Source organism: Ovis aries, chromosome 19 (genome assembly GCF_016772045.2).
Source record: "Ovis aries strain OAR_USU_Benz2616 breed Rambouillet chromosome 19, ARS-UI_Ramb_v3.0, whole genome shotgun sequence".
NCBI classification, from domain to species: domain Eukaryota; kingdom Metazoa; phylum Chordata; class Mammalia; order Artiodactyla; family Bovidae; genus Ovis; species Ovis aries.
This window is the reverse complement of record NC_056072.1, coordinates 5,955,846-6,027,934: the sequence shown is the minus strand read 5'-3', so window position 1 is coordinate 6,027,934 and position 72,089 is coordinate 5,955,846. Positions and strand designations below refer to the sequence as shown.

The following is a 72,089-nucleotide window of genomic DNA, read 5'->3' as shown; positions in this document are numbered from 1 at the left end:
AGTGTTAATATTTAACTAGGCTGTCTTTGTAAAGAGCAATGGTGAATGGTTTTTGCTACCTCACATGCTTAGGGAAAGAAAGACATACAAATTCAACCATCTTAATTTTCCATAGTGAAACTCTGGTCAGCTTTTTGCATGAGCTGTCTTGCCTTATGATCATACTGCCAATAGCCTACACAGAGAAGATGCTTAGAAACTGGGGTAGGGTCAGGAAAAAGCCATTTAAAAAATTATATTTAGCAAAAATCTGATTCATCGTGGACAACTATGGCCACATGGATGGACAATCCGTCCTCATTCATGTTCTTTAAAAAAAGAAAAGAAAATGTGTACTGCTTGAAGAAATGAGAATGTTTTAAAAAAAAATCAGCATTCCATACCAAAAAGATAGACTTGGGATATAAAGATGTAAACAAGAACAACAACAACAAAACCAGTATCTTGAGTGGTGCTGTGAGCTGGTATCCTGACATAGGAAGCGACTTACAGAAATGAAAACAAACAAACGAAACAAAATGCTGAGTTTTAACTGAAGGGCTTCATGGAACCTAGAAAGAGCTGCTCACACATCAGGCCCTCATGGAGGCCTGTCCCAACCATCTTCCCTAAAATGGCTCTATTCCCCTCTGTCCTTGAACTTGGCATTAAATTTCTTCTCATCATTTCCTACAACCTGACGTTGCATTATACACCTACTTTGCTAATCTTTTTCTTTTCTTTCTTTCTTTTTTATTGGAGTATAGTTGCTTTATAATGTTATGTTAGTTTCTGCTGTACAGCAACGTGAATGAGCTGTGTGTGTACACATATCACCCTTTCTTGGGTTTCCTTCCCGCTTAGGTCACCACGGAGCATTGAGTAGAGTGCCCTGTGCTGAACAGTAGGTTCTCATTAGTCAGCTATTTTGCACATGGTATCAATGGTATCAATAGTGTATATATGTCCATCCCAGTCTCCCAATTCATCCCGCCCCCTCTTTCCTCGCTTGGTGTCCATACGTTTGTTCTCTGTATGTATCTGTACTTTTGCTTTGCAAATAGGTTCATCAAAGCATTGCTAGTCTGTTTCTTGTCTGTCCTCACTAGACTGTTAGCTCCCTGAGGCCAGGGTCTTCTTGTTTCTCACCACTATGCCTTTAGAGTCCAGAGCAGTGCCTGTGCTGGGACACAACAGGCTTTTTGGTATATTCTGCTCAGTGAATGAATGCCTGTAGTGAGGAAAGGACATCATTTTGGACTATGCATCACAGTTCTACAGATGAAAATCTCCCTAACGTGGAGAAGGGCAATCCTTCAGCTACCATGGCTTTGTAAAAAAATTCCCTGGACATATACACTCATTCCTCAAATAGCAGGTTGGACCTACCAGGTGTAGAGCACCTCAACAAGGTATAGGCAAACTGACGCAAAATAGGCAGGTCCATGTGCCCATCCTCTACATCTGAGGCTCTATTTATGCCTTGCAAATAAGAGCATCTGCACCGCTTTCCACAGTTAGAACTGGACATGGAACAACAGACTGGTTCAAAATTGTCACTTTGTTTATTTAACTTACATGTAGAAAGTACATCAGGTGAAATGCCAGACTGGATGAAGCAGAAGCTGGAATCAAGATTGCAGGGAGAAATATCAATAACCTCAGATATGCAGATGACACCACCCTCATGGCAGAAAGGGAAGAGGGATTAAAGGGCCTCTTGGTGAAAGTGAAAGAGGAGAGTGAAAAAGCTGGCTTAAAACTCAACATTCAGAAAACTAAGATCATGGCATCCGGCCCCATCACTTCATGGCAAATAGATGAGGAAAAAATGGAAACAGTGAGAGCACTTTATTTGCGGGGCTCCCAAATCACTGCAGATGGTGACTGCAGCCATGAAATTAAAAGACACTTACTCCTTGGAAGGAAAGTTATCACCAACCTAGACAGCATATTCAAAAGCAGAGACATTACTTTACCAACAAAGGTCCGTCTAATCAAGGCTTTGGTTTTTCCAGTGGTCATGTATGGATGTGAGAGTTGGACTGTGAAGAAAGCTGAGTGCTGAAGAACTGATGCTTTTGAACTGTGTTGTTGGACAAGACTCTTGAGAGTCCCTTGGACTGCAAGGAGATCCAATCAGTCCATCCTAAAGGAGATCAGTCCTGGATATTCATTGGAAGGAAGTTGAAGCTCCAATCCTTTGGCCACATGATGCAAAAGAACTGACTCATTGGAAAAGACCCTGATGCTGGAAAAGATTGAAGGCAAGAGGAGATGGGGACAACAGAGGATGAGATGGTTGGATGGCATCACTGCCTCGATGAGCATGAGTTTGAGAAAGCTCTGGGAGTTGGTGATGGAAGGGGAGGCCTGGCGTGCTGCAGTCCATGGGGTCACAGAGTTGGACACGACTGAGTGACTGAACTGTTCAATACCATTTTTCTAGATTTCATAGATGTGTGTTAATAGGCAACTGATGAGAACGTACTATATAGCACAGGGAACTGTACTCAAAGCTCTGTGGTGACCCAAATGGGAAGGAAACCCAAAAAAGAGGGGATTATACATATAAATATATATATATATATATATATATATAATGGCTTCCCTTGTGGCTCAGCTGGTAAAGAATCTGCCTGCAATGCAGAAGACTCGGGTTCGATTCCTGGGCCAGGGAATCCCTGGGAAGATCCCCTGGAGAAGGAAGTGGCAACCCACTCCAGTATTCTTGCCTGGAGAATCACATGGACAGAGGAGCCTCGCGGGCTACAGTCCATGGGATCGCAAAGAGTCGGACATGACTTAGCAACTAAACCACCACCACCATCTATCTATATGTATCTGATTCACTTCGCTAGGCAGCAGGACTAGCTTAACATTGTAAAGCAATTATACTCCAATAACAGTTATTAAAAAAAGGCCCCAATGTTCCTGCCTTCAGGGAATGATCATCAAGAGGTGCTGTTGGGTCTTCCTGGGTCTTGGCTGGGGGTGCCATTCACACAGACGTGACACAGACCACACCTTCCTCAAGCGATGAGGCACCCAACCCGCCCAGCTGAATACAGCAGGCCTGGGACCCAGCATTTCTTTTCCCTTCAACCAGCGTGATGCTTTCTACTGATCCAGACACCAGAGGATTTTCATTCATTCATTCCGCTAGTATTTACCATATACATACTTCATATATGGCTTCCCTCGAGGCTCAGACAGTAGAGCATCTGTCTGTGATGCAGGAGACCTGCGTTCAATCCTTGGGGCAGGAAGATCCCGCCGATGCAGGAAATTTAAGAGATTTGGGTTTGATCCCTGGGTTGGGAAGATCCCCTAGAGGAGGGCATGGCAACCCACTCCACTATTCTCGCCTGAAGAATTTCATGGACTCAGGAGCCTGGAGGGTTATAATCCATAGAGTTGAAAAGAGTTGGACACAACTGAAGCGACTTAGCACGCACACACGCATGAGGAATTTATACAATGCTTTGTGCTTTAGGGTGACTAGTAACAAAACAAATCAAATGAAATTTCTCTGTTTTGATGCACGCTACATAAATATACCCTCTGAATCATTTCCATAGTTGATGCAAAAAAGAGTGACGTGAATAGAATACAAAACACGGGGAAAAGTTCACTTGAATTTTTTTTTATACACCACCTAAATAAATGAGTATTTTTCATTCTCGTGCCTTTCCAGGTCTTGTAGGAAAACCTACGAAGGTTTCTATCTCTGTCATCAGTGTTGATACGATTTTCTGGTCAGGCCATCTTGGATTCAAGGCTTTTGCTTGTCACTTCTGAGCTTGGAGGGTGTGATGCAGGGAACACCTGTGCGCCTTCAGTCTGCGATGCCATCAGCACCAGACGCCGGATTTCATGACAGGATCTCAGTGAAGTGGCTTAAGGGGGGTGTGGAGGGGAGGGCAGCCAGCTGGGTTAGCGTAGCGTCGTTGTGTGAAAGCATCCTGTCAGCTCCAAAGCACTGAGCCGAAGTGTGCTTGTGGCGGGAGGAAAGGCAAAGAGAGAAGGTTAACATTAAAGCGGTTGCGATCTTGCTCCTTCACAAAGGAGGAAGGATTCTTGCTTATCTGGTCATTCTAGAGTCTTCCCTTCTTATTTTCTGGAATTGGGAAAACTGAACACATATAGGAAAATGAAAAGCAAGCAAAACTAATTTAAAAAATACTCTTAACCAGAGAACTATAGAATGAAGCCCTGATGTGAAGGAAGTACAAGAGACACCATCAAACGGGCTAGTGATCTTGCACACATCACAGCTGCGTTAAAGTGACACGATGCTGGTGAATGTTTCATACAGGCTTTCTGAAAAAAACAAACCTCTGTGTGTTTGCACATACATATGTAAGTGTATTATAGATTTTATTGTGTCATGCACAATTTACAGATAATAAAATATGTGATTCTCTTTATTATAAATTCTTTACAAGCAATTGATCCCCACAGAATGCTTTCATTGATTTTTGCTGAACTCTTAGAGCCATTGCAGCTGGTAAATTAATATAGTCCTAACCTAAAATTGGTTAATATTTTCATTTATGTTAAGTTAGACACAAGAAAGTGAAACAACAAAGAGTATTTAATTTTACACATTCATCAATGATGTCACTGACTCCTTTGCTGAAATGGATAATAGTTTTTGAACTATTTCTTGATTTTTTATCTTGTTCACAGTGTAAAAGAAAGTGAAAGTGTTAGTCGGTCAGTGGTGTCCGATTCTTTGTGACCCCGTGGACTGGAGCCCTCCAGGCTCCTCTGTCCATGAAATTCTCCAGGCAAGGATAATGGAGTGGGTTGCCATTTCCTTCTCCAGGGATCTTCCCCACCCAGGGATCGAACCCAGCTCTCCTGCATTGCAGGCAGATTCTTTACTGTCTCAGCCCCCAGGGAAGGATGTTCACAATGTGAGGCCTAACACAATGTTAACTTGTATTGCTATTAATAACATTTTTTCCATGACTGTCTTAAGCCCTGACAGCCAAGAAAACAAAAATATCAGCCATGGTTTGGAGTATTTGCTGATTTCCATGGTGGAAACACTTCCACAAGGGCCGGTTTCAGGCTCCCAACCTGAGGTCACTGAAAATGGAATTGGGAGAAGAGGCCAGAAGCACCATTGAACAGTATCGCCGCATTACAGACACAGAGTGTGAAGAAACCTTAGGGGTATGTAGATGGGAACTTCCCTGTGGTCCAGTGGCTAAGACTCTGTGCTCCCAACGCGGGGGGCCTAGACTTGATCCCTGGTGGGGGAACTAGGTCTCTCATGCCGCAAGTAACACCTGATGCAGCCAAATGAAAAAAAAAAGGAGAGAAAAAGAGTATATGTAGTCGAATAGGTAGAGTGATGGATTCGAGTGTTTGTTACAGCGTTCTTGAGGTTTAATTGACATACAATAAACTGCACACACATGAATTTGGTAGTTTGACATATATATACACCTGTGAAAATACCACCACAATACATTGAATACCCCTGAAGAGCCTCATGTCTCTTGATAACCTGTCCCTTCCACTGCCTCCCAGCCCCAGCCTCAGATGACCACTCGTTTGGCTTTCTGTCACTACAAGGGTGATTTTTTCTGTACATGGAATCATTCTGTGTGCACTCCTCCTCTGCCCGGCTTCGGCGTAACTATTTTGAGATTCACTCACGCTGTTCCATGTTCATTCCTTCCTCCGAGCATTGCATATTTATCACTTTGGTGTATAATTTATCTTGCTGTAAGTGTCTATAATTTAATTTTTAATAATGGCCGCATGGAACAACTGACTGGCAGAATTCCTGAAAACTGAACCACTGGCTCTTTCAAGCTGCGGCTAGCCAGCTCTGGTGTACCTCTGGCAGGCTGTATGCAAGTGTGTGTGTGTGTGTGTGTGTGTGTGTGTGTGTCTTGCTTTAGAGAGAAGGCTGAGAGTCTCTGGGACAGCAGCAGGGTTTGGGGAATAACTGGAAATGAAAGAAAAGGAAAAGAGAATTTCTAACAAGTTCTTCTGTGTTTTCCCTTTGGTGTTCTTTGAGAGAAACTGCCATAAAATGCTAATTAAAAATTACTTTTTGTTTGCTGGCTTGTTTTAATGGATGCATGACTGCACCACAATATAGCTGGGCTTTGGCGCTTTTGGGCTTCTCTTGTGGCTCAGCTAGTAAAGAAGCCGCCTGCAATGCGAGAGACCTGGGTTCGATCCCTGGGTTGGGAAGGTCCCCTGGAGAAGGGGAAGGCTACCCACTCCAGTATTTATTGTGGCCTGGAGAATTCCGTGGACAGTCCATGGGGTCGCACAGAGTAGGACATGACTGAGAGGCTTTCACTTTGGGGCTTTCACAAGAGTGACTTTTAAGCCTGAGGGTTCCAGAGAGAGAACTCCAAATGCCAGAGTCAGTTTGCTTGTGGATCCTGGGGGCAAACTGCTGAAGGGTCTGGAGCTGATTCTTGGGCACCAGGATGCTGGGAGCTGGCTGCTCATAGACCACTCTGCCTCTCCCCAAATGCACTGGACAAGCAGGTGTGTGGGAGAGGGCTTGGGCTCCATCCGGTGTCACTGGCAGATTGTCATCAGGGAGACGCAATTTGGGATGGGACACTCACTGTGTGTGGCCCTGAACATATCCTCAGGTAGAGGCCGAGGAGTCTTCCCTGGTGTTTCAGTGGTAAAGAATCCGACTGCCAAGTCAGGAAATGCAGGTTTGACCCCTGGATCATAAAGCTCTCCTGGAGAAGGGAATGGCTACCCACTGCAGTTTTCTTGCCTGGTAAATCCCATGAACAGAGGAGCCTGGCAGGCTACAGTCCATGGGGTCACAAAGACTCAGACTCGATTTGGCAACTAAACAACAAAACCAAAGAGGTTGAGGGGTTGGAGGTTGTTCCATGCTTCTTCTATGAGGTAACAAAATTTTAAAAAAAGCCAGTAAAGAGAGCTGCAATAATGGCAGTACCTGTGTATTGAGTGTGTACTATGTGCAAGGCTCTCGGACAAGGGCAATCTATCTGATATAATGATCAGAATAACCTGAGATGAGCCATTGGAAGGTACCCATTTTACAGGGGAGTTAAGTCCTTTGCCAGAATTCACAGGAAGCAGTGGTAGGGACAGGATTGGGACTTAGATCTTTGTGATTCTTCTGGTCTTAATCCCTACCCTGGATAGCCTTCTGGTTGGCCGAGCTGTAGGAAACTCAAGAGTACAAGGCCTCGAAACAAGAGTGACAGGCCTGGTTGGTCAAGGGCCCTTTCCCAACTCAACGAGGGCACCTGTGGCTACCTGGAGAGCATGCCTGGAGGCGGCACTGGAGGCCAGTCATCAGGGGCCTCTTAGACGTCTTTTTGAAACTTGGATTCATTCCTAAGAGCAGTCAGGGTTATGAGTATGGAGTGTGGGCTCAAAAATGCATTAGAGGGACTTTTCTGTTGGTCCAGTGGTTAAGATTGTATAGTCCCAATGCAGAGGGCACAAGTTCGATCCCTGGTTAGGGAACTAGATCCCACATGCCCAACTAAGAAAAGATCTGTATGCCAAACTAAGACCTGGTGCAGCCAAATATATATATATATTCACACATACGGTGGCTCAGACGGTTAAGCACCTGTCTACAAGGCGGGAGACCCAGGTTCGACCCCTGGTCGGGAAGATCCGCTGGAGAAGGAAATGGCAATCCACTCCAGTACTATTGCCTGGAAAATCCAATGGACAGAGGAGCCTGATAGGTTACAGTCCATGGGGTCGCAAAGAGTCAGACACGACTGAGCGACTTCACTTCACTTCACTTCATACACACACACACACATATATATATAAAAGAGGAATTAAAAAGGAAATTTAACTTTCTTTTCTCATTAGAGAAAAGTAGGTTGGAAAGTGGCTATATAAGATACAGGCTAAAGACATCCCCAAATGCAATGTAGATGTACCTGTACTCTCTCCTTTTGACAAATCCTTGCAACTATTATATTGCAGACTAGATTCTGAGAAGGTAAGAAGCTTGGCCAAGGCCATGCTGTTCCTCAGAGGCTGTGTTAGGATTTAAGGCTGTACTTGAGGCAGTGAAGGAAGGACACATCCTCTGAAACCCAAAGAAGAATGAAGGATATCTGAAAATAAGGAGAGGGTGTGGATAAGGAGAAGAAAGATCCTGGAACAAAGACATCTAAACTATAATGGCTTAAGTAAATAGGCTTATGTATCTCCCAAGAGAGCCTAGAATGAGCTCACTTTGGCGGGTAGGGTGGTTTTGCTCTACAAAGACATTCGGAGACCTTGATGCCTTCCATCTTATTGCCCTGTAATCTCCTTGAGTGTCCTTATGGCTGATGCTGGCTCTCTTCCACCTTCATGATCTAGCCTGGGGCAGGGAAGAGTGTCTGGGTCTGTCTTTCAGAAGACCTGGAAGTTGTCTACATCCCATTGGTCTAAGTAAGCCACAAGGCAGTCTGGGAAATGTAGTTTCTTCTCAGGTGACTAGATTTCTAGCTAAAACACAGGGGTTCTGCTACTAAAAGGAAGGAGAACATGGATACTATACGCTCTAAGTTTTTCACTAGTCTTTTACTAGAATTGCTCCTAGGCAAGTCATGTGGCAAAACCACAAAGTCTGTCTGAATAATAGACACTTACACAAGACAATTAATGAAAACAATATCCTGTGACAATTTCAAAAATGTGTCCTGTGGCAAATGGTATTTCTAATAGAGAATACATTTAGTGTCTGGTATCTCCGTCATTACTCTGTGGCTCTCCTAGCAGGTGGGCATCTTTTGGAGACGATAGCCTTGTCAGAGTGTGTCTTTCGGAGATAAGTCAACAACTGGTCATAATTTTCTGCCTGTTTTTACGAGATAGGAGTCAGTGGATATCTAAGCCAAAAGGAAATAAGTGACGTTGGCTGATGGGGACAGTGGTGGTCTGGAGAGAGGGGGCCCTGGGCAACTACTCCTCAGTTTTAGCTACTGATGCCAGGAGGGAATGTGGCCAGGGTTTTTGCAGGTTTGAGAGTCTTAATAGAACCCAGCAATCTGGGTTTTAGCATGTCATCCAGTCTTTCAGTGTTGGCTCAAATGTTATAATACCACTCTGTGGGCCAAAAAGAACATCTCTGTGAGCTGAGAGCAGGCTCTGGGCTTTGACCAGAATGTCTCAGAACCTCATTTTCCCATCTGTCAACTGGAAGTGATACACACCTCAAAACCTTATGGAAGGATGGAAGGCAATAGTGTGTGCCTGGGCAGGTAGTCATTACCGTATCTGATTTTTTTCATGATGAATCTGCCTCAGAATTGGGAGATTCTCATATACCATCCTAGTGGATGGGAAGTTAATGATGGATATTTTGAAGAAGCTAAGAGAGTAACGTCTGTAAGATTGGCTGGAATTGGCTGTTTTAATTTACAGCTATCCAAATGAACATCTCCTAACATTGCCTTTTGGAAGCGTCAAGGGCAAGAGCTGGGTTGCACCAAGCAGCTTGAAGTAGCGAGGAAGATGCATCCATCCTATACTCATCCTTTGCTACTTGTGTGACTTGGGCTCAGTTACTTCATATCCCTAAGCCTTAGTTTTCTTATTTTAAAAATGAGAATAATAATAACTTCATAGAATAATTGTCAGGACTCAGTGAGATGACAAACCCTTAGTGTCTATTGCTGAGCATACAGGAAGTATTCCATATACATTAATTGTAATTACATATTATGTCTTACCCAGGTGGAAGATATATAAAACAGGTTGCTTGTTATTTTGATTTCTGATAAAATTTGTATTTTCAGGGACTTCCCTGGTGGTCCAGTGGTTAAGACTTCACTTTTCAGTGCAGAGGGTGTGTGTTTGATTCCACATGCCTCATGGTCAAAAAAATCAAAACATAAAAACCAGAAGCAATTTTGTAACAAATTCAATAAAGAGTTTAAAAATGGTCCACATTTAAAAAAAAAACTTAAAAAAAATTTGATTTTCAGGAAAATCATTTTGGTCAACATCTTGTTTTATTTTCCCCTTGGAGAATCGTAGATAAAATCTTAGGAAATATTGCTTAAATCATCCTTCGTGCAATTCCCTATAGCAAGAAGATAGTGTCAGGTGTAAAGTGTTCGAAAATAACAAAGTGACCTTTAAAGAAAAGCAATTTATTCTTAAAGTAAATCACTAAAGAAAGAGGGGAAAGTTCTTGAATATTGCTAGTATCAGATCTCTGAGCTGCCACCTGGTTTTGCATTGTTTGGGCTGGTTACCTGCTGAAGGATTCTGTGAAAAAGGAATATTGAAGTTGACTGCAGTAAGGAGTACATGATCTGTCTTACAAAAATCCGCACAGGTGAAAACAGTGGAGGAAGGGAAGTGAAGTGCAAGTCGCTCAGTCGTGTCCGACTCTTTGCGACCCCATGGACTGTACAGTGCACGGAATTCTCCAGGCCAGAATACTGGAGCGGGTAGGTAAGCCTTTCCCTTCTCTACGGGATCTTCCCAACCCAGGGATCAAACCCAGGTCTCCCACATTACAGGTGGATTCTTTACCAGCTGAGAGACAAGGGAAGCAGTGGAGGCTGGGTGCAAATGGTGAATGGTTCCTTCCAGAAAGTTATCAACCAACAATTAAGCTCTTTTTTTTTTTTCAAGAATAAACTTCCACAGGATTGTTAGACCTATTGATCATCTTTACCATAATAATAATTATTATTACCAGTAGCAGCATTAATAATTACTGATGTTTATTGGCTTTTCCTATGGACCACCCATTGGGTAAACTGCATGCCTTATCTCTATGAATTCTGTCAAGAATTCTATGAGTGAGGGGCTATTATTATTTGCATTTTTCAGATGAGGACATTGATGCTTAGAGATGATAACCTGCTTAGCTTCGTTTCTTTGTCAGTGGCCTGCTTAGCTTCTTTTCATTTTCTTTTGGCTGCGCTGGGTCTTTGTTGCTTTGTGAGGGCTCTTCTCTAGTTGCAGTGAGCAGGGTCTACTCTTGGTTGGGTCGTGCGGGTTTCTTGTTGTGGTGGCTTCTCTTGTTGCAGAGCACAAGGGCTTCGGTAGTTGTGGCACACAGGCTCAGTAGTTGCCCCAGGGCACGTGGAACCTTTGTTTGATTCCGTATCCCCTGCATTGGCAGGCGGATTCTTATCCACTGGGCCACCAGGGAAGCCCCATGGCTTGGCTTCTAACTTAGCACTGTCTGGCTCTGGTGCCCATGATTCTGTGAGGGAATGGAAGTTTTGGTGAGTAAGATGGAAAGAAAAAACATTTAATTTGAATATTAAGCCCTTTCGAAGAGGGAGCATCCAAAGCCAGTGACTCATTGTGGAGCTTTGGGGAAACAGAGAAAGTTCAGGAGGGGAGGCAAAGGAGCAGTGGGTACTTTGAAGACCAATCCTGTGTGCTTTGTAATTTCAGCAGCTGTGCTGATATCTCATGCTCATTCTTTGATAACTTGATCTTTTTGTTCTGACTGGGAATGGCTTTTATTACCTACATTGCTGATCACCATTCTGGAATTCCCGTGATGTCTTGCTTTCAAATACCCTGTTCTACTGTCCCCATAAATACATCAGACTAACTTGGGGAATCATAGTCTTACAATGATGGGCATGGTTTCCAGAGCCTCTCAGCTCCAGTTCACTAATTCCAGTTGGCAAGGTGGCCCCTCTCTCTGGGTGTAGTCAGCCTCTGTCAGAAGACAAGAACATTCTCTTGACAACTCTGACAAGCTGCCACTCTCCCATGTGGAGAGGAACTGTTTACCACTCTGTATTGTTGCTTATTTTCTTTACAATGTCATCATACTTTCTTCTTCTTGTTAAATAATAATTAACATATATCCTCACATCACTTTTAAGCACAATTGGCAGCTTGGATGAATTCATCTATAATCACAGAACGTTGTCCTTGACTATGTTAGGGGAAATTTTTGATAAAGAAAGTCCTTCAATTGTGAAGTAGTTGACCTTGAATTGGATAAGATACAAACTAGACATACACCTGTAGAAATAAGAGAGAAGAAAATTTTGGGGTGTAATAGGCTGGGGAAACACTCCAAAGAGTCTTGTCCAGCTAAAAGCTAAACATTGTTTCCATTTTTTTTGTTGTTGGCTTTGGAGCCAGCATCCAAATAACAGCAGCCCATCCTGCTGGCTAGGGCTACGGACAGAACCCTGCACAGTAGGACAAATGGGCTCGACTGTTGGCTTTGTCACTGTGTGGCCCAGAACTCACTGCCTTGTACTTTGCAGAAAGAATAACACAAAATCACTTGAGCAGGTTTTCCCTGGAGGTCCAGTGGTTAAGAATCTGCCTGCCAGTGCAGGGGACACTGGTCCAATCCTTGGTCCAGGAAGATTTCACAGGCCAAGGGGCAACTAAGCCCATGAGCTGCAGTGACGGAGCCTGTACCTTAGAGCTCGTGCTCTGCAACAGAGAGGCCACTGCAGTGAGAAGCCTGCAACTGTGATAGGGAAACCCTGCGCACCAGTGGAGACCCAGTGCAGCCGAAAGTGACTCGATCAATCATAAACAACATTGTAAAAGTCACCTAAGCAAAAAGAGAGCTTATTGCTGAAGTAACTTACATGTTTGGGGGTATATCTGGCTTCAAGTAGCTCAGAGCTATTAATTATATCATGAAGGCTTCTTTTCCTTCCATTCCTCAACTCCACCCCTGCTTCTTTCTCAGACTCCACATGGCAGGTCATCTCAGCTCTGGTCTCATCTTCTCCCAGGCTCTAGACCAGCATGAAAGTGCAGGAAACTTTCCCAGTGGTCCTAAGGGGACTACTCTGTCCTCTGAATGGACAGCCCCGAGATCCATGTTATCCCCAGACCAATCACTGTGCTGTTTTGATTGACCATGTCTGGATAGAGCTTCAGCCAGACCTCATAAGAGTGGGGGAAGGTGATACCCAGAACACAAATGGGGAGAACTAGGAGAATGGGGGTTACTAGGAGAAAAGGAGTATCAATGCTGCTCACCAATCATGTGACCTTAAAAGGGTAACTAAACCTTTGTGGAAAGTAGAGTTAATAATGTGTATTAAAAATGGATTGAAAATTGTTTGTAGACCAAGTACCAAATTCTGGAGAGGGTGTGGAGAAAGGGAATCCTCCTACATTGCTGGTGAGAATGTAAGTTGGTATAACCATTATGGAAAACAGTATGGAGTTTCCTCATAAAACTGAAAATAGAATTACCAAAATCGAGATAAAACTATAATCCAAAAAGACACACGCACCCCAATGTTCAGAGCAGCACTATTCGCAATAGCCACGATACAGAAGTAACCTAAACGTCCATCAGCAGATAAATGGATAAAGAAGATGTAGCGCATGTACACGATGGAATACTACTCAGCCATAAAAAGAACAAAATAACGCCATTTGCAGCAACATGGATGCAATTCGCGATTATAATACTAAGTGAAGTAAGCAGAAAGAGAAAGACAGATGCCATGTGCAATCACTTGTATGTGGAATCTAAAATACGGCACAAATGACCCCATCTGCGAAAGAGAGACAGACTCACAGACATGGAGAAAAAGGCCTGTGCTTGCCAAGGGGGAGGGCTGTGAGCAAGAGATGGACTGAGAACTCGGGTTTAGCAGATGAAAAGTATTGCATATAGAATGGATAAGCAACAAGGTCCTACAGTATGGCAGAGGGAACTGTATTCAGTATCCTAGGATAAACTGTAAGAGAAAAGGACATAAAAAGAATGTATATATGTATATGATGGGGTCATGTTGCTGTACAACAGATATTAACAATGTCATACAGGCTTCCCTGGTAGCTCAGATGGTAAATAATCTGTTGTTTGGTAAACCGGACCATTAAGATTATGTCACTCATCGAATGACAGCCTAAAAAAGTGAAAGGGCAAGGCACAAGTTGAGAATAAGAATCTCCAACAGGTAACCAGCAAAGTACTAGTATTCTGAATATAAAAAGGGCTCTCTGTGAATGGCTGAGAAAGCAAAAAAAAAAAAAAAAAAAAAAAAGACACACACAATTGTTCAATAAGTAAAAAATGTGGACAAGTACAACTCTAAATATAGCCAACAAATATAATGGGGTCAGTAAATATTAAAAACATGGTCTTTGTAAATTATCAGGAAAATGTATATTATAATGAGATACACATTGGATTGGAAATAAAGTCTAGTACCTAAAATAACTAAACAGTCTTGAAACAATGTAGATCAATAGGAACTCTGTTCTATACTCAGTAGAAGACAATTTGGCCTTCCTTGGTGAGGTTGAAGATGTACACAGTCTGTGTACAACTCATCAGGTTCCCTCCTATGTATCAGTCCCAGCTAAACTTCTAAAGATCATAACAGGAAATTGTATGAAAGTAAAAGTGTTAGTTGCTTAGTTGTGTCCCATTCATTGAGATTCCATGGACTGTAGCCCGCTCCTCTGTCCTTGGAATTCTCCAGGCAAGAATCCTGGAGTGAGTTGCCATTCCCTTCTCCAGGGGGATCTTCCTGACCCAGGGATTGAACCCGGGTCTCTTGCATTGCCAGCAGATTCTCTACCATCTGAGCCACCAGGGAAGCCTGTATGAAATTGTATAGCACTTCATACAGACTTTTGCCTGGAAAATCCCATGGACAGAGGAGCCTGGTAGGCTGCAGTCCGTGGGGTCGCTTAGAGTCGGACACGACTGAGTGACTTCATGTTCACGTTCATAGTTTACAAAGCACTGCTATTGGTATATGTAGTCTATGAACAACTTTTTTAATGAAGTATAGTTGATTTACCATAGTTGTGTTAGTATCTGTTGTATACCAACATGAATATAGTTGGGTCATAAAGATATTCTTTTCTAAAAGTTGGAGGGTTTTGCCTTTTATATTTGAATCTTTAATCTATTGGGAGTGTATTGTATATGTTGTAAAGCAGCTGCTCAGTTTCAGATTTTCCACAGGGACACTCAACTGTCCCAGCACCATTTAGTTGAAGATTGCCTTTCTCGGTTGCTGTAGAACGCCCCGTCCATTACACACCAAGCGTCTTTCTAGGCATACACCTGTTTTAGGTTCTCTGTCCTATTCCTTTGGCCTATTTGTCCATCTCTCTGTTTTTTATTCTTTATTTATTTTATTAAAAAAATTCTTGGCTACACCCTGCAGCATGTGGGACCTTAGTTCTCCGATCGAGGATCAAACCCACACCTCTGGCACTGGAAGGCAGCGTCTTAACCACTGGACTTCTGGGGAAGTCCTGTCTGCTTCTTTGAATGTAGGGCTTACACATGCTTGCGATGGCTGTGAGCAGAGTATGGTCTGGAGAATGGGGCGTGCACCCTGTGGGCTCTTCCTGTGCCTCCTCATATATCCCAACAGTATTTTGCTGATCTGGTTTGAAGTTGTATTGAATTCTACCTACTAGTTTTCGTGTGCTGAGTCACTTCAGTCAGGTCCGACTCTTTGAGACCCCATGGACTATAGCCCACCAGGCTCCTTTGTCCATGGGATTCTTCAGGCAAGAATACTGGAGTGGGTTGCCATGCCTTTTGCCAGGGGATCTTCCCGACCCAGGGATCAAACCTGCATCTCCTGTGTCTCCTGCATTGCAGTGGGTTCTTTATCCACCTGGGAAGCCCTCTGTCTACTAGACATCACTGCTAATCTCTGTCCTCATTCACCTATTTGTAACAATGGCACTGTTGATTTTTTTTTTCAATCACTTGTGGTATTAGAATTAAATGAAATTGAGTTTACAAATCTGAGATTGGGAAAAGTTATGAATTTCTTTTTACCTATAGAAAACCTGGAGGGTGAGAAATATGTTTTGGAGAGAGGACCTGAAAAGCCAATTATTTCCAAGTAGAAGGTAAATGATGAGTAAGGCTGGGGAAGAGGAGAACAGGGGAAGAGGCTGCTCAGAGTTGGGGTTTCAGGTTAGAAGACAGCAAAGGATAAGAACCCTTATGGCTCTTTTGGCCTATGGCACATTATTGCTACCTTAAGAACTACAATGGAAATAAAATAAAGGCAGATAAAAGCCAGATAGGATGTAGATAAAAAGAATATAACTTTTGCGAATATGGCTTTTTAGCTTACAAAAATATTTTTTCTCTATCTTATCATAAGTACTATCTCAATGTGATTTTATATTAACGATACAAAAATAACACGATTCTTGTCTCCATGCTTTAATTTTCTGGCCCTTCTCTAGTGGTTGTGAGTTGTTCTTGAAAGAAATTTCTTTGCCTGCAGCTCTCTCAAAGCACAGGCTGGAGCAAAATTCATGGAGAGGGGAATTCAAAAAGTCTACTTGCTTTAAGTCAGCTAATGCTATTAGAAAACAAGTAGGAGAGTAAGACCCTAGAACTGCAGGATTGAAAGAGAACTAAGCTGTTGAGCTCAGAGATCATGTCTTTCCACGCTGTCATGTCTGATACACTGTGTGCGTATGTGCTGGTTATTGATAGTAATTATAAGGATGAGTCGAAGAATGTGTAGAAAAGCAGCTGTCCTTGAGATGAACTGGACCCAAGCCACAGTGCACAGCGTCTGATGAATTAAAAACCCTGGTCCTTGTTCCAAGTTACCATCTATTCAATAGAAGCCAGCCAAGGAAATACAGAGCAAGGTTGAAGCTTGCAGGTGCAACTCAGACATCAGCTGTGCTCTTGGCCTCTGACTTCTGCGCTACACACGCTGACCGTCAGCCGACTTGGATGCAAAAGTCAGTCCTCGTCCATTTCTCCAGCGAGAATCCCCTCCTGCAGAAGAAGCATTATCAAGCAGAGAAGAATTGGTGGAAACACTTTGCAGGGAAGGTGGAGGACTAAGGTTTTCATTGCACATCCCATAACAAACTAGTTTAAAAGTCCCCTTAAGCAAAGAGTCGGACACGACTGAGCGACTGAACTGAACTGAACTGAACTGAACTGAAGTATTTCCCAGTCTTTTTTTTTTCTTCCCCTTTGGCTATGTCTTACGGCATCTTGGTTCCCCAAAGAGGGACTGAGCCCATGCCCCCTGCAGTGGAAGCGTGGAGTCTTCACTACTGGCCCACCAGGGAAGTCTCTGATTTCCCCAGGCTTTTGAACCCACCTCCAAGGGAAGAACTTTCTCTCTGGCTCCCCTCCTGAGGTTCCTCCTAGCTATGCTGGGCCCTTCTCTGTATACCTTGCCTTTGTTTTTCTTTTCCTCACTCTTTAGAGCATCTTAAGTTCTCCCCACTATCTTAAGCCTTCCAGGTTAGCTACCATGTTTCAGCATTTGTTCACCTCCCAAATGGAGGCTCTTATATCTGCACTAAGGCTCTTACTCATTCATTCAAGTGTTTATTAGGTGTTTACTATGTGATAAGACCTGTTTTAGGCCCTGCGGCTTCAGCAGTGAGCAAAACAGAAACTCTTACCATTAAGGGGCTTATATTGGAATAGCAGAAGCCCTACAAAAATAAATACAACAAAATATAATTAAAATGCATAACATGTCAGGTAGCGATAAGACCTCTGTGCAAAAATAAAGCAAAGAAGAGATAAGGGATTCTAGAGATGGGGGTTGCAATTTTGAATAGTGTGGTCCCAGAAGATTTTGCTGGCAAGGTAACACAAAGCACATTCCTGAAGGAGGTCTGGGAGTCAATCTTGGATATACTGGAGAAAAGAGTATTCCAGATAAAAGGAACAGCAAGAGCCCCCAAGGCAGAAGTGTGCCTGGCTTGTTTCTGGAACAGCAGGGAGGCTGTTGATGCTGAAGCTGAGTGAATGAGGGCAAGAGTAACTGGAGACAAGGTTTTAAAGATAATTGGGCAAGATCCTGAAGGGCTTATCCTATGAAGGCTTTGGTTTTTCTGCCGAGTAAGATAGGGAGACACTGGGGAATTGAGGGCCGACAAATGACGTGATCTGACATCTATGTTTAAACCTCCCTCTGGCTACAGGTCTGAGAGCAGACCATAGGAGGTATAGGGAAACTGGTTGGAAAATTTGTACCATAACCCAGACTAGAAATAATTGTGGCTTGGAGGGCAATGACTGAACTGGTGATGGTGAGACATGTTGGATTCTGTTTACAATTTAAAGGGAGTGTTTCTAGACTTTTGCCAATATGTTAGATGAGAAGTAGGGGAAACAAGAGGGAGAGTAAATGATGTCTCTAAGGTTTTTAACTTGAGTCCCTGAAAGATGGATTTTCATTTTTAGAGAGGAGGGAGACTGGGGAACAGGGGTGGTGGTGGGGGGAAACCAGGAATCTGATTTGGGACAGAGTAAGTTTGAGACAGCTATTAGTTATTCCAGGGGAGAAGTTGACTAAGCCCTTGGGTATAAGATGCTGAAGTTCAGGGGCAACATCTAGACTGGAAAGACAACTCTGGGGGTTGTAAACATAAGTAATATCTAAAAGAGTGAGGGAGACTTCCCTGGTGGTCCAGTGGCTAAGACCTAGCACTCCCAATATACCAAGGGCCCGGGTTCAATCCCTGGTCAAGGAACTAGATCCCACACACCACAACCAAGAGTTCACTTGCCAACTAAAGATCCCGCAAGCTGCAACTAAGACTCGGTACAGCACGTACACGTTTTTAAAATAATAAATAAAAAAAAAATAAAGGAACACTTTTTGAGAAAATTAAGATATCTGGCATAATCTGATGATATGAGATTCAAAACTTACCAGGATATTCCATCTGAACAACTAAGATGCTCCCCTAAGGGGATGTCTCTGTACGTTATGCTACAGTGTAGAGACACACAGACCCTGTGTGATCTGACCGCGCGTTTTTCCACTCTGCCCCGCCTCCGACTCCTCCTGCCCTCGTTCATTCTGCTCTCGCCACACCAGCCTCAGAGCTGTTCCTTGAACTTGCTGCACACGCTCTTACCTCATGGCTTGGATAGTTGCTCTCCCTTCCTCCTGAAAGGCTTCCTCTTGCTTCTTTCCTTCAGGACACTCATTTTATGTATTACTTATCTTTTACTGTATGACAAATTACTTCAAAACTTTATCATCTCACCTTTTCTTTAGATTAGAAAGTCAGGGCTGGAACGGCTGTGTGGCTCTGGCTAAGGGTTTCCCATGAGACTGGAGTGCAGCTTTGAGCTAGGGCCACAGTCATCTGAAGGCTTGACTGGGGCTGGAGGTTCCTCTCCCGAGGAACCTGGAGGGGGCTCTGAATTCCTCTTCCCATGGTCCTCTCCCAAGGTTGCTTCATCGTCCTCCTGACTAGAAGCGTGGCTTGCCCCACAGTGAGTCACCCAAAAAAACAAAATGTGTGGGTTTCCTGTTGCTCTAGGTTTTCTAAAATCTCAGCTGTCAGCATGGTCATGGTTCCAGGCAAACTCAGGCCCAAAGGGTTAAGCAGGCCCAGATGGAAGTGAGATTGATGGGGCATCTGTGTCACTGCGGAGGGAGGGAAAACAGTGGCATTAACAATAACGGTGATGAGGGTAACAGCTTTTATTGTAGGCCAAGCGGCCATCCCTGATTTATTGTGGGAGCAGACACACAAGGGCGTAGACACCAGGGAGGTGAGGCTCACGTAGGGCCGTCTTGAAAGCTGGCTGCCCCGTCTTATCAGAGATGCCTTCTCAGACTATTCTATATATTATGGACTGAATGCATGTGTATCCCCACCCTGCTGCACCCTCCTCCCCAAATCATACACTGAAGCCCTAACCCTCCAGTGTGGCTGTTTGGAGAAAGGAATTAATAAAGGTTAAATGAAGTCACACAGGTGGGGCCCTGGTCATATAGAATTAGTGTCCTTTTAAGAGCAAACAGGGGGGCTTCCCAGGTAGCTCAAGTGGTAAAGACTCAGCCTGCCAATTCAGGAGATGCAGGAGAAAGGGGTTCCATCCCTGAGTCAGGAAGATGCCCTGGAGTAGGAATTGGCAACCCACTCTAGTATTCTTGCCTAGAGAATCCCATGGGCAGAGGAGCCTGGTGGGCTATAGCCCATGGGGTTGCAAAGAGTCAGACATGCCTGAACACGCACATACACGCATGAGACAGCAAAGAGCCGAAGCTCTTTCCCCGACTTGCCCCCTCCATGTGCACATGCTAAGGACGGAGACGAGGGGGCAGTCTGCAAGCTGGGAAGAGCTCCCACTGTAACCGAATGGGGCGCAGTCTTGATCTCGAATATCCAGCCTCTGGAACTGCAAGAGAATAATTGTTGTTGTTTAAGCCACTTAGTGTGTGGTATGCTGTTATGCAGCATGAGCAGAATAATATGCTGCATTAAGGAGCAACCTCCTACCTCAGCACTTTCCATTCCCTATATTCTGCTTTATTGGTCTACACAGTTCTGTCTCACAGTCTGACATTCTCTCAGTTCATTTGTTTATTGTCCGTCTCCCTTCCTGGAGTGGAAGCCCTCTGAGGGCAGGGACTGTTTGGGGTACTGCTGTATCTCAAATTTGAAACCAGTGCCTGGCCCATGAAAGGTGCTCTGAATTATTTTATTTTTAAATATTTATTTGGTTGCACTGGGTCTTAGTTGTGGCCGGTGGGTCTGGTTCCATGACTGGAGATTGAACCTGGGTCCCTGCATTGGGAGCACAGAGTCTTAGCCACTGGACCACCTGGAAGTCCCTGATTTACTTACTGAATGATAAATGATTGGATGAGTATCTGACTTTATTGTATGTCACCTCCTCACCCTGTCAGTGGCCAGGATTACCCTGACTTTAAGTGAACTTGGTGTTCATCATGTCCCAGCACCATTTCTGAAAGCAGGCATGAAGCAGAATATTTTAAACAATCTCAATTTATCTAGTACTTGGGTTATTAATTATAATGGGTTATTTGAAAATTAACCCAGTGAAATACAAGCCCATCTGAAGTAATTTCAAGGTTGTCCTCGCCTAAGCTGTAAACTATGGGAAGCCTTCCAGTTCTCGGGGCTGTCTCTCCTGCCTGAGGGTGAGAATTGTGCACTGTGTCAAGCGCACGCAGTGACTGATCCTGATGGAATGTGACCTGTGTTTTTTGCGCGCGTGTAACTATAAAAGAGCGAGCCTGAAAAGAAAGGCAAAATCCATTTCTGTATATTCCAATTTTCCCGTCACGCTCATGTACTTCCTTCTGTAGTTAGAAATGAAAAAGTTATAAATGATGAAATAGAAAGAACAATAATCTTGAAGTAGGCGAAATCCATTTGTATCTGTGCTCTGTGTCTTACTGATGGGGTGAGTAACTTAATCTCCCTGAGTTTTGGCTTCTGGCTCTGCAGATAGGAGACAATACTAGTACAGAACGCTAGCTTTGACTTACGTAGAAAAAAATCTGAATGTTGGAGCGCGTGTAGCTTTTGGTTGAGTCCTGAGAGAATGGGGACAAAGTTTGGTCCAAGATGGCTCTTACAAGAGGAAACAGGATATAACCTTGCTACGAAAAGTCTTTTCTGTTTGCAAAACCATGCACAGCCAGATTGGCTGACCAAGGACATCGCTTCACTGCCAAGGACTGGAGTGCCTGCCAGTCTTCCCTGGCTGGATAGAGCGTGCTCAGGACTGGATGTCCTGGGTGACTTTGTCTGGTTTTATCCAAAAAGGAGTCATCTGTGGTTACCTTATTTGTTTTTTCAACCATTGTTTGTTGAAATATTTAAATTGATCATTCCTGGGCTCTGAGAAATCATATGTGGACCTGACTCAGAGGAAGGCACATTTCCCTAGAGATTCTGGGCTTGGAGATAGATGGAATAATAGGGTGAGACTTCTAGTCGCCTCTCCTATAAAGCCCCTTGGCCCATAATAAAAGCTGCTACCCTCGTCATCATTATTATTAACGTCTCTCTTTTCTCTCCTTCTGCAGTAACACAGACGCCCCCATTAATCTCACTTCCATCTGGGCTTGCTTAACCCTGTGGGTCTGAGCTTGTATGGAAGCATGGCCAGGCTGACCGTTGAGATTTTAAAAAGCTAGAACAACAGGAAGCCTGCACACTTTCAGCTAAGAGGGTGACGGGAGGATCTCAGTCAGTAAGGATGAATGAGTTATAATGTGGATATTGATGGACGCGGGCAGTTCTAATGAAACTAGAGTGGAAACACAGGGGATTCAGGAAGGCAGATCGATAAACGAGAAAACCCACTGGAAAAGACTACCTTACAATGACTGACCCTCCTGTCTCTGGCCTCCTCCACGTCCTTCTGGGGCGGGGCAGGGGACAGCCGTGCTGTGGGCCTCTCTTTTCACTGTTCCTGTCTGGGCTCCGCTCTGGCTGCCTTCCTGGGTCTGCCCAGCTGTGGCCTTTAGAGCTTTCTCCCACTTCAGTTTTCCTCTGCACACTCTCATCCCTCACTTTTGAATGGGTCTGACAATTTCTTATAGCTTTTAAAATCTGTTAATTGGTATATACTGCCAAGGGAAATTGGTTTCAGACTTAACTGACTGCTATGGTCTGAATCGGAGAAGGCAATGGCACCCCACTCCAGTACTCTTGCCTGGAAAATCCCGTGGACGGAGGAGCCTGGTAGGCTGCAGTCCATGGGGTCGCTAAGAGTCGGGCATGACTGAGTGACTTCACTTTCACTTTTCACTTTCATGCATTGGAGAAGGAAATGGCAACCCACTCCAGTGTTATTGCCTGGAGAATCCCAGGGACGGGGGAGCCTGGTGGGCTGCCGTCTATGGGGTCGCACAGAGTCGGACACGACTGAAGTGACTTAGCAGCAGCATGGTCTGAATACTCATGTTCCTTCCAAAGTCACAGGTTGAGATACTAACCACTAAAGAACGAAATAATGCCATTTGCAGCAACATGGACGGACCTTGAGATTGTCATGCTGAGTGAAGTCAGAGAGAGAAGGAGAAGTACTGTATGAAATCCCTTATGGGTGGAATCTAACAAGGATTGATACAAATGAATTTATTTACAAAACTGAAACAGACTCAAAGCATAGAGAACAAATTCATGGTTGCTGGGGTTGGGGGGGAAGATAAGGGGAAGGGATAGTTACGGAGTTTGGAATGGACAGGTACACACTGTTATGTTCAAAATGGATAACCAGAAAGGACCTACTGTGTAGCATAGGAACTCTGCTCAATTTTATGGGGCAGCCTGGATGGGAGGGGAGTTTGGGAGAGAATGGATACAGGTATATGTATGACTGAATCCCTTCACTACTCACCTGAAACTATCACAACATTATTAATTGGCTCTATACCCCAGTGCAAAATAAAAACTTAAAAAAAAAAGTCCTAGCAACTCCCTCCACACCACCTCCACCCAGAGGGAGGTCACTGGCTGTGAGCCAGGAAAAAGTCCTCAGAGAACATAACCGTGCCGGCAGCTTGATCTGAGACTTCCCGCATGCAGAGCTGTGAGAAATTTGTTTTGTTTTGTTTTGAATTCAGTTTTTGGCCACACCATGTGCATATGGGTTCTTAGTTTCCTGACCAGGGACTGAACCCCCAACCCATGCATTGGAAGCACAGATTCTTAAACCACTGGACCACCAGGGTCCTACATTTCTGTTGTTTCTGAGTTACCCAGTCTGCAGTCGTTTCATTTTTTTTTTTAAATTATTATTTTTTTATAGTAGCCCAAATGGTCTAGGGCTTCCCTGGCGGCTCAGTGGTAAAGAATCCGCCTGCAATACAGGAACCACAGGAGACTCGGGTTCAACCCCTGGGTCCCCTGGAGGAGAGCATGGCAACCCACTTTGGTATTCTTGCCTGGAGAATCCCATGGACAGAATGAACCTGGTGGGCTACAGTCCATGGGGTCACACAGAGTCGGACACGACTGAAGTGACTCAGCACACACTCAAGCAAATGGACGAAGACACTAATGTTACCAATACCATACCATTACTAACTATAATGATGGCTTGAGGAGAAAAAACGACAAAAGTCTTAGACTGTCACATCCTGCTTAGCTTGACCTTTGATGAGTAGCAAGTTCCTGGTGGAAACAAACATCCTCTTTAAAATTCAGTTTCAGTTTAGTCTCTCAGTCATGTCCCACTCTTTGCAACCCTATGTACTGCAGCACACCAGGCTTCCCTGTCCATCACCAACTCCTGGAGCTTGCTCAAACTCCTGTCCATCAAGTAGTTGATGCCATCCAACCATCTCCTCCTCTGTCGTCCCCTTCTCCTCCTGCCTTCAATCTTTCCCAGTATCAGGGTCATTTCAAATGAGTCAGTTCTTCACATCAGGTGGCCAAAGGATTGGAGTTTCAGCTTCAACATCAGTCCTTCCAATGAATATTTAGGACTGATTTTCTTTAGGATGGACTGGTTGGATCTCCTTGCAGTCCAAGGGACTCTCAAGAGTCTTCTCCAACGCCACAGTTCAAAAGCATCAATTCTTCAGTGCTCGGCTTTCTTTACAGTCCAGGCTCAGCTGGTAAAGAATCCTCCTGCAATGTGGGAGACCTGGCTTCGATCCCTGGGTTGGGAAGTTTCCCTGGAGAAGGGAAAGGCTACCCATTGTAGTATTCTGGCCTGGAGAATTCCATGGACTGTATAGTCCATGGGGTTGCAATGAGTCAGACACGACTGAGCAACTCACACTTTTAAAACTTTTCAAACTCACATCCATACACGACTACTGGAAAAATCATAGCTTTGGCTAGATGGGCTTTTGTCGACAAAGTAATGTCTCTGCTACCAACTTATAATTGATTTTATCTGGCTCATATTATGTTGTTAGAAGATTTGCATTAGTTGCTTGCTTTAAACAAGAGTTTTTTTTTTATTTTTTTAATTTCTGAATTCTCTTGAAGAACTCAGAAGATCTGGCAACCCTGGGCCCGCATTTCTGCCAGCCAACAGCAACTGTAGCTGAATCAAGGCTTCCCTCGAGGTTGGCAGGAGCCCTTTGGTTCTATGGACAGGTTCTTGAATTCATGGTGTCTACCTGGCTCCCACAGGGATTTCCATGTTTGACCTAAGTGTCAGTGCCTCATGGTTTCTTTTTGAACCCTGTCCCTTTTAGAACAGAGCTGTGCCCAGCAATTTGTGACAAGTGTATTAACTACGATGAAAGAGCTAAGGTCATTTTGTTCAAAGTTTCATTCATTCATTTATTTACTCATTCATTTCAATCCCCCTACTATCATGGCCTATTGCTTTCATCTTTAATGTTTTTAAATAGCACCATTAAAATGTAAACAGCACAAAAATGTGTATGTAAAAAGAAGTGTCTCTCACTCAGATCTCCCAGTCCTCCTTCCCAGAGTCTCCCTCTTTCACTAGAGTTTTGCGTACTCCTTCCCAAGAAGGCCTACACATGTATCCAGGTTAATATATATCCCCCTTCACATTATACCAAATGGTAGCTACCAGAGAGGGTTCTTCATCTTCCTTTTTTCACTTAATGATACATCTTGCAAATTATTCCACATCAGTATGGATTTGCCTCATTCTTTTTAAACCCTGCAGAGCATTTCATTTTATTCATGTCTGATGATTTTTTTTATAAAAAGCTTATTGGTGGGCCTGTAGCTTGTTTTTAGTCTTTTATGAATACAAACAACACACAATGACCATCCCTGTGAATGTCTGGGATGGGGAAAATGTGCCAGCCTACCTGCGAGATGTATTTTGAGAAGTGGAATTGCTTGGCCCAAGGATACGAGAGTAAACTGACGTTTACTTAGTTTACACACTCCCATGAGGACCACGCCAAATGCATCCTTTCCCAGCCCCACAGTCAATGACATCACACTGGTAACTTGACTTGGCCACAGTGAGAGCATTTACATCATGGAAAGCTGTAGTCGTTACACAAGAGGGTTGCACTTATCCCTCCTGGAGAGCTGGTTGTCAAACACTGCAGTACTGTGATTAAATTCCAGCACTTCCTGGAGTCAGTGCAGACTTCACAGGTTAAGGGCACAGCCCCCCAAAAGGCTGGCCTCACTTCAGATGCCAGCTGCAAGTCTGGGGGTTCCCAGGTCACACACACTTCTGGCTAACTGGTTACAGACTCGGAGGTTCCCCTGACCTGTTCTGACTTCCTAGGTGGCGCTAGTGGTAAAGACCCCGCCTGTCAATGCAGCAGACATTAGAGACACAGGTTCAATCCCTGGGCCAGGAAGATCCCTTGAAGCAGGACGTGGCAACCCACTCCAGTATTCTTGCCTGGAGAATCCCATGGACAGAGGAGCCTGGAGGGTTGTGGTCCATAGGGTTGCAAAGAGTCGGACATGACTGAAGCAACTTAGCATAACCTCTTCAGGTTTGATCATTTACTAGAATGACTCACGGAACTCAGTTCTTCACTTATCATTATGGCTAAAGTATGTAGGGTGCAAATCAGGAGCAGCCAAATGAGGAAACCTATTGGTGAGGCCTGACAGAGTCCCGGATGAACAGTTTGGGGGACTGCAGGACTCGTCATCCCTCAGGCACATCAAAGTGTTCACCAACCAGGAAGCTCACTGGAGCTTTAAGTGTACAGAGCTTTTATTGGCATTTCATTAAGGGGGTGTGATTGCTTTAATTATTGCCCATGTGATTGAATTCAGTCTCCAGCCATGTATACTCCCAGGAAAGGGAGGATGGGCTACCAGTGGGTGGTCTAAGCCCCGGGCCTCTAATCACAGGATCCATCTTTCTGGCATGGCCAGCCCCCATCTTAAAACTTCCTAGAAGCCCATCACTGTCACAGTCAAGGTTAACTCATTAACAGAAACCCAGGTGTGACCCCAGGAACCCAGCATGAATACGTGGCACTCTTAACATTCAGGAAATTCTAAGAGTTAAGAGGCTCCATGACTGCCTGAAATTAAAAGAGGCTTACTCCTTGGAAGAAAAGTTATGACCAACCTAGAGAGCATATTAAAAAACAGAGATATTACTTTGCCAACAAAGGTCCGTTTAGTCAAAGTTATAGTTTTTCCAGTAGTCACGTATGGATGTGAGAGTTGGACTATAAAGAAAGCTGAGTGCTGAAGAATTGATGCTTTTGAACTGTGTTGTTGGTGAAGACTCTTGAGAGTCCCTTGGACTGCAAGGAGATCCAACCAGTCCATCCTAAAGAAAATCAGTCCTAAATATTCATTGGAAGGACTGATGTTGAAGCTGAAGCTCCAATCCTTTGGACACCTGATGCGAAGAACTGACTCATTTGAAAAGACCCTGACACTGGGAAAGATTGAAGGCAGGAGGAGAAGGGGACGACAGAGGATGAGATGGTTGGACGGTATCACCGACTCAATGGACATGAGTTTGAGTAAACTCTGGGAGTTGGTGATGGACAGGGAGGCCTGGCGTGCTGCAGTCCATGGGGTCACAAAGAGTTGGACATGACTGATCTGAACTGAACTGAAGAGGCTCCATTCCATTACCTGAACTTCCCCAAGGGCCCAGCAGGTAAAGAATCTGCCTGCAATGCAGGAGATATGGGTTCAATCCCTGGGTTAGGAAGAGCCCCTGGAGGAGGAGATGGCAACCCACTCCAATATTCTTGCCTGAAAAATCTCATGGACAGAGGCGCTTGACAGGCTACAGCCCAAAGGGTTGTAAAGAGTAGGACATGACTGAGTGACTAAGCATGCACCCCATTAACCAGGGACAAAGACCATTCGATTCTCCATCATATCAACACAACAAACGCTGAGCACATCACTGGTTATAAACATTTAAAGTGTTGACATGCCTCTCCAAATTGTCCTCCAAAGAGGCTGGACCAAATATGCAGTCCCACTAGCTCACGAGAATATTTTTACAGGGAAAATTCTGACCATGACGATTCATAGTGGATCACTAGACTATGCCAGTTACTTCTTAGAGACCAAGCACACGGAGCTCAAGGTCATGTCTCTGGGAAGACACCTTTCTGCTCTTGCTGAGATCGTCGATGAAACCCACACATTGCGAACCTTTTGTATGGCTTTGCGTTCCTGCTACTTCAGCAAATAGTCATGGGTGAAATTTGCCAGCTACTGATGGAAGTAAGACAACTTTGCCTCATACTTGGTCTTTAACTTTTCTATAATCACTATCAGAAAAGTTCCCTAAAGACTGCCTTGTAAGAGTAAATTTAATTTATGACGTGTGTGTGTGTGTGTGTGTGTGTGTGTGTGTGTGTGTGTGTGTGCTGTGCTAAGTCTTGTCCGACTCTTTGTGACCCCATGGACTGTAGCCCGCCAGGCTCCTCTGTCCATGGGGTTTTCCAGGCAAGAGTACTGGAACAGGTTGCCATTTCCTTCTCCAGGGGATCTTCCTGACCCAGGGAGAGAACACACCTCTCTTGCACCTCCTGCATTGGTAGGCAGATTCTTTACCACTAAGTCACTTGGGAAGTCATCCATGGATGATAAAACCTCACAAATTTGGGGAAAGGTCATTCTGAAACAGTAACATGTGGAGATATGAAAGTTCTGAAAATAACATTGTTTTCTTACCATTGTCTTAAATTATCATTTTTTTTTTTTTGCACATGATGATGTTGATTTTTTCCAAAGTATTGTCAGATACTATTGGATAATGGTTTGGTAGAATATAAAGAAACTAAGAAATATATGATCACTAAATAAAGTGACTTATAGTCATTGAAATTTAATGAATGGTATTCATATAAATTCTAAGTGATTGACACTTTAACTCCTTTCATCCTCTCAAAAACCATATAATAGTATTATAGAGTATACTTGGAGAAGGACATGGCAACCCACTCCAGTATTCTTGCCTAGAGAATCCTGTGGACAGAGGAGCCTGGTGGGCTGCTGTCCAAAGGGTCGCACAGAGTTGGACATGACTGAAACGACTTAGCGTGCATGCATGTATTGGAGAAGGCGATGGCACCCCACTCCAGTACTCTTGCCTGGTAAATCCCATGGACGGAGGACCCTGGTAGGCTGCAGTCCATGGGGTCACGAAGAGTCGGACATGACTGAGCGACTTCACTTTCACTTTTCATTTTCATGCATTGGAGACGGAAATGGCAACTCACTCCAGTGTTCTTGCCTGGAGAATCCCAGGGACGGGGCAGCCTGGTGGGCTGCTGTCTATGGGGTCGCACAGAGCAGGACAAAACTGAAGCGACTTAGCAGCAGCAGCAGCAGAGTAATACTATCCTACTTGATATGAGGAAGAAAACTGGGGCCTAGAGATTGGATAACTTGGTCAAAGTGGCACAGCTGGGAAATGGTGGACCTGGTCCTCAAACCCAGAAATCGAGCTTCTGAGACTGTTTGTTTGCTGCAACACCACACTGCCTTTATATTTATATGCAAAGAGGATCAGAGTCATCAGTGGCGGTGTCTAATTCCCATGAGCACTGAGAATCAACATGAAAGTCTCAAGAAAGCTGGGGATGGGGTCCCCAGGGTGTGCAGGCCAGCACTGGAGCCATGTGGAGAGGTGTGGGGTTGGCCTGGCCCCTTCTATGACCATGCTGCTGCTTGGACCATTTTTTTTAAGATTTATTTTGGCTGTGTTAGGTCTTAGTGGGGCACAAAGGGTCTTTCATTGCGGCCTGCAGGCAATCTAGGCCTGGAACTCGGTCTCAGTAGTTGCAAACCTCGGGCTTAGTTGCCCTGAGGCAGGTGGGATCTTAGTTCCCTGACCAGGGATCAAACCCTTGTCCCCTGCATTACAAGGCAAAGTCTTAACTTGCCTTGGACCACCAGGGAAGTCCCTGCTGCCTAGGGACTTGCCTCCCCACCTGTGGAGCACTTCTTTCCAGGTGATGGAGCACGGCATGGAGGTCACAGAGAACCGTGTCAAACAGTTCTTCTTGGCACAGTGGGTTCTCCCAGCAACAGTTTCCCGTGTGTATTCTAGTGGCAGGAGGCCCACCCATCACCTGGGGTTGGTAATATTTATTAAAACAGCTAGGCTAGATGTCCGGCCTGTTCTGTCATTAGCATGGTTCAGCTGGGAAGTACCTTTCCTAGAATCCCTCTCCCACTATGATTCTGGGTTTGAGTTGGCCAAAGAGAAATTTGCATAAACTGGGGAGGCAGAAGTGAAGGTCTGTCAGTCCCCTTTTGAAAGCCTTTTCACAGTCAGATACAGTGTGAGTTGTAATCAGAAGGGCTCTGTCAGTGCCCTGGCCAGATCCCCCAGGTCCCCAAGGCTTTCTGTGTTTTTGCTCCAAAGGCTCACATCTGCAGCTTTTCTTCAGAAGCCTGTTACCAGACTACCTGTTGTTGTTCAGTTGCTCAGTTGTGTCCAACTCTGCAACCCCACGGACTGCAGCATGCTATGCTGCTCTGTTCTCCACTGTCTCCCAGAGCTTGCTCAAACTCATGTCCATCGAGTCAGTGATGCCATCCAACCATCTCATCCTCGGCACCCCCCTTTCCTCCTCCCCTCAGTCTTTCCCAGCATCAGGGTCTTTTCCAATGAGTTGACTGGCCTCGATGCAAAGTTGACTTTGCCAAAGTCAACTGGCCAAAGTACTGGAGCTTCAGCACCAGTCCTTCCAATGAATATTCAGGGTTGATTTCCTTTAGGATGGACTGGTTTGATCTCTTTGCTCTCAGAGGCACTCTCAAGGGTCAGTCAAAATCATCTGAGAGTTTATGGCTCCTGAGGCTGGTCCTTGGAGGTGAGTGATGGCTACAATCATTCCAAAAGCTCTAAGGTGGCTCACTTGCCAGAGCTCTCCTGAGGACCAGCCTGGTGTGACCCTCTGAGGCCTGGGTGCCTCAGATAAGTGCCCACGATAAGTCACTAACACAGGACCCTCACCTAAGGTAGTTTTTCTGGATAAACTAACCTAGACCAAGAATATCTCAGAAAAAACATTGACTTCCAACCTGGTTTGTTCGATGCACATCATCAAACTCAAGCCTCCTCCCCTTTCTGGGTAAGTCCATCCTTTGAGTCTTTGACCCCAATACAGTGGAATCCAAAAACCCGAGATACTGAAGCCAGTTGAAGGACTTCACTCACTCTGGTCCTCGTCAAAGCAAATGAAAGATTTGGGTTCTCCTCATCAAATCAGGAAAGCAAATGATGTAGATTGTGAAGTAGGGAGTTTGTTGGGAGGTGTTAGTGGAGCTGGGGGCAGGTGGGAGGATGTGATTTCCCAAAGATCAGTCACTGCAGGAAGTGGCTGCCACCTCCAGATCGGGAGAGAGCAAAGGGGATGAAACATGCTGCTCCTTGCGCTCGGAGTGCTGTCGTCAGGGCTGAGTTGGCAGAACCCAGGAGCCTGTCCTTGTCCTTGGCACCCCTGCCTCCCCTGCCATGACTGCCCCGCCTCTGCAGAAGCACAACCAGGTCCATGGGGCGGATGGGTGGGGAGAGGGGGAAGCTTCTGCCAAACTCCTGCCAGTGCCAGGGAGCCAAGTGGAAAGCCAGGCTGGAAAGTGTAGTTTGCAGGCTCTGGGCTGGGCAGTGGAGAAGCAGCTTAGAATAGGGGGTTGTAGGGCTAAGATGGGCTTCCCTCGTAGCTCAGCTGGTAAAGAATCTGCCTGCAATGTGGGAGACCTGGGTTCAATCCCTGGGTTGGGAAGATTCCCTGGAGAAGGGAAAGGCTACCCACTCCAGGACTGAAAGAGAAGACACCATCTGACACCTCAGCCCAAAGTCCTCATCCTCTTCCTGGTGCAGAAAGTCATCCCAAGGTGCCCAAGGCTTCAGAACTGGTGTAAGATGAGCTTATCAGGAGGCAGGAGCTGGGGTGAGGGCAAGAGGGCCAGGGGTAGGACATTGAATGGACAGAAAAAGGCAGCACTGCCCTTTAAGAGGCTTGGGAGGCCTCTAGGGTGGGATAGCTTAGCCCCCTTCACTCATGTTGGACACAGATTACGGGACACACTTCCTTTCATCATCTTTGGGACACTGCTGGATAAACTTTCATCTGAACTCTGAGGGACTTCCCTGGTGGTCCAGTGGCTAAGACTCCACGTTCCCAATACAGGGGGCCTGGGTTCGACCCCTGGTCAAGGAACTAGATCTCACATTCTGTAAGTAAAGATCCCACATGCTGCAGTTAAGATCCAGCGTTAAGATCCAGGTAAGATCAGCTAAGACCTGGTGCAGCCAAATAGATAAATAAAAATAAATGTTAAAATAAAAAGACTCTAACAGAAACTTCAGCCTTTCCCAGGAAGAAGCAAGAAAGCATGCTTACAGCCACAAATGAGTTTGAAGAGGAGAGACCTGCAGACTTGTGGGCGCTTCCATTTGGTTGTGGAATTACCGCTAATTTAGATGGAGCCCAGAGACCTTGGCATTTGTTGCTTAAGAATCAAAGTCACAGTCGATTAATCCCATCTGCTTCTGAGAAATAGGGACAGTCAGTGTCCTGGTTCTCAGTCTCCCTGTAAGGCCTGCTCGCCCGGGCCTCCCAAGGGCCGCTATGTGTTCAGAGAATTTTAAGCTCTGTAGTGAGATGGACAGTTAAGACCCCACTCTATTAACGTTCTATTGCTGCTGCAACAAACGATCCCAACCATAGCAGTTTAAGCAGCACAACGGTGCTATCTGTGGTCCCAGATGGTAGTGCTGGTCTAAAATCAAGGTGTTAGGGGACTTCCCTGGTGGTCCAGAAGCTGACTCCATGCTCCCAATGCAGGGGGCCCGAGTTCAGTCCCTGGTCAGGGAACTAGACCCTGCATACCACAATTAAGAGTTCCCATGCCTCAGCTAAGACCCCAAGGGTTGCAACTAACACCCAGAGCAGCCTATATATACGTATACCCAGTCGCTTCAGTGGTGTTCAACTCTTTGCAACCCCATGGACTGTAACCCATCAGACTCCTCTGTCCATGGATCTTTTTCAGGCAAGAGAACTGGAGTGGGTTGCCATGTCCTCCTCCAGGGGATCTTCCCGACCCAGGGATTGAACCTGCATCTCTTATGTCTCCCGTATTGCAGGCAGATTCTTCACCCTGCTGAACCCTTGGGCAAGCCGTATCTATATAATAAAAGCAAGGTGTCCATACACTTGCATTCCTTCTCGAGACTGTGGGGGAGAATCTATTTCTTTGCATTTTTCAGCATCTAGAGCCACCTGTTTTCCTTCCTCCATCTTCCCAGCCAGCAGCCCAGCACTTTTCTCCTCCCTGACCTCCGCTTCTTTCTTTTCTGTCTGACTTTGAGCTGCCCACACCCCTTTTATAAGGCCAATCAGATTACATTGGGTCCAGTTGGGCAACCTAGGCTCTGCTCTGCTTAATGTATTAATGTATTTTTAGACAGTGATTTAATTAACTTCACTGTGCAAAACTGTTAGAGCTTAGAATTGAATAAGAGTTCTTTATACAACGTATATTGTCCTTATCATTCACATTTTGCTCTGTTAGGGTTTTGTTCCAACCTCGCGTACCTTATAGACATACAATTTTTGAATATGACACATCAGAAAATTTTGACTGAAGAGAAACTTTTTGGTGAGTTTTATGCAGATACTTTCCCTTACTGTCCCAGCAACATATATACTGGTGTCTCAGAAGATGATAGATCTTCAGAATGTAGTTCCAATTCAGACAATGTCAATATTAGACCAACAAAAAGACAACAAACCTTAGTGATTGATTCTGATATGGAAAGTCAACATGAAACTTACAGCGCTGGAGAAGACTTTACAGACATGTCAGGTATAACTCGGAGAAGGCAACGGCACCCCTCTCCAGTGCTCTGGAGAAGGCAATGACAACCCACTCCAATACTCTTGCCTGGAAAATCCCACGGACTGCAGCCTACCAGGCTCCTCCGTCCATGGGGTTGTTAAGAGTCGGACACAACTGAGTGACTGCACTTTCACTTTTCACTTTCATGCATTGGAGAAGGAAACGGCAACTCACTCCAGTGTTCTTGCCTGGAGAATCCCAGGGACAGGGGAGCCAGGTGGGTTGCCGTCTATGGGGTCGCACAGAGTTGGACAGGACTGAAGTGTCTTAGCAGCAGCAGCAGCAGCTGCTGTATGTATAACTACTGAATGTAATAAGCCACAAAACATTAGTGAAGTAACAGAATTAATTTTTGGCTGGCCAAATCTCCCAGTCAGTAATGAATCAGTCATACCTGCAAAGTCCCTTTCATCTTGCGAGATAACATATTCACAGCTTCTGGAATTAGGATATGCGTGTCTTTGAGGGCCATTGTCCAGTCCACCAGGCCCTCTGTCTGGAACATGCATTAAATGCTGAGGAGGCAGAGACCCCGCCCTGAGTGTTAAGCTGGGCTAGAATTGTGACATGTATTGGAAATACATGTGGGTGTATTGGAAAAGGCAGCTTCCATGTGGCCGTTGAAATGAAAATTATTCAGCAAATAAATCGATGTTAATGAACCCAAATTTCCTTGCCCCTTCACTATCTGAAGTAAACCAGTTTAGGCCAGTTCCTTGTCACTGAAGAAGCATTTTAGAACAATCGCTACATTAAGGTCCTGCTGTTCAGTACAGGAGACTCTACCCAATACTCTGTAATGACCTGTGTGGGAAGAGAATCTTTAAAAAAAAGTAGATTTGATACCACCCTAAGGGCAGAGAGTGAAGAGGAACTGAAAAGTCTCTTGATGAGGGTGAAAGAGGGGAAAAGCTGACTTAAAATCCAGCATGCAAAAGGCTATCATGGCATCTGGTCCCATCACTTCATGGCAAATAGACGGGAAAAAAATGGAAACAGTGGCAGATTTTATTTTCTTGGGCTCCAAATCACTGCAGACGGTGATTGAAGACATGAAATTAAAGAAAAGTTATGATAAACCTAGACAGCATATTAAAAAGCAGAGACATCACTTTGCCAACAAAGGTCCATATTGTCAAAGCTATGGTTTTTCCAGTAGTCATGTATGGATGTGAGATCTGGGCAATAAAGAAGGCCGAATGCTGAAGAACTGATACTTTTGAACTGTGATGCTAGAGAAGACTCTTGAGAGTCCCTTGGACAGCAGGGAGACCAAACCAGTCCATCCTAAAGGAAATCAACCCTGAGTATTCATTGGAAGGACTGATGCTGAAGCTCCAATACTTTGGGCACTTGGTGCCAAGAGCCAACTCATTGGAAATGCCCATGATGCTGGGAAAGATGGAGGGCAGGAGGAGAAGAGAGAGACAGAGATGGGATGGTTGGATGGCATCACCGACTCAATGGACATAAGTGTGAGTAAACTCCAGGAGACGGTGAAGGACGGGGAAGCCTGGTGTGCTGCAGTTCATGGGGTTGCAAAGAGTCAGCCATGACTGAGCAACTGAACAACAACAAAAAATGATTCACTTTGCTGTACGCCTTGAAACTAACACACATTGTAAATCAACTACACTCCAATAACAATTTTAAAAATAACTGTTGCCACATATTCCCTGGATCGGGAGAGTCACATGGAGGACAGACAATAGTTCACCGGGAAAACAGCTGTGTGAAGAGATACACAGGTGTTTCGGTGGTAAAGAATCTGCCTGCAGTGCAGGAGCCGGAAGAGTCGGGTTTGATACCTGGGTCAAGAACATCCCCTGGAGGAGGCCAGTATTCTTGCCTACAGAATCCCATGGACAGAGGAGCCTGGTGGGCAACAGTCCAGAGGGTTGCAGAAAGTTGGACATGACTGAAGTGACTTAGCGTGCACACACACGTGAAGAGACGTGGACTTGAGCTGTGCTCAGGGATCAGTGTGAGCCCCCAGCCAGGTAACTTCAGGCAGACGCAGGGCTAGAGAAATCTCACCACCAAAGAACCAGCGCACATACATGGGGCACTGGCGTTTCACACCACTGGGGCAGTGGTCAGCCGTGATGTGCATTCAAACCACCCACAGAGCTTGTCAATCACACAGCTGGCCTCCTGACCCCAGCCACCCACGCCCCTAGAGTTCCTGAATTGGAGAGTCTGCGGTGAGGCCCTGGGATGAATATGTGTTACAGATGCTAAAGATGGTTCTCATTAAAGTTGGAGAATTATTGCTCTTCTGTCTTGGAGCTCTTGTTAGCATCAGAAACCCAAGCACAGTTTCTGAGAAATAGAGAAGCTTGTCATAGAAACCCAACTAAATGCCAGCTGGGTAATTGCGGTATTTATTACTGCAAAGCTACACATTCATGTTTAGAATGAATCTCTTATAGGGCTCATTCTAAACGTGGTCAATATGCCCCAAAATGCAACAGGTGAGAGTCGGTTACATACAGATAATGAGCTGCAAATAGCACTTGAATTTTGGGTGTAGCTGTTGGCTTCCGGAATCATCCAAAAGGGACTATATCATAGAGGAAATTCCGTTTTTGTCTTTGCTTTCAAACACCTGCATTTAATATAAAGTCGATTCAATTCTCTCCAGCTGAGTTGATGTGGATTGCCGTATTTCATCTAGACTCAGATATTACCAGACTTAAGAAATGCCATTCCTGTATGCACTGCTATGAAAGGAAAAAGCCAATCAAACAATGATAATCACGAGACGTACTTTCATTACACGTGTATTAAGATTTGTGTGTGTGTGTGTGAGGAAGTACATTGTTAAAACTCGTATTTCAGGATTCCTGCTTCTTGTGAAACAGGCTCTTATTTCTCGGATGAGATTTAGTTTCCCTTGAACCTGGGGCATATTATCTTCTCCACCCTTGGCATCCATGCACTGGAAAGCAAAATCTAGCTCTGTGTTAGCACATGTTTTGTAAGACATTGATCTCTATCATGCTAATTTAAAAACTACGTTTTAGAAACTAGAACCCAATAATTAGATGAACTAAATTGAGAATTAGGATTATAGTTTATTAAGAAAATATAATAACAGAAGGTTATAACACTGTCTCCTTTGTATCACTTAAAGATGAACAGGCTCAGCAAAAAGAAAATGAGAAACCCTATTTATTGCAGAATTAGCCAAGAAAAGGGTCTTCTCTGAAATATCCTTCTAGAGTATGGATCTTTAATAGGCAGATTTCACCCTTGAAACTTAATAAATGGCAGTGGAAGACAGGTTTCCGTGCCCCCCCTCCCCCAACTCAGGCACTGATATAATCAAGATTTTTTTGTTCCTCATGAAGAGAAAGCTAGGTATTACCACGTCTGTAAAACACTAGTGGGAGTTAGGACCACATTCTCAGTGTTGTATGCCATAAGGCAACCAGTACATGGTAACTGGAATTGGCTTTTCTAAAGGTCTAAGAGAGTATATATTTGTGACTCTTATTCAGCCAAGAAGAGAAGCCACTCCTCTCCTAGATTTGAGACAGAGCAATCAAATTTGGAAGCCAGATTTGCAACCCATGTTATTTGACAGCAGTGATAAGATTTTGTCCCCAAGGCAAGAGGTGACTTGGTTAAACTTTGTTTTTTCTCTTTTTCCCTTTTCACAGGACATGTTGGGATGTTGAGTAGTCACAGATAACTGAAGCACGGGACAGTTTTTTATGCAACAATAGCTATCTGAATTTGGGGTAGACTGTGATGCAGCAATAGATCACAGAAACAGAAAGAGACCCAGCAGGAGTAAGATTTCAAGCCAGATTCTATAGAGGGCATCTCCAGCTTGATCGTGTTGAGGGGATTATGTGTCAGAGTTATCTTAACCTCAGGTTTTCAATTTCCTGCTTACTGGGTTAGGACCACCTTGTGGGGCAGAGATGGTGGCGTGAACTCCCCAGCTCTTCTGGCTTTCTTCAGAGTGTGGGTGCGTCAGTCACCCTTCAGAGTGCAGCTGGCCTGTGGTTGGCACCATCCAATCCGTCAGTAGTAACTGAGTGAGTAGCACCACCGTGTAGTAATAAGTAATAATAAGAGCACCACCTCTTATTGTCTGCCAATACTTAACAGACTCCACAACTCAAGCAAGGAAGCCTTGCAGGAATCCAAGACTGTAGCTTGTTTGTTTGAGCAAGCACTTTAACACCACACTGTGGGAGGAATCTTTGTAAGAAGAGGAACAAGGAAGTGAACTTTCTTTTTTGCAAGGTAGGAAAAATAAGCCCTGAAAAATGCTGCAGGTGAAAGGTGCTTGCGTAGCAAAGCACAGGGAAGCAGGTTTATGACAGTGCTGAATGTTTCTGCTGCTCAGAGAAGCGTGAACTGGGAGACGCGAGATCGTTGGCAGGTGTGGGAGACGGTGGTGTTGGCACGACTACCTCCTCCTTCCCCAGTGAAGAAATGTCTTGTAGTCTTTTCTGTTGGGTTTAATTAGAACACAAATGTGATTTTTTTTAAAGTAGAAATTGGTTAGAATTCAATGACTATTTTTTTTTAATAGAGAGACTAATTTTCAACAATTTGTCCTAGAAAACCCTGTCCTGGTCATTTGGGAGGAAGATCTCATTTTCTAAAGGCAAATTTTGGCTACCTCTGTCCTCTCTCTTCTACCTCAACACTTAAAAAAAAAAAAAAAGCAGAAATAGCCTTTTTAAAAGTCTACACTGTAAAGCAGTAATTTTTGTGATATTCTTTCCTAGATTTGTCTTATTTTGTGCTTAGTTGATCAGTCGTGTCTGACTCTTTGCGACCCCATGGACTATAGTCCACCAGGCTCGTCTGTCCATGGGATTCTCCAGGCAAGAATACTGGAGTGGGTTGCCATGCCCTCCTCCAAGGGATCTTTCCAACCCAGGGATTGAACCTAGGTCTCCTGCATTGCAGGTAGATTCTTTACCATCTGAGCCACCAGGGAAGCCTAGATTTATCTTAGAAAACAATTTTTCACTTTGATCTTTTTTTTTTTTTAACATGCAGTTGTTCAGAATGAATGAATGACTTTCACAAGCCAGAGTTAAGACTTGATCTATTCCATGTGAAATATACAACCTGGCCCCTCTGCTGGGCACTGCCACTACTGTTGGGGTTTTTGCTGGATGGGGTGGCAGATTCTAGCAGTGCCAAGAAAACTTAAGTGCTGGGGTTAAACTAAGAGCTCTGGGTAAATGTTGCCTCAAAACGGCTGCTGGTACCAAAGCCAAATAAGCCGAGGAATCAATTACCTTCTGACGCTGGCACTGTCAGATGACTAGAGCCATCATCCCTGGAACTGCTGGGAGAGAAAGCTCTGGTTAAGCCAGGCATCTGATGACGCTAAGAACAGAATACACATCTATTTCCTGGGTAATTGTTTTCTCTTCCATAAGCTCCAGCTGAGGGATGCAGCCAGCATCAGTCCGCCCCAAGTGGCAGCTCTTCCAACACCTGGGCACCATTTCTTCCTTCGTTCAGATATCTGATCAGGAAACAGTGATGTTTTAATGAGAGACAATGAGACCTAACCCCTGGGCTTCCAAGTGCCAGCTGGTGAGGAGAGGGCTTCTGGGGTGACAGACACAATCACTGCCTCCCTTAGACCGCACTCATCTCTCACTGCTGGGAGCAATGGGGATTTGCAACTTGATTAAAACCGGAGATTCAGTGGCTGGAGTAGAATTTCTCAGATAATTGCTGGAAATGGGCCAATTCCTTCACTGGACTGAGTTCCATGTGGCAGATCGCATGCTCTCTGACTGAAACCAGATCCACGTAAGACAGAGGCGCTTCTTAAAGGTGCACTTTGCAGGACTTCCCTGGTAGTCCGGGGTACAAATCTGTTTGCCAATGCAAGAGACATGGGTTTGATCCCTGTTCTGGGAAAATCTCACATGACTCAGAGCAACTAAGCCCCTGGGCCACAAATACCGCGCCCATGCCCTAGAGCCTGTGCTCGGCAGCGAGAGAGGCCCCGGCAGGGGGGCTCCTGTGCTCAGCAACTGGGGAGCGCCCCCTCCGCCGAGACCAGAGACAGCCCAAGCGCAGCCACCAAGACACAGCGAAACGAAGAGGCAGCCAACCAACCAGCCAACAAAACACATGCGCTTGCCCTTGCGATGAGCAGAGCGAGGCATGCCAGGATGGGATTCTCCTGTGTTTCTTTGCTCTCCAGTGTTCACCAAAGGAGTGTCAGGGGTTTTTAAATTGGCCTTTGACACCACAGCCTTTAAGTTATAAATGCACTTCTTGAACGTGGGGTCACTGTCTTTAGAAAACAAAATCACAGTGAAGATGCCTCTGTTTCCCTCCAGAAACAATTTCAAAGGGCATCCTGTTTCTTTCTTCACTCGAATCTTTTCTTTTGTAATTGAATAGCTTTCTCCTTGTAGACGTCTCTTTCTTGACTTTTTTCTTGCACAAGACCATGTCTGATCCTCCCAGTCAGTCAGGATGTGATTAAAAAACTGTGTGAGCCTGCATTCCCAAGCTGAGACCCCATACATCTTCGTGCTGCACCAAAGTGAAAATGTTTTAAATAATGTGCCCGAAAGACTTAAAAATTATACCACCCAAGATTAGCGAGGGGACCTGGATACCTCCATACCCTGCTGCCTTTCCCAGAAAACAGTCTGATGATATTCATCAGTGGTCTGAAAATGCGCATGTCGTTTGACCCAGTATTTCTTCTAGAACTTAGTCGTTAGAAAATAATCAGGGACATGAGGAAAGCTTGGCTTCTCTTAACGTTTGCAGCTGCCTGTCTAGCAAAATCTTGTCTAGCAAACTCTTGGCAATAGTGTTTAACTTTGAAGGATTAGAATAGAATGCATTCTGTAACAACAAAGGTGGAAATGTTAATAGTGGTTGTCTCCCCAGCATAGCATTACAATTCTATTTTGTGCGTCTGTATTTTCTAATTTTTCTTCAATGAATCAGTTCAGGTCAGTTCAGTGGCTCAGTTGTGTCTGACTCTTTTCGACCCCATGGACTGTGGCACACCAGGCCTCCCTGTCCAACACCAACTTCCAGGACTTAATCAAACTCATGTACATTGAGTCAGTGATGTCATCCAACCATCTCATCAACTGGTGTCCCCTTCTCCTCCCACCTGCAATCTTTCCCAGCATCAGGGTCTTTTCCAGTGAGTCAGCTCTTCACATCAGGTGGCCAAAGGACTGGAGTTTCAGCTTCAACATCAGTCCTTCCAATGAATATTTGGGACTGATCTCCTTTAGGAAGGACTGGTTGGATCTCCTTGCAGTCCAAGGGACTCTCAAGAGTCTTCTCCAACTACACAGTTCAAAAGCATCAATTCTTTAGCGCTCAGCTTCCTTTATAGTCCAACTCTCACATCCATACATGACCACTGGAAAAACCATAGCCTTGACTAGACGGACCTTTGTTGGCAAAGTAATGTCTCTGCTTTTTAATATGCTGTCACAACTTTCCTTCCAAGGAGCAAGAGTCTTTTAATTTCATGGCTGTAGTCGCCATCTGCAGTGATTTGGAGCCCCCCAAAATAAAGTCTCTCACTGTTTCCATTGTTTCCCCATCTATTTGCAATGAAGTGATGGGACCAGATGCCATGATCTTAGTTGTCTGAATGTTGATTTTGAAGCCAACTTTTTCACTCTCCTCTTTTACTTTTATCAAGAGACTCTTTAGTCTTTCTTCACTTTCTGCCATAAGGGTGGTGTGCATATCTGAGGTTATTGATATTTCTCCCAGCAATCTTGATTCCAGCTTGTGCTTCATCCAACCCAGCATTTCACATGATGTATTCTATATAAGTTAAATAAGCAGAGTGACAATATATAGCCTTGATTTACTCCTTTCCCAATTTGGAACCAGTCTGTTGTTCCATTTACAGTTCTAACTGTTGCTTCTTGACCTGCATACAGATATCCCAGGAGGCATGTCAGGTGGTGTGGTATTCCCATCTCTTTAAAAATTTTCCATAGTTTGTTGTGATCCACACAGTCAAAGGCTTTGACATAATCAATAAAACAGAAGTAAATGTTTTTCTGGAACTCTCTTGCTGTTTCGATGATCCAATGGATGTAGGCAATTTGATCTTTGGTTCCTCTGCCTTTCTAAATCCAGCTTGAACATCTGGAAGTTCATGGTTCATGTACTGTTGAAACTTGCCTTGGAGAATTTTGAGCATTATTTTACTAGCATGTGAGATGAGTGCAATTGTGTTGTAGTTTGAACTTTTTTTTGGCTTTACCTTTCTTTGGGATTTGAATGAAAACTGACTTTTTCCAGTCCTGTGGCTACTGCTGCGCTTTCCAAATTTGCTGGCATATTGAGTGCAGCACTTTCACAGTATCATCTTTCAGGATTTGAAATAGCTCAACTGGAATTCCATCCCCTCTGCTAGCTTTGTTCGTAGTGATGCCTCCTAAGGTCCACCTGACTTTGCATTCCAGGATACCTGGCTCTAGGTGAGTGATCATGCCATCGTGGTTACCTGGGTCATGAAGATCTTTTTGTACAGTTCTTCTGTGTATTCTTGCCAACTCTTCTTAATATCTTCTACTTCTGTTAGGTCCGTACCATTTCTGTCCTTTATTGTGCCCATCTTTGCATGAAATGTTCCCTTGGTATTGCTAATTTTCTTGAAGAGATCTCTAGTCTTTCCCATTCTATTGTTTTCCTCTATTTCTTTGCAATGATCACTGAGGAAGGCTTTCTTATCTCTCCTTGCTATTCTTTGGAACTCAGCATCCAAGTGGGTATATCTTTCCTTTTCTCCTTTGCCTTTAGCTTCTCTTCTTTTCTCAGCTATTTGTAAGGCCTCCTCAGACATTTTTGCCTTTTTGAATTTCTTTTCCTGAGGATGGTCTTGATCACTGCCTCTTATATGATGTTTCGAACCTCCAGCTGTAGTTCTTCAGGCACTCTGTCTATCAGATCTAGTACCTTGAATCTGTTTGTCACTTCCACTGTATAATCGTAAGGGATTTGATTTAGGTCATATCTGAATGGTCTAGTGGTTTTCCCTACTTTCTTCAATTTAAGTCTGAATTTGGCAATAAGGAGTTCATGATCTGAGCCACAGTCAGCTCCCAGTCTTGTTTTTGCTGACTGTGTAAAGCTTTTCCATCTTTGGCTTCAGTGAATATGTTACTCATTTAAAAATATTAACAATTTTTAGAACTGTAAAAGAGTTTCATTGTAGAAGCTTGTTTACTGACATGATAACAACGTTCCTAAAGCTAACAATTGTAAATAAAAGGTGTTAACCTACAGGTGGAATGATTCTACTTTGTAAAAATGGGAACCCAGGGCTTCCCTGGTCTGGTTGTCTAGTGGTTAGGGATCCGCCTGCCAATGCAGGAGAACAGGTTTAATCCCTGGTCCAGGAAGATCTCACGTGACAGGGAGCAACTAAAGCCTGTGCTCCACACCTGGAGAAACTGCAGTGAGAAGCCTGCGCACTGTGACTAGAGAATAGCCCCGGCTCTCCACAACCAGAGAAAGGCCTCTCACGGCAACAGAGACCCAGGGCGGCCCAGATAACACAAATACATTTTCTTTTCTTTTTTAAAATAGAGAAATCTGTTTGTTTTTTGTCTTTGCCCCTTTCCTCCTGGCTTGCACAACACAGACATGTTCACACACACACATCTGTTGGCACACACACCACTGGATTGCAGTGGTTCTCTTTTGGTGAGAGAAAGAGAGCAATTTCTTCCCTTTGCTCATCTGTATAACTTTTACTCTTTTTTTTCCCAACAAACATGTGATACTTGTACAGTTGGAAAAAAAAAAAAAAAAACCAAACAGATCTTAATTTCACAAGCAATAGACAGGATGCCTGAGGTGTACATATGCAGGGAGTTGTCAAGGGTCCCATTCTCGGCCCTCCACCCGCTTCTGCTTCCTGAGTGCTGATGGAGGTTTGGGATTCCCTTCTGTCATAGGTAAGATAGAGCCTCCCGTTTGCTCAGAAGTGGTCTAGGGCAGGAAGCGCCAGACAACCATTAGGCAGCATCTCAGAGGCCTTAGGGGTAAGATAGGGATTTAGAAGCAGGCACAGGTGTTGGGCAGAAAGCAAAGGAGAACTAAAGAGCCTCTTGATGATAGTGAAAGAGACGAGTGAAAAAGTTGGCTTCAAACTCAACATTCAGACAACTAAGATCATGGCATCTGGTCCCATCACTTCATGGCAAATAGATGAGGAAACAGTGGAAACAGTGAGAGACTTTATTTTGGGGGGCTCTAAAATCACTGCAGATGGTGACTGCAGACATGAAATTAAAAGACTCTTGCTCCTTGGAAGAAAAGTTATGACAGCATGTTAAAAAGCAGAGGCATTACTTTGCCAACAAAGGTCTGTCTAGTTAAGGCTATGGTTTTTCCCGTGGACATGTACGGATGTGAGAGTTGGACTATAAAGGAAGCTGAGTGCCAAAGAATTGATGCTTTTGAACTGTGTTGTTGGAAAAGACTCTTGAGAGTCCCTTGGACTGCAAGGAGATCCAACCAGTCCATCCTAAAGATCAGCCCTGAATATTCATTGGAAGGACTGATGTTGAAGCTGAAACTCCAGTCCTTTGGCCACCTGATGTGAAGAACTGACTCATTGGAAAAGACCCTGATGCTGGGAAAGATTGCAGGCGGGAGGAGAAGGGGATGACAGAAGATGAGACAGTTGGATGGCATCACCAGCTCAACGAACATGAGTCTTGGTAAGCTCCAGGAATTGGTGATGGACAGAGAGGCCTGGCGTGCTGCGATTCATGGGGGCGCAAAGAGTCAGACACAACTGAGCAACTGAACTGAACTGAACTGAACTGAACAGGGCTTGGGGGAGGATTTGTGGCCTGCCACCTGTAAAAATTACAACCGGACAGAGCAGCCAGGTGGGCTACTGCCCATTGGCGTTGCAAAGAGTCAGACATGACTGAGCGATTGAGCATGCAGGCGTGTCCGGCCCGGCCCACAGGCTCCGGGGGTGGCTCTCGGCTCTCTCCTACTTGGGATGGGCAGGAGGAAAATGATTGTCAGGAGTGCTGATCCAGTAGAAGCAGAAAGCTTTCTCTGGCTCTCATAAAACATAATTGCACTTAAAGTCACTTCCCTCAGCCATTTACTGCCCTAGAGAAATCCGTGCTAGAAGGTGAGGTGAAGGAAGAATTAGAACCGAGCTCTCACAGCTGGGGACCTACAGGCAGCGCCGTCTGGTGGCTAGAAGCCAGCTCTGGTGTGCCAGCTACCTCTGTGTGTGGAGGACTCTGCCACACGCTAGCTGTGTGACCTCAGGCCAACACTGAACCCCTCTGGGCCTTAGTTTTCTATTTGTAAAATTTAGATGACAATGTTGTAATGATTGAATTAGGTGATATATAGACAGTACTTTGAACAGAGCCAGATGTTTGTCAAGTACTCAGCAAATATACAACTTCCACAAATATTGCTATCTTGTTATTCCACGTTTTCTCTATTAATTATTTTTTGAATAGACAGCACACACTCATTGTACAGATGATAACTTCAAAATGTAGTGAAAAACATACAGTGATGTGGTAGCTCAAATAATGCCTCTTCCCAAAGATATCCACACCCTTATCCTTGCAGCCAATGAATATGTTACATGGCAAAAGGGACTTTCAGATGTAATTCAGTTTATGAACTTTAAGATAGGGAGATTATCCTGGATTATCTAGGTAGGCCCAGTCTAAACAAGTGAGTCCTTAAAAACAGAGACGTTTCTTGGCTAGCAACAGAGAGGTGTGGCGGATGAGGAAGGGAGAGAGTCTGAGGGTGAGTGAGATGCCCTAGCTGGTGCCCCAGGCACCAGGTCAGATGCAGGTCACCGTCAGGCTCCAAGACCAGCCCCGACTGACAGCCAGCAATCATACTGGGACCTCAGTCCTACAGCTACAAGCAAGCGACTTCAGCCCACACCCTAAATGAGCCCCAAAGCAGATTTTCCCCTGGGAACTTCCAATGAGGAGCAAACCTTGCTGGTACCTTGGTTACAGCCTCATGGAACTCAGAAGAGAGAAACCAGTCAATCAACCCAGACTTTTGACAGTGAGATAAGTTTGTATTATCTTAAGCTGTGTAAGTCTTTATAATCATTAGTAAAAAGTAAGTTTCGTTCTTACCCTTGACTCCCAGGCCCCATTTCCCTTTCCTGGAGAAAATCTCCCATTGTTTAGATGGAAAAATCAGAAAAAGGAAGGAAATAGGTCTCTTATTTGGGATATTTTAAACTGAGAGATTTTTGTTTAAGAAAGTCAAAGAGAAGGAAGAATGCTAGTTCTTGGATGTTTTCATAGGGAAATTTTTGATTTTGCATGGTACCAAGTGTGGTAGTGTCCACATGAAAATGATTAATGAAACAGTAAATTTGAGATATTTGTGGATCTTTACTTTTTTGTGAGTCTTTATAGAAAAGAGAATAACAACAATATAGGAAGTGTGAATAATTGTGAACATAATGGTAATCTTAAAAGATGTGAATGGTTCATAACGGGAAACACCTTCTGAAAATATGAGGTTTTCTCTTTAGAGCCATTAAAAAACTTCTGAACAGTTCAGTCCTGTTCCTCCTCGAAGCCAAATCCCCTAGAGAATGGGGAGAGAGAGTGGAAGAGAGAGAAAGAAGAGACCATTAGTCAATTTGAAGAAGAGAATTACATGAACAGAAAAGAACTGTAAATATTCCAAGTGGAATCTGAGCTTGAATCACTTCAATCAGGTCCTTGACAAGGTAGACAAAAGGTGATCCTGTAGATAGGGGGTCATTTTGTATGTCCCTGCTCTCATCCATAATCAATCAATCATAATCAATCTAAAATTTCTCCTACTGATATTTGGAAAGCTGACACTCTATCAACTAATATTTATATTTTAAACCTGACTTTGCAGGATTTTTTTTATTTTTTCTGGTGTTGGTGGAAGAGAGGTCAAGAAAGGAGGGCAGTTAGTCATCCAATGGATGTGCTGGTATATTCTTTCAGAAGAATCACTGAACCTGACTTAACATGTTGAAACTTCATTGTGTTTTAGTTTATCCAAATGGTTCATAATTAAGAAATCAAGTTTAAATTCCTTTATGAATATTTAGAAGAAATAAAGCATATTGACGAGTTTGAAGAACGTTAGCCCCAGTGGAAATATTGTAACCATTCCTGTATTGTAGGGATGGTAGAAATAATAATTGTTCAAGTCACATTACAAATAAGGCAAAATGCAGTTTTCTTATGACAAAAATTGAATATATATTGGTGCTATTTGAATAATCCGTTTTTATTTTTAAACAGAAAAAAGCTAATAATTCTGTTGCTTTGCTGGAATTTTCTCATGAGATTTAATCCCAAGAAGAATGAAATGTAATTCATAGACTTTTATTCCCACCCAACAAATGTATCACAATGTGTGTGATCACCCAGGAGTTCATTTGTAGACTTGTGCATCCCAAGACACCCAGTTATAGTTACACTGATTTCAAAGAAAGAACAGACACACTTTTTGCTGAAGTTTTTCTGTTACAACACAGTGCAGAGCCACAAGGAAAAGGCTTGCTCCTGGCCCCCTCTCCCAGCAAACAAATCCTGGGTGTTCAGGGAGTGCTTTCCAGTTAAGACTCTGCAGTCTCTCTGCTCTTGGCCGAAGAAGAAAGGTGCCTCAGCTAAGGTGCTTCTCATCAATAGTATGGCTTCAAGGTCAGCAAAGAGCACCTGGTTTAATTTGGGTAGAGGAATGAGGCCGGTGGTACATATCACGAGGAAAAGGAAAAAGGTAGCCGGAAGTCCTTGTGGTTCCAATACAAAGGCCATATACTTAGGCATGAGATTAGATTTCTCAGGGCCCTCTTGGTCTATTCCATTCTCTTTTAAAATAAAAAAAAATTTTTTCCAAAGGGGAAAGGTAGGGGAGGGAGGAATAAACTAGGAGGTTAGGATTAACATATATACACTACTATGTATGAAATAGATGATCAACAAAAACCTGCTGTATTTGGGTGCTACATATGTGCTGTATGTATTCAGCACAGGGAACTCTACTCAACACTCTGTAATAACCTATATGGGAAAGGGATCCAGATAACAACACATCTGTGTTTGCATATAACTGAATCAAGTTGCCGTACACCTGAAACTAACACATCATAATTCAACTATACTCCAATATAAAATAAAAAGTAAATAATTTAAAAATGAATTTTTATTTTTTATGGAATTCTTAGAGGTTACTTTCCATTTGCGGTTATGACAAACCATTGGCTATATTCTCCATGTTGCTCAATACATCCTTGAGTCTATCTTGTACCTCCCACCCCCCACCTATCTTGTACCTTCACCCCACATACCCATTGGTAAGCCACCAGTTTGTTCTTCATATCTGTAAGTCTGGTTTTCTGTTATAGTCACTACTTTGTTGTGTTTTAGGGGCTTCCACATATAAATGATATCATACAATATTTTCCCTTCATTGCCTGGCTTGTTTCTCTTAGCGTAATGCCCCTCAAGTCCAGCTGTGCTGTTGAAATTGGCAAAATGTTCCTCCTTTTCAAATGGCTGAGTGGTACTCCTTTGTGTACAGGTACCACGTCTTCTTTATCTGTTCGTCTGTTGGTGGACGTTTAGTTGCGTCCAATCCTTGGCTATTCTGGCCAGTGCTGCAGAGCGCTGGCATTCTGTTCCCTTCCTGTGGCTGATGAGGAAGACACTGTATATGGTTAAAACCACCCCCAGAAGAAACTGCCATTCTAACTACCAGAGTCACATCAAAGAACAGTTTTATTCGCTATGATCACACCTGTTCAACAGAAAAATTATTAATACTCATGTGGTTTCGCTTGTGATCAGTTTGCTAAGATTTCCACATCCAGCCGTGCCATTTGGCTCAAACTGCGTTCATCTGATGGCCAAATGGATGACTGTTGGCTGAAGAGAGTAGTTGCTCGTTGATGAAAAATACAAGATCAAATACTCTGGTTCTGATGAGAGTATGACATTTTAGCAAAGTGATGTGTATTATCTATAATTCTAAGAATGATACTGACTGTTGACAATACGCATGTTGTCTTTTTGTGTTCATCTTGAGGGCAAGTTTTCAAATACATTTGCCAAAGAAGAAGTTCCTTCTTCCATGTATAAGGCCACAGTTTGGATCACATTATCTTTTAGAGACTGTCTCAGAGAAAGCGGGGTCACCATTCTTGACTGTGAGAAGGCACAGTTACCATGACCTTGGCAAGAGTTTGTGACTATCTGTTTTACAGGATAAAAATGAGCTCATTTCTGTGATGCCCCCTCTAATAAACCATGGGTTTCTCCATGTGAAGTTTTTTGAGCTGAAGTCATCCTTAACCTATTTCCCCATGGATCTGTCTTCTTATTTGTCTACTGGAAGAAGGTGGGAGGTTGCTGCTGAGCTTTGATACCGGGATGTGCCTCATGGGAGCTTCCTGAATGGGAAAGTGAGGAGCGGACAACAGTGCGAATCTCCACGGGCAGCAACAGGAGCTGCCATGTGTCCGACTCTTTGCAACCCCATGGACTGTAGCCCACCAGGCTCCCCAGTCCATGGAATTTTCCAGGCAAGAGTACTGGAGTGGGTTGCCATTTCCTTCTCCAGGATCCCAATCCAGGGATCAAACCCGAGTCTCCTGCATTGCAGGCAGACGCTTTACCGTATGAGCCACCAGGGAAGCCGTGTTCCTACTAATCTTCCACAAACTCTTAGATCTCAACTTCTAAGCCACTTCCTCAAGTAAGCCTCTTCTGACTTCCTCAGAGTAAATGTTTCTGTTCTGTAATCCACAGCTCCGTGCACCTCTCCTTTCACACTAGTCATCAAATTTCCAAATATTTACCTTCTCTCTCCGTAGACTGCAGGCTCCGTGTGGAACGGGAATGGAGTCCATCTTGCTCATGTCTGTATCTCTAGCATTTACCTTCCAAGCATGGAGGACTGGCTATATGTCCACCATTCTTTCTTTTCTCATTGTGCCATTTACCTCTTCGAAGGTGTTCTTTTTGCATCGTAGAAGGCCATCTTTATGGTGTGGCTTTTGGAAAATTTTAGGTATTACCCCTAGGCTTTGCTATCAGGGTTCTTCCAGGTTTCTTTGTGAATAAGCTCGAGCAGATGAAAATGCACATCTTCTCATGTTTTTTGGGAGGGATTTGTCTAAGAGTCCATGGGAGCTCGTTTGTTTGACCAAGTTGTCCTGTATGCCTGTCTGCTCAGAAGTGGATGGGAGGTGCTTCACTGCCTGGTGGGTGAGTTAGCTTCTGCACTAGCTACTCCGCAGCCCAGGATGCTTGATGAGTACTCGCTGAGTTTAGAAGGCAGTGGTAAAGGAAGTGGTCATGTGGGGCAAGAAGCTTACATCTGGGAAAGCACATTGACTCTCCCACATTCAGATCTTGACAGAGGGGTCTCAGATCTGTAAGAACAGCATTTCTTATTTTTAATCATGTTTTCCCAAGGAATTAACATTTTGTGGTCTACAGCAGAATAATTTGGGGGAACTTCAGTTTCTGCCTCTTTGGGGCTAAAAGCAAACAAATGAACATAAACAGGAGCTCACAGAAGGTTTGTAGATAGATCCTCTGGATTCCTTCAACCTCCTCACCCCTGTTGGGATGAAATGTCTTCCACTCTGGAAATGAGAGCATTCCCTTGCTCCATGCAAGGCTCTGCCTCCTACCCCAGGCCTTTAGAGTCACCATAGCTGCCTGCTCTTTTTGACAATTTCTACTGGTGAATTTTTGGAGACAAAGGTTAAGACTTAGCATGGGTGGCAAGTAGTTGTAGATTTCGATTCCCAGTCTTTATCTAAAGAACGAATTCCTTTCTGATGATGCAGAGTGTAAACATGTACGTGCTCTTGGAAACTGTGGAGGAAATTTGGGCTGTACAGATGAGACTGAGCACCCCCCGCCCCACCACCCCAGGGAACTCCCGGAAGACAACTGCAGAGGAAGATGATTTGGGGCACTTAAACGGCATTTGTTCAACATTTGCATTTCCCAGAATTTCAGGTAAGCTGAGTGGATTTCATTTCAGACATTAAGTAATGAAATGCAGGGCTAATTTTAGAAGTTGTTATTCATCAATCAATTAAGTCAGGAAGTTATTTAATATCCTCCCCAAACAATTTTCTGGGCTTCCTGTTTCAGTCACTTAGCCATAATGAGTAGGCAGGGAAACTTCACCCTGGAAAGCGGGTTGGGGTGCCCGGTGTGAGCATCTCTCTGCTCTGCGGGCAAATGTGGCTGGGGCTGCAGCCACGAGGAGCACAGGATGGAGCTGCGTTGGCTTCCTGGTTCCTTCCTTCGATACACTATTTGGCTTTTTCACTGCAGACTCAATTTTTTTGCTGTTCTGGGTCTTGGTTTTGGCACATGGGTTCTTCCTTGTGGCTCACAGGCTTCTCTAGTTGTGCTGTGCGGGCTTACTTGCCCTACCACATGTGGGATCTTAGTTCCCCAAGTAGGGATCAAACCCACACCCTCTGTATTGCAAGGCAGATTCTTAACCACTGGAAATCCCATAGAGACTGTCATTTTTTGATGAATATGATTTTAACGCCAAACTCTTTATTTTGGTCTCAAGGGACCAAATGACATGCTTGGTAACACTCATTGTGGTTGACCATACTATTGTTCACAATACCAAACATCTCTCCATGTGATCCCCTTCCTGCTGGACGGAAGACTGTACCTCCTTGCCCTGGAGAACTCAAGTGTGGCCAGGAGGCTTGCTTTAGCCAGAGAACCATGAGGTGAGACCCCAAGCAGAAGATCTCAGGGCTACCATTCGGCTCTCTTCCTGCTATCAGCTGGCCTGGGTGCCAGGGGCTGTGCCACCAACTGGCAGAGCACTGTGGCCGATCCAAGACATCTAGCAGCAGGAATGAGAAATAAGCCACTGCAACTTGGGGCGGTCTATCCTGAATGACTGGTAATCAGTGAAGATGATTTCTGCCCAGCTGTCTCCTTCTTTCCACCTTTTTACATGATTCATGGGGCTCCCATGGCAAGAATACTGGAGTGGTTTGCCATCCCCTCTTCCAGTAGACCACATTTTGCCAGAACTCTCCACTATGATCTGTCTGTCCTGAGTGGCCCTGCATGGCATGACTCATAGCTTCATTGAATTATGCAAGCCCCTTCGCCACGACAAGGCAGTGATCCGTGAAGCTTCAATACTTTGGCCACCTGATGTGGAGAGCCAACTTAATGGAAAAGACCCTGATGCTGGGAAAGATTGAAGGCAGGAGGAGAAGGGGACGACAGAGGATGAGATGGTTGGATGGCATCACCGACTCAATGGACATGAACTTGGGAGAACTCCAGGAGATAGTAAGGGACAGGGAAGCCTGGCGTGCCACAGTCCATAGGGTCACAGAGTCGGACATGACTGAGAAACTGAACAACTTCTTTGGTTTTGCTCATAGAAAGTAACCCCTGTTACTGTTTGCAAGGATACTTTCACGGGTCAGTGGACAGGCTCAGGAGAAAGCTGTGCAACTGCTCACCAAAAAATGAGGTTTCCCCATGGTAATATACTGTAGGAAGTTTCTGGAAAAGAGTTGGACAGAGTGGTTGCTCCATGAGGGCCAAGATCATGCCTGCCTTGTTCTGTCTCAGGTGCCTTGCCTGCAAGCGCTCAATTATCATTTGTTGGATGCATGCTGAGTGACTGAATATATAAGAAATCAAGCATCTCCACATTCATAGGGGGCAGAGAGCACTTTGGAGTTAAAAAGTTACAGCCACACCTTGGAGATAATACAGTCTTGGTTCCAGATATCACAATAAAACTAACATCACATAAAGCAAGTCACACATATTTTTTGGTTTCCCAGCGCATACAAAAGTTATGTTATATTGTACAGTAGTTGTTAGGTGGGCAACAGCATTATGTAAAAAAAAATACACATACCTTGATTAAAATATACCTACTGCTAGGGAGAAGGACATGGCAACCCACTCCAGTGTTCTTGCCTGGAGAAACCCAGGGACGGGGGAGCCTGGTGGGCTGCCGTCTACGGGGTCGCACAGAGTCGGACATGACTGAAGGGACTTAGCAGCAGCAGCAGCAGGGACTTTCCTGCTGGTTCAGTGGTTAAGACTCTGTGCTCCCAATGCAGAGGCAGAGGTTTGGTCCCTGGTCAGCACATTAAGATCCCACATGCTGCACAGTGTGGCCTTAAAAAAAAAAAAGCACCTACTGCTCAAAAAATGTTAACCATTATTTGTGCCTTCAGCGAGTCATCATTGTTTTGCAATAGTAGCATCAAAGATCACAGATCACCATAACAAAGACGAAAATAATAATGTCAGAGCTTGAAATATTGCGAGAGTTACAAAAATGTGACACTGAGACACGAAGCAAGCAGAGGCTGCTGGAAAAATTGTGTCAATAACTTTGCTGGATTCAGGGTTGCCACGAACTTGCAGTTTGCTTTAAAAAAAAAAAAGGAAAAAATAATGCAGAATCTATGAAGTATAATAAAACAAAGTGCAATAAAATGAGGTCAGCCTACAGGTTTAGGGTTTGAAAAGGCGGTTAAAGCAAATAAGGAACCGAGAGGCTAAGGTGGGTCTAAAGGAGGCGCCTGGGGTCAAACCAGGTCTCAAAATCCCACGTGTCACTCGGGACTGTGCACAAAGCATAAACAAGCAAGACAGGCTGGGTCATTTCGGCCCAGAAACAGGCTCCCAGCCCTTCTTCTTGAAACATGTGGTTCTCTTAGTCTGTCTCTAATTTCCCCACTTTTTCAAAAAAAAGTATTTATTTATTTGGCTGCACCAGGTCTTAGCTGTGGCACACAGGATCTTTACTTGCAGCATGTGGGATCCAGTTCCCTGACCAGGGACTGATCCCAGGCCTTGGGAGCAGGAAGTCTTAGCCACTCGATCACAAGGGAAGTCCCTTCCCCACGTTTTGATAGAGAAATATTTTTCTAACTCGATTATAAGCAAAACAAAAGCACAATTAGAAATACAGTCACTCATAGTTAGCCCGTTTCTTGGGGACAAAACCTTGGAGGCCTGAAGAGCTTGTGTCCCGCAAAGGAGTCAGTCATTTCCCGGCTCCCTCTGAGTGCTGCCACGCTACAATATGGGTGCAGTTTCCTAGAGCAATCTAAATTTTAGGAGAAGTTGGCAATCTGGATGTGGGTGTTGAATTTTATGCTTCTTAAATGTTGGCACCTAAAAAAAAACATGAAGTTCAGCACAGGCCCTGCGATTCACTGTGGCAAGGCCGGCTTGCCTTTGAGCCAGGTTGCAACTTTGACTGTGGTCTGTTTTCACAAGTATGGCTTCTGGCTTTGGACTTTAAGCTTATATTTGCATAGATGTGTGTGTTTTTAAGAAGACACCTGGAGGGAGGGCTGATACCAGTTTCCATTGACCCCAAACCCCACACTGGTAACTCACTGTCCAAGCTGCTGGGAAGGTGGCAGAAGGCTGCTAAATGACCTTTTGAGGTCTCCCCTCAATTCAGGCCAACATCCTTTAACACGGAGTTGAGTATTTCTAAGATTAAATTGGAGACTTGTGTACTAAATTACATATTCAGTGGGTCCTTGCTGAAATGAAGTTTTTTTTTTTTTCCTTTGTTTTATTACAGGCATGTTTGTCTTTTGTTTCTTTTTCTCAAATGACATTAGAAGTGTCCGATTTCGCTCAAGGGAAAATGAAGGCTTGATTGAAGAGATGGACGATTTGGAGTTGCAGGACAAGGATGTTCTGGAAGAGGAGATAAAGTCCTGTGTATGAGGAGGTCCTTGTTGTCTTCAGCTTCTGTGAGGTTGGAGACTGTGGTCTGCATCAGCGGCTACTGTGTGGAGGTATCTTTGATCCTTGGGGAGGTACCCAAATGATGGAGTCTAAATTGTTTTTTTGGTGTGTCCACCCAGCATCATGGGGACAACTTTCTTCTATTTTGGAAATTTCCCTCATCCACAAACCCTACTTCCTGAATGTAGGAGACAGGTCTCACACACTTGGCCCTCACCTTCCTAGACTTACAGCTGGTGTCTAGGCCAGTGACCTAGGTTCTCCAGATCTGCTTTCCGCCCTTCTCTACATGCCCTGTCCCCCAAGAGACCTGCATGCACTTACTTGGTTTCGTCGTCTCTGGCTTCTGGTTGACTTTAGCCAATAGCAGGCGACTGGAGAGTGGAAGGAGAGAGCAGTGGGATCCAGACTCCCTCAGCTCCGTCTGTTCCATAAAGTGTGCTCACTGTCCTTCCTGTACCAGGAACACAGTGGGGATGAGAGACTGTCAGAGAGATCACTGATGACCTTGCCAACCTGGTGGAGAACACAGATGAGAAACTTTGCACCGAAACCAGGTGTGTGAATATGGTGGATAGAAAGTCAGCATCTTGTGGGATGATTGGTGATTGTTATTGCCGCTTGTGGCTATTGTGGCCACTGCAGTCTGGCCTTCCAACTAGTTCTCATGAGAAAGCCACCAGCCGTGACACCTGCTAGTGATGGAGAAAAGCTCAGCATCCTTTTGGCACCTGAAAGCTTCCCTCAGTAAATTTCCCCCAAACACCGAAACAAAACAAAGCAACAGCTCACAGAATGAGAGAAAATATTTGCAAATGAAGCAGCTGACAAGGGATGAATCTCCAAAATATACGAACAACTCATGCAGTGCTATGTCAGAAAAATATCTAATCAGAAAAGGGGCAGAAGATCTAAATAGACATTTCTTCAAAGAAGACCTACAGGTGACCAAAAGACACATGAAATGATGCTCAACATCACTAATTATCAGAGAAATGCAAATCGAAACCAGAATGAGGTATTACCTCACACCAGTCAGGATGACCATCATCAAAAAGTGTACAAACAGTAAATGCTGGAGAGGGTGTGGAGAAAAAGGAACCCTCCCACACTGTTGGTGGAAATGTAAGTTGGTACAGCCACTATGGAGAACAGCATGGGGCTTCCTTAAAAATTAAAAATAGAACTACCTTATATAGCAATCCCACTCCTGAGCATATATCCGGAGGAAACCATAATTAGAAAAGATGCATGTACCCTTCATTACAGCATGATTTACAACAGGCAAGACACAGAGACAACCTAAATGTCCATCAGCAGAGGAATGGATAAATACGATGTGGTATACGTACACAATGGAATGTTACTCAGCCACAAAAAGAAAGAAAGAATGCCATTTGCAGCAACACGGATGGATCTAGAAATGACCATACTAAGCAAAGCGAGTCATTCAGAGAAAGACAAATATCATATGATATCATGTGTAAGTAGAATCTAACTTTAAACAATGATAAAAAACTGAACAGAAACAGACTTACAGTGGTGAAAACAAACTTATGGTTACCAAAGGGGGAACGCTGTGGGAAGGAATAAATCAGGAGCTCAGGATTAACACACACATACTACTATAAATAAGATAGATAACCAACAAGGACCTCCTGTATAGTACAGGGAACTCTACTTAATATTTTATTATAACCTATATGGGAAAAGACTCTGAAAAAATGAATATATATATATATATATATACACACACACACACATATGTACATGAACCACTTTGCTGTGTACCTGAAACAAACACAACATTGGAAATCAACTATAATCCAATAAAATGTAAACAAAACAAAATGAAACTATTGGCGACCTGTATTATCCCAGCTGACCTTCAGGAATGGTGCCCTCCCTTGGCCCCTGTTGTACGGTAATGGCTCACCATCTGCTAGCCCTCTGAGTGTGTCGCCATCCATCCCCACATCACTGCAAACAGCCCTCTTAATAAACATTCCGCAATTATCCTTCTCTGTGTGCCATCTCTTTCCTGCCTGGGCTCCTGCTGGTTCACTCTGTAAATCAAACATGTCTTTGCCAAACTTTGACTCGAAAAGCTGGTGACAGCAGAGGGCTGGGAGGGTATGATAGTTAATTTTTATGTGTCAACTAGGTGGGTCCACGGTACCCAAATATTTGGTCATTCTAGAGTTTCTGTGAGGGTGTGCTTAGATGAAATTAAGATTTAAATCAGTGGATTGAATAAAGCAGATCTCCTTCTCCAATGTGGGTGTGTGCTAAATTGCTTTAGTTGCGTCCAACTCTTTGAGACCCTATGGAGTGTAGCCCCCCAGGCTCTTCTGTCCCTGGGGATTCAGCAGGCAAGAATGCTGGAGTTGGGTTGCCATACCCTCTTCCAGCGGGTCTTGCCACCCCAGGGATCGAACCTGTGGCTTCTGTATTGCAGACATATTCTTTACCGCTGAGCCCCTGGGGAAGTCCAAATGTGGGTAAGCCTCATTCAATTACTTGAAGGCCTGAATAGAACTGACCTCCTTCAAGCAAGAGGGAATTTTACCAGCAGACTGCCTCTGGACTTGAACTACAACTCTGCCTCACCAGCTTACTCAATCAGACTGTGGACCTAACCGAGATTCCCTAACCACATGAGCCAATTTCTAAAAATAGATTTCTCTTTTGTGTATATAGTTGACCCTGAACACGCGGGAGGTTAGGGGCACCAACCCCCTGTTCAGTCAAAAATCCATGAACAACAACAACAGGTCATGTAGTCCTGCAGTGTTTATTTGGTGGGAAAAAGTCTGCATAGAAACGTACCCATGCAGTTCAAACCTGTGCTGTTCAACAGTCAACTGTACGTAGCTCCTATTGGTTCATTTTCTCTGGAGAACTAGCGAAGTAATACAGATGGTGGACTTGCTCTTTCTTTGGAGGTTAAGGCTGTGAGGCAGAATTCCTGGCATGGATACAGCAGTGGTTCAAACTGCATAATTACTGCCTGTTGGCAGTGGTGGTGGTAACTGTTTTCTCATCAGACTGTTTCTGCAGTGTGGATTTGAGAACTGTCTCTGGGAGCTCATGTCTAACCTGGGTCTCCAGTCCTCCAAAGGATTTGTGATGTCCTTTGAATATTCTTATTTCTTATTCAACCCGAGTCCAGCTTCTGTGGCTTACAACTGTTAACTGTGACAGAAGCATGGGCCAAGCACAGATGGAGGAAGGTCAGATGGTAAAAACAAAAAAGTTTTGTTTTTGTTTGTTGACTGAAAGAACACTTATCAAATGTAGTTTCAGGGTATTAAACCAACTCATTTTTCTTGTAATAATAAATATACTGTCATTCAGCTGTACTATTACCTCTTCCTTTGGAGTGTAATGTACTTTTCGAGACTGGCGCAGATAAGAAGCCATTCGAGCATGTTGCTACCATCCCCTCATTTAGTTTCACTGCTGCATGTCCCTGTGATCTTGCTTTAGCATGAAGCAAATGTGATTGTGTTTGCAAGCGAGCATTCCAAGACATGTGCACGTTGGCCTAGGATCCCTTTTCTCCTCCTCTTTACAGAAACATGAAGTTAGGCTTGCAGTTTCTGTGATGTTTCTGGAAGGATTAATTTCTGCAAAACAGAAGATTTTAAAAACTACCTAAAGAATAGTTCTAGTTCCTGTATAACACAACCAATGTTTTTTATTTCTGATCTAATAATGTTTTAATATTTTGGTTTTCATAGGAATGTAGGAGAGGAGGAAATTTGTAAGAAAGTTTGTTTTCTCCTTGTTACATGGATTAATAAGCCAGTGTCTCTATCACTAAATTAAGTATATTTTGTACAATATTCTTCTAAGTGTAATTATTGTGTTTGTGTGTGTGTATATATACCTTTCCAGGTGGCTCGGTGGTAAAGAATCTGCCTATCAGCAGTAGACGCAAGTTCGATCCCTGGTTCAGGGTGATCCCCTGGAGAAGGAAATGGCAACCCACTTCAGTATTCTTGCTTGGAGAATGCCACAGAAAAGGGATCCTGGCAGCCTACAGCCCATGGGGTTGCAAAAGAGTCAGACACGATTAAGTGACTAAACAGCAGCAGCAGTGTGTATATATATACACTTAATTTCTTTTTTTCAAGAACAGTTTTAGGTTCACAGCAAAACTTCAGTGGACAGCACAGAGTTCCCATATACCCCCCACCCCCACCACTGTTGACCTTCTCCGCAAGAGTGGTCCTCTGTTATAACTGATCGACTATCATCGACACGTCTCTACTGCTGAAGACTCTAGTTTATATTAGGGTTTTCTCTTTGTGTTGGAAGTTCTATGGGTTTTGAGAAATGTAAAATATATCCACTATCATAATATTATACTGAATAATTTCCCTGTCCTAAAAATTCTCTGTTCTCTGCCTAGCCATCTCTCCTTCCCTCCATACCCCTAGCAACCACTAATCTTTTTACTTTCTAAGGGTTTTGCCTTTTCTAAAATGCCATTGAGTTGGATCCTACAGTATGTTGCCTTTTCAGATCGGCTTCTTTCACTTAGTAATATGTTTCTACGTTTCTTCCATGCCTTTTCATGGTGTGACAGCTCATTTCTTTTTAGTGCCAGATAATATTACATTGTACAGACGTACCCCAGTTTATCCATTCATCTATTTAAAAACATCAATTTAAAACAATTTTTATAAGATGGCACAAAATCCACATTTAATTTTAACAGTGGTGTGTATCATGTTAAAGGCAAACAGCAGTTAAGAGCAGGATAAGAACACAAATAAATATATGAATTAAAATTTTTGTCTCCTTTTCTCATTTGCGGTCCATGACAACCTTTAGGTCTTTGCTGCTCTCCAAGGCACATACTTCCGAATAGATTCTGCTACAGTGGTATTAAGGAGAATTCTTCTGGCTGTCCACGCGCGGCAGCCCAGAAACCTCGAATGCGAGCTCTATTCCGTCTATTCTGTCATTGTTGTGCTCCCTTGCTCAGTCATGTCTGACTCTTTGTGGCCCCATGGACTGTAACCCACCAGGCTCCTCTGTCCACAGGACTTCCCAGGCAAGAATGCTGGACTGGGTTGCCGTTTCCTTTCTCCAGGGGATCTTTCTGACCCAGGGATCAGACCCCCGTCTTCTGTAACTCCTTCATCACAGGTGGATTCTTTACTACCGTGCCACCTGGCTGTTTCAGTCAGTATCTAATACGACCTTTCTAAATATGCCAACCAGAGATAGATTTAATATACAGAATTGGTTGTAAGAACCTTGGAATGGCTGGAGAGGCAACAGAAGGAAGCCGGTGCTGCTTAGAAATCAGGAAGCTGCTCCCAACCCCTCTGCCCCACCCCCCAAAACACTGGAGATTCAGAGAAGACATCCGTGCCATATTCAGAGACAGCAGAAAATTTGGAATTCTCACACCATAAGTTTATAATAGCAACAATAAATATGCTAACAACACTTGTGGGAAAAGCACAACACACAAGCTTGGGTGGATAATGCAAGCAGAGGAAAAGAAATGCTAAGAAAGCATCAAAACAAGATGCTAGAAATGAAAACAATGATAACAGAAATGAAGAATACTTTCAATGGGCTTGTCAGCAAACTGGATATAGGCAAGGAAAAAAAATCAGGGAGCTTGGAGACGTGGAAATAGAAACTTTTGAAAATGGAAAGTAAGGAGAATGAAGAATGAAAAAAGTGGAGCAGAATATCCACCTATCGTGGGACAATTACAAAAGGTGCAACATATATGAAGTAAGAATATCAGAAGGAAACAGAAAAATTTGAATAGAAGAAATATTTGAAATAACAGTGACTGAATTTCTCCCAGTTAATGTTGGTCATCACACCACAATCCAGGGGGCTTACAGAACCAGCAGAATAAATGCATGAAAAATGACACCTAAGCACATTATTGTCAAATTACAGAGCACCAGGATAAATAATGACTGAGAATGTTCCAAAATTAATGAAAGACATGAATCACAGATCTAGAAAGCTTGGAGAACATTAACAAGAATAAATACTAAATAATCTACCTAAGCATATCATCGTCAAACTGCAGAAAATCAAAGACAAAGGGAAAATCTTGCAAGAAACCAAAGAAAGCTCATCTTATCTGTAGAGGAACTAGCGTAAGAGTTACATCAGACATTTATTTGGAAACAACACAAGCAAAAGAAAGTGAAGTGAAATGTTTAAGGTTACTGAAAGAAAAAAAGAACTCTCCACCTATATTTTTGTATCTAGTGAAATTATCATTGAACAGTCAAAGAGAAATAATGAGTTTTCAGACAAACAAAAGCTGAAGGAACTGGTCATCAGTAGACCGGCCTTGTGAGAAATGTCAAAAGGAGCTCTTGATCTTTAAAAATTTATTCATTTTTAATTGGAGGATAAGTGCTTTACAGTACTGTGTTGTTTCTGCTGTACCTCCGCATGAATCAGCCTGGGATGTGTGTACGTCTCCCTCTTGGGCTTCCCTCGTGGCTCAGGTGGTAAAGGATCCGCTTGCAATGCAGGAGACGCAGGCTCAATCCCTGGGTCGGGAAGATCCTCTGGAGAAGGGACTGGCTACCCACTCCAGTGTTCTTGCCTGGGGAAGTCCATGGACAGAGGAGCCTGGCAGACTATAGTCCATGGGGTCCCAAAGAGTTGGACACAGCTGAGCGACTAGCACTTCCACTTTCCCCCCTTCCTCTTGAAGCTTCCTCCCACCCCTCACCCCATCCCATCCCTCTAGGTTGTCACCGAGCACCTGATTTGAGCTGCCTGTGTCATAGAGCAAATTTCCACTGGCTCTCTCTCTTGCATATAGTAATGCATATGTTTCCATGCTACTCTCTCAGTTCAGGCCACCCTCTAAAAGGAGGTCTTTAGTCAGAAGAAACTGATGTAAGTCAGAAACTCAGCTCCACACAAAGAAAGAGTGTTAGAGAAGAAATTATGAAGGTAACGTCAAACCTTTTATTTTCCTTATTCTTAGTTAATCTATTTGTTCAAAATACTAGTAGCAGCAATATACTGAATGATTATGGTTATGAATCCGTGAAATGCATGGCAGCAGTGCTAGGAGGGAGGGGTTAGGAATATGCCAGTGTATTAATAAGATACTTGCACTGCCTGTGAAGCAATACAGTGTTATTTGAAAGTGAACTTGGACTGGTTGTAAATGTATATTGCGAAATTGAAGTCAGTCACAAAAAGGTTTCTAAAAGAAATGTGATTGACATCCTAAGAGAGGAGAGAAAACAGAATCATGCAAAATGCTCAGTTAAAACCAGTGAAGAAAACACAAAAGAAAGACAAACAGAAACAAGTAACAGATCCAGTAGCAAATTAATGTGGGACAAAGTGACAAGGCGGCAGCTATAAATCCAAGTATTTCAATAATCGTTTAAGCTTATACGGTCTAAATGCATACACCAATTAAAAGACAGAGACTGACAGATTGAATTAGGAAAAAACAAGACCAGACTAATTTATCTATAAGTTAAGTCTGTGTTGTCTATAAGAAGTCACTTTAAATATAAAGACACAGGTAAATTGAAAATAGAGAGAGAGAAAGCTATACCATGTTAATGCTAAAGAAGGCTGGAGTAGCTACACTAATTTGGACAAAGCAGACTTCAGAGCTAGGATAGTTATCGTGGAAAACACAATAGCAAAGGGGTCAATTCTCCAACAGTCCTTGACGTGTATGCGCCTAAGGACGGTATGGGTAGGTAAGAGAGGCAAACACTGATAGAACGGTAAGGAGAAACAGACAAGTCCAATTACAGCTGGAGACCTCAACACTCCTCACTCACTAATTGAATGAAAAAAAAAGGTAAACAGTAAATCAGAAAGGGTAAAGAAAGTGAAAGTGTTAGTCACTCAGTCCTGTCCAGCTCCTGCGACCCCTTGGACTGTGGCCCACCATGGTCCGCTGTCCGTGGTAAAGAAGACTTAAACAATACCATCAACCAGCTTGTCCTAACTGACACTTATAAAGACCCAATAGAAGCAAAGTACTCATTCATTTTAGGTGCAGGTGGGCATTCATCATGATAGACCACATCCTGGATCATAAAACAATCTTTAGCAAATTTTAAAGACTTGAAATTATTCCAAGTACAAGCTTTGACCTTACTGGAATTAAGCTAGAAATCGCTAACAAAAAATATTTGAAATATCTCCCAATATTTAAAAATTATCATAACATATACTTTCTGCCATGAAATTAAAAGATGCTTACTCCTTGGAAGAAAAGTTATGACCAACCTAGATAGCAAATTCAAAAGCAGAGACATTACTTTGCCAACAAAGGTCCGTCTAGTCAAGGCTATGGTTTTTCCAGTGGTCATGTATGGATGTGAGAGTCGGACTGTGAAGAAGACTGAGCGCCAAAGAATTGATGCTTTTGAACTGTGTTGTTGGAGAAGACTCTTGAGAGTCCCTTGGACTGCAAGGAGATCCAACCAGTCCATTCTGAAGGAGATCAGCCCTGGGATTTCCTTGGAAGGAATGATGCTAAAGCTGAAACTCCTGTACTTTGGCCACCTCATGAGAAGAGTTGACTCATTGGAAAAGACTCCGATGCTGGGAGGGATTGGGGGCAGGAAGGAAAGGGGACTACAGAGGATGAGATGGCTGGATGGCATCACTGACTCGATGGACGTGAGTCTGAGTGAACTCTGGGAGTTGGTGATGGATAGGGAGGCCTGGGGTGCTGCGATTCCTGGGGTCGCAAAGAGTCAGACACGACTGAGCGACTGAACTGAACTGATACTTTCTGCAGATACTGAAGCACAACCACCTAGAGCCCATGCTCTGCAAAAATAGAAGAGACTGCAATGAGAAGCCTGAACACTTCAATGAAGAGTAGCCCCTGATGGTTGCAACCAGAGAAAGCCCTTGTGCAAAAAAAAGCATCCGGTGCAGCAAAAAATAAATAAACAAATAAAATTTAAGAATAAATAAATGAAAAAATTTTAAAATCTATGGGCCAAAAAGAAAGATCAAGATAAATTAGAAAATATTTTGAATATTCAATGAAAATAAAAATATATGGAGAAGGAAAAGGCAACCCAGTCCAGTATTCTTGCCTAGAGAATCCCATGGACAGAGGAGCCTGGTGGGCTACAGTCCACAGGGTTGCAAAGAGTTGGACTTGACTTAGCGACTAAACAACTCAGACTCTTCAGGTAATTTCATTGTTAGTAACCCAATATTAGAATGTTTTCTATATTACTCATTTTTTTTTTTTTGGTCCCAGTTGAGACAGAATCTTGTCAAATCTTGTCAAATCCTGACATCTCTCCTTGGGAGAGAATGTCACAGGCCGAGGGGGTGGGCAGGGCTTGAGGAAAGAGCAGTTATTAAACAGAACTCTCTCGGTGTTCGTTCTTATTGTATCAAAGTTAAGAGGCAAGATGATTGGCAGTGGGATTCCTTCTCAGGATCACGTTAGTTATATCAGAGCACTTTAGTCTGAAGGATGATACTATAACTTGATTGAACTAATTCACTTTTAATAATCGATAGCTGTTTTATTTAATACCCTCCTACATACAGTACCGGGGACCACTGTAAACCTCTCAGACGACTCCATATTTTTGTAGCGCTATGAGATTTATTTATATCCCGATAAGGAAAACTGGATGTGCACTTGAACTCTGGAGACATATGTGTATGTATTTGTTATGCATTGCTTTTTACTTGATGTCACTGTACTTGGGCTGTGATAACCCTGATGCACTGGGTGGGAGGGACTCTGAGTGGTTTCTCCCAGGAAGAGCTCATGTGGAGACCCAAGTTCTTCCCAAGAGCTTTTCGTTGTGGGAGATCTGCTGCTAGGACCTCGGGGATGGGACCTGGTCTGTGTTTGAGAGGGTCATCGGGAGGGGGAGCGAATTCCTCTGCTCTGAGATGCCACTCGAGAACTCTGGAGAATGGACAATCAACTTCAAGAGTGTCCGGTTTGTACCAACTGCTGGAAAAAATTCCATGGGGAGCATTTCTGCAGCTCTCGAGGATGACAGCTAATATCTGTCCTTGAGGACCCCAGTGTGAGGGAGATCTTAGCTGGGAAAGCTGGCGCCAGCTCTGAGCTGTTCACAGGGGCAGGTGGACTGGAGGGCTGGAGCTCCTGCAGCCAACATGGGTCTGAGGGCTCACACAGAGCTGTCTGCACCAGGAGAGTCTGGTTTAGCCTCTGGCTGCTGAGAATGCTTACTGAACTGATGGGCCCTAGGAGGAGGCCATGCCCTGCAGAAGCAGGAGCAGCTCTTTCTTGTCCCTGCCTGGCTGCACCCTGAGAAGACCAGTCAGTACTTCAGGGAAGCATCCAGTGAAATAACAAATACCTTGTGATGAACTTCCACTGGAGGTCAGCATATGGGGAAAAATGTCAATCCTTTGCCAGGTTATTTCATATCATTTCTGTCATTGGGCTTTCACAGATGTCTTGCCCACCTCTTTCATTTTCTGTGGGTCAGCCTCCCCGTGTAGTGGAATGGAGGAGCAAGAAAGTCTGCCCTTTGCCACATGAACAGCCATTGACCTGGAGTGGGGGGTGTGTGGGCAGTGAGTGGCACACGTCTGTGGTTTCTAGCTCTGCTGGTGGCAGGGGCTCAGAAGGGCATGGAGGGAGGAGGGTCCACGAACCTCAGCCATGTGCCAGACTGAACGCCAGGGGCAACTTGATGTTAAATTAGGCACGATCTTCCCTCCTCCGTGCCCCTTCTCTTTCAGACCTATTCACTGACGAATGACCCCTCAAGGCTGAAGGATCTGTCGCCTTACTGGGCTGGAGAGCTTAACCTCCAGTTTCGACACCAATCTACCCTGTGGTTTTCTCAGTATCTGTTGTGTGAGTTACTGATGTGACCTCTCCCTTGCTCTGACTGAAAGCTCACCAACCATTTCTGGATTATAGAATTCTTATCTCCTGCCTTGTTACTTTGGGAATTTTGAATTTCTTTGCTTTCGTTTTTAAAAAGTAACCTAAAATTTCCTAGAGTACTAAACAAAATGGTACTGGTACTAGCTTTCAAAAAATAAAATAAAATAAAAATGTAATATTGAATTGGTCAAAAGTTCTTTTGGGGTTTTCTTTAACATCTTGTGGAAAAACCTGAACATGCTTTTTGGCCCACCCAATTTTGGGCTCCAAAATCACTGTGGACAGTGACTGCAGCCATGAAATTAAAAGACGCATACTCCTTGGAAGAAAAGCTATGAAAAGCAGCGTATTACAAAGCAGAGACATCACTTTGCTGACAAAGGTCTGTATAGTTAAAGCTATGGTTTTTCCAGTAGTTATGTACAGATGTAAAAGTTGGACCATAAAGAAAGCTGAGTGCCAAATTGATGTTTTTGAACTGCGGTATTGGAAGAGACTCTTGAGAGTCCAAGGAGACCCAACCAGTCTATCCTACAGGAAATCAACCCTGCATATTCATCAGAAGGACTGATGCTGAAGCTGAAGCTCCAATACTTCGGCCACCTGGTGTGAAGAGCCAATTCATTAGAAAAGACCCTGATGCTGGGAAAGATTGAGGGCAGGAGAAGAAGGAGGCAATAGACGATGAGATGGTTGGATGGCATCACCGACTCAATGGACATGAGTTTGAGCAAACTCTGGGAGATAAGGAAGGATAGGGAAGCCTGGCCTGCTGCAGTCCATGGGATTGCAAAGACTTGGACATGACTTAGCAACTGAACAACAGCATTTAGAGAAAATTGTGTTATTAAAGGCAAACACTAAAAAAGAAGAAAAGCCTCAAATATGTAATCTAAACTTTCGCTTTACACAACTAGTAAAATAAATTCAAAACTAGCAGAATGAAGGGAATAGTAATGACAAAAGCAGAAATCAATGAAATAAAATCGGAAAGACAGAAAAATCAATGAAACAAAAAGACGATTCTTTGAAAAGATCAACAAAATTTGTATACCAACAGCCATACTTGGAAGAAAAAAAGAGAGAAGACACAAATTACCAGTATCAGAAGTAACACAGGGGAGATATCGCTATAGACTCTGCATGATTTAAAAAGATAATAAAGAGAAAACTATGAACATAAATTCAATAACAGAAATAGCATGGCCCAATTTCTTGAAAGTAAAAAAAAATTACCAAAATTTATTCAAGAAAAAATAGACCATCTGACCAGCCTTATATCTAGCAAAGAAACATAATTTATATTTAGAAACCTGCAAAAAAAGACAACTCCAGGTCTAGAAGGCTCCACTGGAAAATTCTGCCAAACATTTAATGAAGACATAGCACAATTTCTACAAAATATCTACCAGAAAATCCCCAGGAAGGGAATACTTACAAACTCATTTATGAGTCTAGCATTCCTTTGATAGAAAAACCAAAGAGAGTAAAAGAAAGAAAAAGACCATGTGTGGCAGAGACCAACACCATATTGTAGAGCGCCTGTACTCCAATGGCTGTATTTTGTTCTGTGCTTCTCAATATTATACAGTCATAGTCTTTGCTAATTATTAGTTACGCAGAAAAAGAATGTATAGTTTCAAAGAAAGAAAAAGACCAAAACCCAACAATAGACCAATAATCTTCACGATACAATGGATGATCCAACAGATCATCAATAACCTCAGATATGCAGATGACACCACCCTTATGGAAGAAAGTGAAGAAGAACTAAGGAGCCTCTTGAAGAAAGTGAAGGAGGAGAGTGAAAAAGTTGGCTTCAAACTCAACATTCAGAAAACTAAGATCATGGCATCTGGTCCCATCACTTCTTGGCAAATAGATGGGGAGACAATGCAAACAGTGACAGACTTTATATTTTTGGGCTTCAAAATCACTGCAGATGGTGACTGCAGCCATGAAATTAAAAGATGCTTGCTTCTTAGAAGAAAAGTTATGACCAACCTAGACAGCACATTAAAAAGCTGAGACCTTACTTTGTCAACAAAGGTCCATCTAGTCAAAGCTATTGTTTTTCCAGTAGTCATGTGTGGATGTGTGAGTTGGACTATAAAGAAAGCTGAGTGTCAAAAAATTGATCTTTTGAACTGTGGTGTTGGAGAAGATTTTTGAGAGTCCTTTGGACTGCAAGGAGATCAAACCAGTCTATCTTAAAGGAGATCAGTCCTGAATATTCCTTGGGAGGACTGATGCTGAAGCTGAAACTCCAATATTTTGACCACTTGATACAAAGAACTGACTCATTTGAAAAGACCCTGATGCTGGGAAAGATTGAAGGTGGGAGGAGAAGGGGATGAAAGAAGATGAGATGGTTGGATGGCATCACCGACTCAATGGACATGAGTTTGGGTAAACTCCGGGAGTTGGTGATGGATAGGGAAGCCCAGTGTGCTGCAGTCCATGGGGTCACAGAGAGTCAGACAAGACTGAGTGACTGAACTGAACTGAACCTTCATGATACAGATGCAAAAATCTTCAGCAAAATATTAGCAACTTGAATTCTGCAATATGATAAAGGAATAATACATCACAACCAAGTGGGGTTTATCCTGAGGATAGCAAGGCTGGTTCAATATTCAAAAATTGATTGATATAATACACCATATTGGCACACCAAAGAAGAAAGACCCTTGGAGTCGGGTAGAGTGTTTCTCCAGCCCGGGTTTAGCTCGCTCCCCGGTGTTTATGATTAGCTGGGGTTGAACGAGCAGCTCTGCAGACCTTCTGTGCTTTGAGGATCAGCTGCTGCTCAAGGGTCTAGAATAACTTTGGCTGGAGAGACTGTTGTCTTCCAAGTGGGCTCTCCCATTCCCCAACAGGCTTCTTTTTGTGATAGTAGCAAGGATACAAAAATTGTGCATCCTTTGAGACCCAGACTTGCATTGGACTGTCACAGGAGCTGGCAACACGAGCCCAGATTCAGGAGGTATGGACATGGATGTATAAACGGTCCCCTCTTACCCATAGCTTTGCTTTCTGTGGTTTCAGTTACCTGTAATTAACTGGGATCTGAAAAGAGGAAATGAAAAATGCCAGAAATAAGCAAATTTGTATCATAAATCATGCTATTCTGAGAAGCATGATGAGATCTTGCACTGTCCTGCTCCGTCCTGCCCTGGACTTGAATCTTCACTTTACCCAGCACGTCCCACCTGTTAGTAACTTAGCAGACTATCTCAGTGATCAGATTGATTGTCTTGGTATCTACAGTGCTTGAGTTAAAGTAACCCTTGTTTTACTGAACCATGATGCCAAAGAGCAAGATTAGGGGTGCTGGCAATTTGAATACTCTCTTACTGTGCCTAATTTATAAAGTGAAATTTATCATAGGTATAGAAGCGTAGGAATAAAGTTTTAGAAAAAGGTTTGGTGTTACCTGTGGCTTCAGACATCCACTGATGGGGGTTTCTTGGCATGTATTTACCATGGATAAAGAGGAATTCCTGTACTCTTTGATTGAAAGACCAACAAAATTGCATTGCAAAGGGGAATGGAGACAGGGAGAGATAGAGAAATTGGCCCATCTTTTGGCAACCAATGTACACACAGATATTCACTTAGGTATACAAGGAGGCTTGCACATTTCAACATATAGTAGCTTAGGACTAGACCTAGCTAATCTTAGGTACTCTCTCTGTCTTGCTAATTGTGTGAATTTCTTTTTCTGTCACTTCTGTCTGGCCTCCAGGACTAATTTTTGAATGAGAATCTGATGGGTCTGTTCTATCACGAACCACCCACCACACTGTGGATTGATGGATGCGCCCCACGCATGTCCATTATCACTCACCATTCCAGTAATTATCAATGCTGGGCTGCTCTCAGTATTAGCAGTCCTCTGCCTATGGGCTTCCTCTTAACCCCAGCTTGTGGGGCAGTCTGGCAGTGCTGAGGAACTGTCCTAAATCCACAGCACATGGCAGTTGGTGGGTATGGCAGATTGCTTGCTTTGATAGCACCAGTCCTTTGACCCTCTCTCTCTTTTCTTTGTTGGCTGTGCCATGTGGCATGTGTGATCTTAGCTCCCTGACCAGGGGTCGAACTTGTGCCCCTTGTGTTGGGAGTGAGTCTTAACCACTGGACTGCCAGGGACATCCCCTTTGATCATCTCTTACTCCATCCTGTTTGCCCTGGAAGTGTTAGCCACTCAGTCATGTCCGACTCCTTGCAACCTCATGGACTGTAACCCACCAGGCTCCTGTGTCCATGGAATTCCCCAGGCAAGAATACTGGAGTGGGTTGCCATTTCTTTCTCTAGGGGATCTTCCCGACACAGGGATTGAATCCAGGTCTCCTACACTGCAGGCAGATTCTTTGCCTGAGCCACCAGCTCCTTGCTCTATGACTTCATGAGCTGCCTCACTAAAGAGATGGCATCCATTTCCCTATCACTTGAATGTAGGTTTTGTGTGTTGTCACTGGTCTTAGGATGTTAGTAGACTTGCTACAGAGGCTTGAGAAATCCTTCGTGCATTTCTGCTTCTCCCCTATTCCTCTGTGACTGCCACGAGAGGATAGCCAGGCTAGTCAGCCAGAGGATGATACGTATGGGTCAGCAAGGCCTTTGCAGAACAGCTGAGAGTCAGGTGACCCCTGGGCACATACGAGAGAGTCCAACTAAGATCAGCAGAGCCAAGCAGCCAATCCAGAGCTGGGCCGCAGGTGCATGAGTGAGCTTAGCTGAGATCAGAAGAACCTGCCCAGCTGACCTGCAGACACATGAGCAGAATAAAGGGTTGTTATTTTAAGCCACTCAATTCTCCTTGAACTACCAGTCTGGATGCTTGGTGGTTCAGGCAGGAAAGGTTAAGCTCTTGACTTCTTTGGCAAGCAGTAGTCTTGGGCATTAGACATTGTTAAGATGGGGGATTTTCCTAAGCTCCTTTAGTTCTTTTTGTAGGATAGCAAACGCTAGTCTTCCTAGAGTTTCTCTTATCAAGTAAGGAAAGAAATATTTATCCCCATTTTGACTTGGCCTTGAGGCTGGGGTTGGAAGGAAGAATATGGCACAGGAGAAAACCTGTCTACTCTGCTGAGACTTTTAGGGCAAAGGGGAGTCAGACAGAAAAAGACACAGGCAGAAAAGGGAACTTGTAGGACATGTGGGTCTTGCTAGTCTCTCTTGTGAATAAGATGCTCATCATTAGGAGAGACTATGCAGATCTGAGAACACCATTGTCATTGCCATGAAGACTTTTGAGTCTGTACTCTTTATATCTGAATGTTATTTTAAAAAGGAACGTTTAAACATAGGTGTGTTGCACGTCTGTGGGGTTGGGGAACGCCATGAATAAGAGACTGAGCAGGATATTGGTTACTTCCAGGGAAAGGGAAGGGGTTGGGATCAGGAAGGGACACATGAAGGATCTCTGGGGTAGTAGCAGTTTTCAATTTCTTCACTGGGTGGTTATCATAAAGGGAATTCATGACCATCTTTAACACACTCTCTGGTTGCAAAGCGGCTGCTGCAGCTCATGAAACATGTCTCTGCTCCACACAGGGTAAAGCTGAATCTTTTAAAGGGCTTTCCTGAACAACCCAATAGACAAATGGGTGGAAGACTTCAACAGACGTGTCTCCAAAGACATACAGAAGGCCAGTAGGCACATGAAAAAGTGCTCAAAATTGCTACTTATTCGAGAAGTGCAAGTCAAAACTAGAATGAGGTGTCACTGTGTGCTGGTCAGAATGGCCATCCTTTAAAAGACTACAGATAATGAATGCTAGAGTGTTGCTGGAAATGTAAACTGATACAGCCACTGTGGAGAACAGTGTGGAGGGTCTCAGAAGATTAAAAATGGAATTACCACGTGACCCAGCAATCTCACTACTAGCATCATCTGGAAAACACTATAATTCAAAACTATAAGGCACCCCTGTATTCACAGCAGCACTCTTCACAATAGCCAGGACAGGGAAACCACCCCGATGTCCACTGGCAGATGAACGGATAAAACAGATGTGGTGCACACATACCGGCTCTATGGATGTGAGTTTGAGCAAACTCTGGGGGACGGTGAAGGACAGGGAAGCCTGGTGTTCTGCAGTCCAAGGGGGGAGCAAAGAGTCAGACACGACTGAGCTACTGAACGACAACAAGAACATATACACAACGGAATAGTAGTCATAAAAAAGAATGAAATAATGCCATTTGCAGCAACAGGGAGGCAACAAGAGCTCATACTAAGTGAGGTAAATCAGAAGGAGAAAGACGAATACCATGTGACATCATTTACACGTGGATCTAAAATATGGCACAAACGAACCTATCTATGAAATGGAAACAGAATCATGAATAGAGAACAGACTTATGGCTACCATGGTGGGGTGGGGGGGCATGGGACGGATGGGCGTTTGCAGTTAATAGATACAAACTATTACATATAGAATGGATATAAGCAACAAAGTCTTACTGTATAGCTCAGGAAACTATATACAATCTCCTGGAATAATCCATAATGAAAATAATATAAAACAATGTATATATGTATATAAATGAGTCACTTATCTATACAGCAGAAATTAACATAACATTGTAAATCAACTACACTTCAATAAAAAATAAATTAAAAAGTGCTTTCCTGGCCTTCTCGGGTGGTGCTAGTGGTAAAGAATCTGTCTGCAATGCAGGAGATGCAAGAGATAATGGTTCGATCTCTGGGTTGGGAAGTTTCCCTGGAGTAGCAAATGGTAACCTGCTCCAGTATTCATGCTTGGAAAAGTCCATGGACAGAATGAGCCTGGCAGGCTATACAGTCCATGGAACTGCAAAGAGTTGGACATGCCTGAGCACCTGAACACAAAGTGTTTTCCAGGAGATCGTAGCTGGC

General features: G+C 43.9%; 1 long non-coding RNA gene across 1 annotated transcript; it reads left to right on the top strand.

The window, feature by feature from the left end:
* Nucleotides 1-37,397: 37,397 nt before the first annotated feature.
* Nucleotides 37,398-56,323, top strand: LOC132658199 (uncharacterized). The gene is made up of 3 exons (XR_009597480.1): nucleotides 37,398-37,755; nucleotides 50,360-50,534; nucleotides 54,136-56,323. It is a non-coding gene; the product is annotated as an uncharacterized LOC132658199 (long non-coding RNA).
* The last annotated feature ends 15,766 nt before the right edge of the window (nucleotides 56,324-72,089 follow it).